Source organism: Arvicanthis niloticus, chromosome 8 (assembly GCF_011762505.2).
Source record: "Arvicanthis niloticus isolate mArvNil1 chromosome 8, mArvNil1.pat.X, whole genome shotgun sequence".
NCBI lineage: Eukaryota > Metazoa > Chordata > Mammalia > Rodentia > Muridae > Arvicanthis > Arvicanthis niloticus.
The window spans coordinates 16,432,971-16,505,059 of record NC_047665.1 but is presented as its reverse complement, the minus strand read 5'-3'; the positions used below and the strand labels follow the sequence as shown (position 1 = coordinate 16,505,059).

General features: G+C 44.6%; 1 protein-coding gene and 2 long non-coding RNA genes across 8 annotated transcripts in view; 2 read left to right on the top strand and 1 right to left on the bottom strand.

Annotated features, from left to right (window-relative positions):
• Positions 1-8,377, bottom strand: part of Kif13a (kinesin family member 13A) — a 181,131-nt gene extending 172,754 nt beyond the window's left edge. For 5 of the 6 annotated variants that reach the window (XM_034509711.2, XM_034509713.2, XM_076939090.1 and 2 more), the window contains exons 1-2: positions 8,187-8,376; positions 7,836-7,926 (exon numbers count right to left, since the gene is read on the bottom strand). In XM_034509711.2, the coding sequence (XP_034365602.1) occupies positions 7,836-7,926; positions 8,187-8,241 (146 nt within the window). In that variant the 5' untranslated portion in view covers positions 8,242-8,376. Of the gene's footprint in view, positions 1-7,835; positions 7,927-8,186 lie in introns of all 6 variants that reach the window. The other variant, XM_034509712.2, reaches the window with a different exon arrangement.
• Positions 8,378-46,182: 37,805 nt separating this feature from the next.
• LOC143443184 (uncharacterized) lies at positions 46,183-64,398 on the top strand. Its single transcript, XR_013111947.1, has 3 exons — positions 46,183-46,311; positions 63,722-63,855; positions 64,297-64,398. It is a non-coding gene; the product is annotated as an uncharacterized LOC143443184 (long non-coding RNA).
• LOC143443183 (uncharacterized) lies at positions 54,918-59,117 on the top strand. The gene is made up of 2 exons (XR_013111946.1): positions 54,918-55,260; positions 58,970-59,117. It is a non-coding gene; the product is annotated as an uncharacterized LOC143443183 (long non-coding RNA).
• Positions 64,399-72,089: the final 7,691 nt, after the last annotated feature.

Genomic DNA, 72,089 nt, shown 5'->3' with positions numbered 1-72,089 from the left:
TCTCAGGGTAACATGATAGCATTCCTGGTTTCAGTCAAACGAAGGGTCTGGGAACAGCAGTCTCAGATTCCTGAACCTTGATGTTACTGGAGCAAGTCGGCCACTAAAAGGCCAATACTTGAGAGAGGGAGGGGAGTTGGTAAGAAGGAGTCAGGTTTATTGAAGAGTTGGTGCTCTTGAGAAGAAGGGGGCTCCATCCATCTTTCAGGGACTGAAGGGACAGACAGGAAGGGCTTGTGTGGGGAGAGAAAGGAGAAGCAAGGCAGGAGAAGAAATATTGCACTTTACTTGTGGGGATTTAGGAAGCGGTACTTGACTACTGGAAGTAAGTGGCTAAGGGGTGGCCTTGGAAATCAGAGCCCAGCCCGTAGCGCCTGCAGCACTGGGCACACATTCCAGCCCTCGGGAACTCTGCCAAGCCTTCCTCACCACATGGACTGAGACCTTCCGAAACCATTACACAACATAAACATTTTCTGACTTAGGTTGTCCCTGCCAGGTATTCTGTTCATAGCAACTACACAGAAGTGGTTAATACAAGTGATTGGATCGGCGACCTCTTGGGTTCTTTGGCCGGCGTCAGCCTGGGCTGACCGTTACTCAAAGGCCAGTATTTGTGAGACTTACGTTTGCTAGAAGGAATTGGGTTTATTTCAGGCCTGGCAATCTTGCCGGGTTCTGTGAATCTGAAGAAAGAGTTAACTGTTAACATTATGACCGTTTAGGCGGGGCCTCTATTTGGAACTTAGAATTGAAGGTGTTGGGCCAAAGAGGACAGAAGGATTAGTGAGTTCGGACAACTTCCAAGAAGGGCAAAGAGAGTGAGTCTCTCAAGACTCGGGAGAAAGACCAGTCCCGAGTGTCTACACGGGCCTCCCCACTTCCCTGGGGATCTTAAATTGACAAATACTAAACCTGCAACATTTTCCAAATGAAATTTTAGGAAGGATAAGAAAACCTGACTCTGTGTACTGCTCTATCTTGTTGCTGGGTGGTGATGCCACTGATACCAATTCCAAAGAGGAATTTCTTTTTATGTATCTCAAGTGTAAATTTCCCAAAATGTTTTATATTGTGACCTTCTTTTAAAACCCTGTTGATGGATCTCATAGGTAAAACCCGCTTGTTTATTTATTAAACTTTTTTGAAAAAAAATTTTTTGGGGGGGAAGGATCTTGTGTAATTCCAGCTGTGTAGGAGAGGATGGTTTTAAAACTTCCTAATCCTTCTGCCTTTACCCCCAGAGCCCTGGGATTACAGGCAAGTACCACCACTCTTAGCTAAACCAACTCTTGGTTGTTGAAAACTGTTTGCATGCAAGGTTCAGCCCGGTTCCTTATTGGCTTCCCTGCTGTCGGTTCAGGTTAATTTCTCACACTGTTGAGGTTACAATGTGATCTGAGTGTTTCTGTGTGCCTGGCGATTTCTCAGCTATTCCATTTCCTTTGCAGAGAATGTTCTGGAAACAGCTTTAAGTTCTAAACACATAAACACCATCTCTGCTCTGGCTACCAGGAAGATTTGGGGAAAGGCAGCTCTGTATAAATTTGAGAAGCCTTGAAGTCTCTGGGATGCCTACTATTAGAATTAACTTATTTCTGTAAATGTTCCTTGAGACGTGAGTACACGGCATGTATAATCTTTCCTGCCAGTTGAAAACAATCCTCCAACTTTTCCATTTATCTCTCAGATCGCCAGAAGCTGCTAACTGGTGGAACAATACACTAGCCAGCCCAAGTGGTATCATTCTCATTATCTTAGGGATTTTTTAACAGCCCAGTGGGCATATGCCTCACAATTTCTTAATGAAATTTTTGCCACAGTAATAAAAAAAACACGATTAAAGGGGGGCTTCTTCCCTAATGTTGTGTTCTAAACACAACCAATGTGACCTCCATGGATGGAAGTGATTGACAGCCATCCATAGCCACGGCTATGTTCAGTTCCAGCTTTTACCTGTGTTTCTCTTATTTCCCTTTTTCTTGTTGTGATGTAAGTAGGAAGGGAGGGTAGCCAATGTTTTAATAATAGATAATCACACCAGCAGAGAGAATTTACAAATGCTTCCTGGGCTTGGGGGTGGGGGGCAGGAGAAGCTAAGGACTGAGAACAAAGGCAAAGCGCATCCTTGTTCCACAGACACCAGAGACCACATAGGTAAGGCTGTACATCGTAGCCATAAGGAACCAGAACAAGCACAAGGATGCACAGGAGAAGGGGTTGTGGGGGATGGAGACAGACGGAAGGAGACAGACAGACTAATTAGCATCCTCAGACAGAACTTCCACAACAAACAATCAGGTGCTATTTTTAAAAATAGTCCAAAAAAAGGTTCTCTTGGAAATTATATAATTACAAAAGAAAAAAAATGAGCCTAAGTTTTGGAAGATAAGTGGAAGAATCTCCCAGAAGGCAGTGGGGTACCCTCAGCACTCTGAAGGCAGAAGGGGCCTGAGTTCAAGGCCAACTGAGCTCCAGGGTGAGTTCTGAGCCAACCTGGGTAACACAGCAAAAGCATCTCAAAAATCAAAACTAAGCCAGTGCGGGAATGGTCCAGAGAAGCAGTGTTAGAATTAAAAAGTAAAAACCAGAGCCTACAATCTTAATAAGCCTGTGTTTTGTTTTGTTTCCAAATTAGATGTTTGTGACTCACTGGTGAGTTGTGAAAGTCCCAACCACCATTTTTAAATGAATTAGAAGAGAAATAAAATGGCCGTTGCACATTAAGGGTGTACTTATATGAGCCCTTAGAATACATGTATACACTCAGGTTCAGAACAGAAATTCCAGTCTGAAATATGGGCTTAACCACAATAAAACTGGGTGGGGAGCCAGTCTAGGGATCAAACCCAACTGTGGCTTGCATCACAAAAGCCAAGCAAGTGCCCTACTGCTGGGCCATATCCCTCACCACCTTTCAGGTTGGTTTTGAGGCAGAGTCTCAAGTTAGGCTAGGCTGGCAAGGGAAGTCACTCTGATCCACAACGGCCTCAAAGGCAAGGTGATCCTCTCTCTCCCTTGGCCTCCTAGGTGCTGGATCACAGTTATAAACCACCACACCCAGACCCCACCTCCCCAAATAATGTTTAAATCTCTTACACCAGAGAATTTCTTTTAGTCTTCTTTTTTAAAATGAGATTTCAATGAACCTTTATTTTAAAACAAATTAGAAATGTTGACAGCTAATGACATCCTTCTGTCATGCTCCTTCCAACTCCAGTATCATGCAAGAAGAATATGCCCTCCTCCTGCAAGCGAAACCTAAACCTTATCTTACGTTCATGTAACCGCCTTGGTAATAAAGCCAGAGAGGGAGGTAGTAGCTCAAAAGTGACCAGAACTCAGGTCCTCAAAATTGTAACATGGGAGGCCGCTGTCTCTTAGACGTCTTGCTAATTTTGTATGACTGTCGGTAATACTTAGAAACCTCTTGAGCAGAGAAACTATTCTGGAAATATCCTTCATATGATGTGTGAACTGGAAAACACACTGCAGTCGGCTAAGGAGTGTTCCCACCTGGTCCTCCTTCCTATGTCTCCTTCCTGTGTTTACCACGGTCCACTGTGTGTGCAGTATGACAAAAACAGGTAGAAAATGAACAATGAACAACTTCAATGATGTCTTATTAAGGCCCATAGTCCACCCAGTTTTCCTTTGTTGTTATTTCTCAAGACTGGGTTCCTCTGGGTAACAGCCCTGGCTGTCCTAGAGCTTGCTCTGTAGACTAAGCTGGCTTCGAACTGGAAGAGATTGTCCTGCCTTTGCCTCCAAGTGCTTGGACTAAAGGCCTGTGCTACCATATCAGCTTTTTTTTTTTTTTTTTTTTTTTTTTTTTTTTTTTGACAGACTCGCACTATAGTTCTCAAAAGTCTCCCACTTTCCAAGGTCTGGGATCATAGGGCCAGTTAATGTACCCCTGCTCCCTCTTGATGGGAATGGAAACGAGCTTCATTATGGTGCCTGATTTCCAATTTACTGACATAAAATTATATCTCATAAAATTAAATACAATATCTCCCAAGGAACGTACGTAAGAATCCGATCCATACCCCAAGGACATGTAACTTTAAAAAGAACTCTTATCATCCAGGGTAGATGTAAAACACAAATGTGTCTTCCTATATTGATATTAAAAGATATCAGAAGTCACTTAAATATGTATAAGCAAGATGCACGCTTCTGTGTGTGTGTACAGATACGTTCCTATACTTTCAGGAACGTGAGTCATAAACCAATGAGAACAGAGACAGGCATGATGGCACAGGCCTGTGATTCAGCCCTTGGAAGACAAAGGCAAGAGGGTTGAGGGTTCAAGGACAGCTGCTCCTTCTTAGCATGTTCAAGGCTGATGTGAGCTGCATGAGGCTTCGTCTCATAAAAAGCAAATGAGTAAAACAAAATAAGGAAGGAAAGAGAACAAGAAGGGGAGCCTGCTGCCAACAGGGGTGAGAAGACGAGTCTGCGTGGCAAACCGCATGACATACTCCACACACATGGCAAACGGGATTCTCAATCTGCACCCAAGGAAAACTGCTGTGTCAGCACGTCCCATTCCTCACCCCACATTCTGACACAGAGAACTGCCCGGAAGCAGTCTGTGGCAGGAATGTTTTCACTTCCCTTAATAAAGGACTTTGACCTCACCTTACAAAGTGAGCGACCCGATGCCAGCTGCCTCTGCAGACTGACTACCCTGGATGGTAGCTCTAGCTCCTGTCATATGACAGCTGTTATGCACCAGGTGCACTATGGGGCCTTGGGCACGAGGGGAATCAATACAAGATACCTGCCTTCAGGGAGTGCACATCCTCCAGCAAGACAGAAGTGGGAAATTTACAAATAATACAGTGTACGGAAAGGCAAAGCATACACTTCTGCAATTACCACAGTGCATTTAAAATATTTTTCCTCTTTCTTCTTCTCATGACTCTTCAAGGTGAGGGCCTCTGGCATAAGTGCGGACCTGCAGTTGTCTTGGGTTCCCCTGGGTCAAGTCTGGCCCCAGCAGGAATTTTATGTGTGCTACAGCATCACAAGACACAAATCATGTAGGCCTGTATCACTGTAGACTGACAAACAGTACATGGATCGGCTATTAACCTGGACCTATGCAGTGTTCTAGTGCTGGAATTTCAGCATCAAGACAAACATCCTTAGTCTGAGAAGTCCTCTGATCTTTCAGTCTTCACTAACGCAGTCCCATAAAAGAAGGTATGAAAGCAAAGCCTGTCTCTTTTCCTAGAAGCCGATGGATTTATTCTCCCTTGTTCTTATTGGTAACACTGAAGACTTTGACCCAGTAACTCTGAGCGTCTATGAATGCGTGGGTAATCTTTTGCAACCTCAGAAAAAAACACTACTTCTCAGTCTGACAAGTTGCCAGTATTTATTTAAGGACCTCTCACTTTTCAGACCTAAGAATTCCCAGGAGATTTCATTACAGTCTCGGTATTCTACCCACTCACCCTTGCCCTGCTCTGAGCTCTATCCAAAAAACACGGACAACACAAGTGAATTGCAAATATACCATAAAGCACAGTTGTGATTACCAAGCCACAGCCCAAGGGAGGAATTGTTTCTATTTTTAAACGTGCTGTTGCTTTAAGGGGGAAGTTCCTTCAAGAAATATGAAACCAAGCTGCAGAGTGGACATCAAAACATACTTGGTGTCTTCATTCTGGCAAAGATGGTCATCCTAACCTGAACGGAGCACCCTTGTGTTGACTCCTCTCAGGTCTGGAAACGGAACAGCCAGTGAGTCCACGGGCAGACCCAGAGAGAGCCCATCAACCACACAAAGAGTTGGATCTGTCAGTCCACAACATGAGAGCACCCCACAGTTCAAGTCGATTCTTCCAGCTCCAGACAGGGGTCTACCAGAGTCAGCATGCCAATGGATAAATGTCCAGGTCACTCTCCCCACAAATCCTCACTTGAAATGATCTAACACAGTGGCCCTAAGAACAACCAAGTGACAGTTTAGCATTTACCACCAACTATCCAGAGTTACTGATTCTCTTCAAACCCCACAAAGCTAAACCTTTTCCTATACACGAAAGTCAAGGCTTTACTTCATTGGACAGTAGGTATCAGTGGTGTTCCCTAGGTTTTAAGAATGGCAAAAAGAGAAGATGGCATTGGTTGGGAGCACATGCTCAACCTGCCTACTGATCTGGGCTCCACCCACCCAGGAGCTCAGAATGAATGAGTGAGTGGATGAATGAATGAGCATACTCACCTACTCACATACATATACACAAACAAACACATACACTGTTAAAAGTATTAAAAGAACAGGGGAGCGTCATAAGCAACACCAAACCAGGGAAACCGAAGCCTTGGCTTCCTAAGAAAAGCTAAGATAGTCTACCTGTTCTCCAGGATGCCTTGGAGAACCAGAGCCAAAGAGACAGTCTTCTGAAATAATATACTAAGATCCAGTTTTGAAAGAAAAATAAAATAGCGATATGACATAGGCATCTACTTAATCTTCAGTTTATTCAACAAATTTACTCATGCCCACCATAAAATATACCACCTACACCATATCCATATGCCGAAAAATACTGTAAGATATTTTAACGTGTCCAAAAATACTGTCCAAGGATACATCCGTTACTGTGTGTAAAGATACATATGTATCTATAAAATAACTTAGCCATTAAGTTACTATAAAAATCTGCTATAGTGACTATAAGCCACTACAAAAATCTGCTAGGAAATGCAGAATGTTTGCAAAGTCAGTGGAACATGCTGGGCTCAATACAAAATGGAAAGAATCCCCATTCTTATCCCTCGTATCAATCTTACCCCCAAATTTAGCAAGGCTGGGCTGCAATGGAGCTTGATTATAGAAGGAAGCAGCTGCCTCGGTTAGCAATAAAGTAACAAACCCTACTTCACAGTCAGTCTTCAGGGAAACTCTACAGAGCAAAACCACTCAGTACTAGCTCATCAATCAACAGGTGACTTCCAGACAAACTCATACTCACTTCCAAGCCGAATCAGAATCTCGGTTTTCTTTTTTTTCTTTTCTATTTTTATTAAGCTCCTACAATGCCATACTGAATGAATCCCAAACAATTTCTTCTCAGAGGCTTACCATAAAAATGCCAAATATTCACATTATTTTGGGGCATTTTCCCATACCATTGCATGGAACACAGTAGAATTAATAAGGATCCCACAGTTACGACTTTTCAAATGCAAATGCCTTGCCATCTAGAAAATGCAGCCCCTTTTAACATCCCCCATCCCAGTGTCTAAACAGCTCCGGATCAGGACTCTGTTTGTTTTCTTGAAAATCAAAATTCCCGCATTACTTTCAGACACCACCTCAACTCACCACCTTCAACACCCTAAAGATTTTAAATGACCCAGCCTTGTGCTAACGTGTTTGCTTTATAGGCTCCCAGCCCCCCATTTCATATACAACATCCCTAAGTAGTTCTGTTAAATGGGGCAAACAACCTAAGAATCGCGGGAGCTGGACTCCATCAATAGGGCCTTGGGTTGGTCATTTGCACGCTTCAGACATCGGTTTTCCTATGTGTAAGATGTGGCCTGGGCTACACATCTCCATCCGGTCCTTTCACGTTCTAGGAGCCTGGAAGCCTGGAGTGCTGACTCTGGCCAGGGTTCCCTGCCTGGGAGACATCGCTCTGGATGAGAGGGGACAAGAAGTGATGTGCACACAGAGAGGAGGGGACCCTGCACTTGCAACCGCTTCCCATATGAGCGTGGGACAAACTTGAAGCCACCCTTGCTAACAATGGGACAGCGCACTCGGGTTTTCCGGGCTCAAACTTGGCAGGAGCCGGCGGGGTGGGATTTACCTTTCTCCCTGCTTGGTGTTTGAAGGAGGAGGGTGCAGGACCGTCTGGTTCCCTTCCATCTCCACCACGCACTTAGTGTTCAGTTCCAGCTCTGAAAGCACAGGGGAAAGGCGATGTTGCAAAGTGGAGCATCCGCGGCCACAGCCGGCGCGCGTGGCTCGGTCCCGGCAGGCAGGGAGACGGCGCCCCGGGCACATAGTGGCCGCGGCCAGAGCCTGGGCGCCGCCTCCACCCGGGGCCACGCCGGGCCACCCCGGTGTCCCCGATCCCCGGCCGCCCTGCAGTTTGCAAAGTTGCCCCCCGCCCTCGGCCGGAGCAGAAATGCAAAAGGAGCTGAGAAAAGCGGCTCACCTCTTCGGTTCATGGGCCGGACCCGGACGGCAACTTTTACCTTCGTATCCGACATGTTGGCGGCGCGCAGCTCCGCCCGACGCGGCCCCTTCAAGCGCCGCGCCGCCGCCGCCGCCGCAGCAGCAGCCGCGCGCCCCCCGAGCGCGGCCGCCGCCGCTCCGCCGAGAGCTCCGAGACGCAGCGCCGAGGCGCGCGGGCCATCCCGGGGGAGCGCGACGCGGGGCACGGTCGGGCCCGGGGAGGGGCGGGCGCGGGGCGGGGCGCGGCGGCGGGAGGAGGCCGCGGGCCCAGGCGCCGCTCTAGCCGCTCGGGCCGGGCCGTGCGCGCAACACCGCGGCCCCTCGCGGCCGCCGGGGGCCGGGCAGCGTCGCCATCTTCCGCTCCGGGGGCCGCGCCCGGGCTGTAAGGCCGCTGCAGACCGGGAAGGGGCGCTTTACAAAAGGCGAGCGGCTCCGGCCTCTGGGCAGCCGGGACCCGGGAAGGGGCGCCCTGCAAAGGCGTTCGGGCTCCGGGCTGCTGGGCCTGGAGAAGGAGATTCTTGCTTTCCCTGCTCCAGAACCTGCGGGGACCTCACAGACACCTCCTGGAGCTCGAGTCACCTTCAGGGGCCGATGTCACCCACACAGCCGGGGCCCTGGGGCGGTCTGAGGGGCTTTGGAGAGGGTGCGGGGTGCGCAGGCCTAATGCACGCCATCCTTCCGCCTCCACCGAAATCCACAGCGCACCGCCCCTCGGCGCCCCGCACCGAGCTTTGCAGCGGTGTATTGAGCTCTTTGTAGGGAGCCGAGGCTAGACATGAATTTGAAATGGACCACCAAAACCGTGTGTTTGTAAATACGGCGCTCATTTTCTTTCCCTTGCGCCCTTGTAATGGGAGGGTCTAAAGGGCCGGGAGGGTTCATTAACTCTTACGTAAGAATGGAACAGCAGAGCTGAGCCGCGCTTCTGCCCAAGGCAGACCTCCCTGCCTGGGCGGAACTGAGGGAAGCAGATTTACTCTGTTTGGTTCAACAAGTGCTCGAGGGCGGCGCTTACTTTGTGCCAGGCGTTTGGAAACGTGCACAAGTCTAACAGTTTGGATCCGGGGAATCTCGCCATTGCGTGAAGTTCCAAACTCACTCATTCATGAACTGCTTTATGGGGAGTTTTATGGAGTGCTTACTGCGGGCGATGCTGTAGAGACCACACAAGCAGGAACAACTTCCTTGGCTCCGGTCTCCAGAGGCCACACTGAGGGCGGGGAGATACTTATTATGGTAAACCACGTGTAGCAGGTGGTCTAAATATGAGGGATTCAGTCTGTCACCAACTGGTGCCCTGTGATGCGACTGACTTGCACATGCGGTCTACCGCTGTACCACTGAGTAAGGAGTAACACCTCCAGCTCCCAGGAAGCCTGACTTCAAGCAGTGCTTCCGCTGTTGTTCCTCAGTGTCCCTCACCTTGATTCAGGTGACCAACGAACTCAGGTCACCTCGGAGGGTCATACAGCAGTCTACCTCCTGGGTTCCTGGTGCTACATGCCCACTCTGTCTCTCCACTCAGCTCTTCAAATCTCTCTCTCTCTCTCTCTCTCTCTCTCTCTCTCTCACACACACACACACACACACACACACACACACACACACACACACACACACGACAGACAGTTCTGTAGGCTTTTGGCTAGAGGCCCTGAGCTATTTCTTCAACAGGATTCACAAGCCCCTGAGGCTCGATTCTCACCTTTGGATTACTGAGACATCCTCTTCACCAAATTTCCTAGCTTTACTTCCTGTACTCTTTCCTGTATACAGCTGCCAGGAAAGTAAAATTCTATTCTTTGATTATGTATGTTCTTGAATTTTTTTTTTAAATCCCTCTGGCTGGCCCTATTGAATATTACCTCCTATTCTCAAAATTGTTCGCTTCTCCAGAGCTATTTAATAGGCAAGATGCCTTCCCTATGCTAAATTGTTGTTCTGGCACTTTCTAACTGTTACAATTTTAGAATGTTGAGTATTTTAAAAGATACATCCAGGGCTGGAAAGATGGCTCCGCGGCGGTCAAGAGCCATGGCTGTCGCTCTCCCAGAGGACCTAGGTTCAATTTCCAGCACCTACATGTCATGACATCTCTCTGAACCAGTTCATAATCATCTGTAACTCATGTTCCTGAAAATTCTATACCCTCTTCTGGCCTCGGAAGGCACACATGATGTTCACACATACATACAGGCGAAAATACCCTTACACATAAGGTAAAAATAAAATCATACATGCATACCTACATATGTATACATAGATGTATATATACATAGATATACATAGATGTATATATCCATTACATATACATATAAATATACATATGGGAGTTAAGGACACCTGCTGTTCTTTCAGGAAAACCAGCACCCAGCAACTCTCAACCATCTGTAGCTCCAGTTCTAGGGGATCCTATGCCCTCTTCTGGCCTTTTCAGGCTCACAGACATACATACATTCAAACCAACACCCATATTCATAAAATAAAAACAAATCCTTAAAATATACATTGAAGTCCTATCCCCCAGAGCCTGTGGATGTGACCTCATTTGAAATAATGTCTTTACAGAAATAAGATGCAGTCATACTGGGTTAGAATTCGTTCTAAATTCAATGACCAGTGCCATTGTGAAAGAGAGGAAAGGGGTGGGGAGAGGTCCAGACACACACATATGCAGGAAGGAAGCCAGGGAGGGAAGACAAGACTAGATAGATGCAGCCAGAAGCAGAGGACTACTAGGAGCTACCAGAAGCTAGGAAGAGGCAAGGAGGAATTCTTTCCTGGACTCTTCAGAAATGTGGTTTTTACTAGCCCCTTGAGTTTGGAAGTCTGGCCCCTAGGTCTGGGAAACAAGTATATTTCTGTTTGTTTTATACCACAGTGTTCATAGTATTATACTGTGGCAATCTTAAGAAACAAGGGTGAGAAGCCAGACATGATAGTACACACCTATAATTCCAGAACTCCAGACACTAAGGCAGGAGGATCACCAAGAGTTCTAAGCCAGCCTGCCTGAGCTGCAGAATGAAACCCCTCATCTCAGAGAAAGGAGAGAGAGAGAGAGAGAGAGAGAGAGAGAGAGAGAGAGAGAGAGAGAGACCTCCTTACCCAGTTCTATGTTCTTTCTCATTCTGTACTAGATCATGAAAGTCTTTAGCAATGCTGGGAATTGAACCCAGGACTTTAAGCCCATCGATGCCTCTAGTGCTTGAGAAATTGTTTCTGTTCTAAATGAGGTCAGTGACGATTTGGAGTTTGAAACCAGGCACTGACATGAGGGGGAGCATCTCTTTAGGGAATTCATCTGCAGTCTTCTCTCCATTGAGAGGACTGTTGTAGGCTTCCAGATGAGAGGCCACAATGGCCTGAAGAAAGTCAACGGTGTTGCAAATGGAGCAGAAGAATCGGAGGCAGGACGCTTACTGTGGAGATGAAAGTGGAGTGATTTACTAAGCCACAGGATGTGAGGCGTGAAGCAAGCAAAGGAATGCACAGTTAGGAAAGACCCTAAGTGGATAAGGAGAGGTCTTAAGGTGAGAGGGGTATGGTTTAAGTGTTGGTGGTTAAACAGTTCCACTGAAAATGGCCCTTCCTACTTCCCATCCTCCTTGGACCTGAAAAGCCATTACTCTTCTTAGAGTTTACTAAATACATGCTTTACAGAACCCATTTATCTTGACTTATTAAGAAGTATGTCTGGGGGCCTGAGAGGAGGCTCAGTGGTTAAGAGCACTTATTCTCTTACAGAGGACCTGGGTTTGATTTCTAACACTCACATGGTGATTCACAGACATCTCTAAGTCCAGTTCCAGGGGATGTGATATTCCCTTTTGAACTCTGCAGGAACTGGCGATGCTTGTGGTACACCTATATACATGCAGGCAAAATACTTATACACACAACATTTAAAATCTAGTATATATGTATATAGTATGTACTATATACATATATTGTATATTATTATACATATTGTATATATTATTTGTGTGCATGTGTGCATTCCACATCAGTGAAGAGGGTCGAGGAGGTCAGAAGAGCACATCAGATCCCCTGGAACTGGTGTTACTGGAACTTTGAGCTGTCATGATGCAGCTGGAAACCAAACCCAGGTGTGTGTGTGTGTGTGTGTGTGTGTGTGTGTAACATATTATATATAAAGTAAAGATGCCTACCGAAATACTGCCAAGCCTGAAACCTAGGTACAATCTCCAGGACCTACACGGTGGAATGAGAAAACTGGTTCCTCTATCATATGTGCGCATGTGTGCATGCTTGCAAGTGCATATACACACACAGAGAAATAACCATAATAAAAATAATTATGGCTTTTAAGAGTATCAGGGTATCTTTGAAAACCTTCCCACCTCTTCTTTTGTAACCCACCCTCAAAGTTGCCCTGCATCTTCCACTTGAATCTCCAGTTTCAAGCATACCGTCAGGTGACTCATTTGAAAGTTCCACCCTCAAGGCCTCTGTGAGGAACCCTATTTGTCCCTCTGGAAGTCCCAGCTGGTGCTCTCAGTGCCCTTTGCTTGTTAGTCACAGCTCTACCCTTCTAGTCTGCTTCCTCATACAACACATCCTTCAGGTATCTGCAGGTGGCATTCACAGCCCTCTGCAGACCTCTGGAAATCAGCACGTGAGTCGTGAGGAGGTCTGGCTTTAGTTTTATCATCAGTGTGTACAGCTGGAGCTGGACCAGCTGGGGGCGGAGTGATGGAGCTGGATAACTGCCCCTCACCTCGCTTTCCCTCTACAGGCTGTCTGCATCGGTAGGTACAGAGTTTAGATCTTGAATAGCATCCAAACCCCATGTGTTGAAGGCTTGGTCCCCTGCTGGTGCTGAGATTGGGATGTGATGGAAATTATAAGTATTAGAGACTAGTGGAAAGAAGCTAGGGCACCCTGGGTGTGACTACATTAGAATGCAGGCTCCATCTTCCTTCCATTTGGTTTTGTGGCCACCACCAGGTGAGCCACTTTGCTTTGCCACACAATCCCCATCACGGTGGTTGCCTTACCACAGACTCAGAACCAATGAAGCCAGCAAACCTCTCACATGGTAAGTCCTCATTATAGGTTGTTTATCTCAGATATTTTGTCCACGGTGAGCAAAGGCTAACCACACAGTAGGCTGTGTTCCAAGGGTAAGGCACCAGTGGAATCTCCCTCATCTTTTCTGACCCAACTGCAGAAAGCCTTGGGTGGTACATCTGCCGTCATCACAAGTCTACCAGGATTCAAGCAGAGGACCAAAGCTCCTGATCTCCATGTGGAAATGTGAAAAGTTAGACTTGAAGAGGAATACATTCTCATTACAGCCAGTTGGTTCTTGTTGTTTTGTTTTTGGAAAATGTCATGTCACATTCTCCCTGGACAACTCACTACCAGAAAGAAAGGCTTCAGAAGGAGTGTCTTACCTCGCTCACTAACACAGAGCCTGAAACAGCTTAATCTTTGATTAGCTCATGAGTCACAAGTGGGGAATCCGGACTCCCACCACACATGAAGTATAAGATTCCATTCTAAGAACTGCCGTTCCTCCCTCCCCCACATCCCACCCCTCAGCTCCTTGTACAGCTGTGCTTCTGCCTGTGTGACCCCTGACCCCTACCTGCTCAGTACAGTAATTCCTGCCTTATACCAAGTCTCTCAGACTCTGCCTTCTGGGGATCTGGTCTGAAATTCCAGGGGTGGTGAGGGAGGGTGGAGCTCTCGAAAGCAGAATGTCAGGTATGAACTCGGAAACCTCCCTTTCTGGGCCAGAATTTCTAGAGGAGCTCTTCTGAGCCCTGGCTCCCTCATTTGAAACAATAAGATAGAGAGATTGTGGTAGTGAAAGTATCTCCCCCATAGGACCGTAGGGGTAAGATCCTGTGAAGTTCTCACCACAGACTGAACAGCTGGTCCCTCCTGAAAGTCATCCTGAGGGCTGTGGAGTAGCTGGATTGTCATTCTCCCTGGCAGGCCGCAAAAACTGCCCTGAAAGAGGGCCGTGGAACAGTTGCCTGGGGATGTTTAGAGAAAAGAGGGCTCTCTGGACTTTTGCAAACCTTGCAACCTTCAGATCCAGATGTGATCATTCATTTTAATCGTCAGCGTGGTTGGATTAAGGCATACCTCGTGCATGAGGAGGTGCATTTTTGGGTGTGTCCGTGGGGGCATTTCCAAAGAGGATTAACTAATTGTGAGCAGCGCCATCCCAAGGTCCACAGGCCCAGAGCAGATACAATGGGGAACAGGAGAAGGCTGGATGGCACCAACACCCACCATTTTCTGCTTCCTGAGCATTGACATAAGTGACCCAACTTTCCAGCTACTGGGCCTCCCGTGCCACTTTGGACTGTATCTCCTCAAACCGTGAGCCAAAATAAACCTGCATGTTGAGAGCCGACTCCTAGCAGAAAGCAGCTATCAGCCTTGCAACCATCCCGAGCCATATACCACTGACAAGAGACTTGTTTTCAACAGTCTACAACAGCTGAGCACACTCTGATAAATATCTTGTTTATTCCACATATCTTGTTTTGCAGTTTAGTGCCCCCCAGCTTCAAGGTGCACATGGTATCCATGCCTGCAAGGCATATGGTGTATGTGCTATCCATGCCATACACGCCTGTAAGGCACACGTAATATCCACACCTACAAGGCACGTGGCAAAAGCCTATAAATACCCCGGTCTTCCCTTCAATGAGAGAGACAATAAAAGAGACTAGAGACTTGATCAGAATCTCTGTCATGTCTCCATTCTTCGCGTCTCTTCCCCTTCATCCCCACTCTCTTGCTTGCTAGACCTTGACCCGCACATCAAAGCAGCAGCTCAGGCTGGGATATTTTGGCCCCCAAGCATGGGGCAGAGCAGTCTGGGACACCTGGACGCCCGGCCACCAACCTGTATCTTTCAGGTATTTTATCCCGGCGATGAGAAAAGTAGCTCACAGAGGCCCCACCAAGGATGAGCTGTGTCCCTGCCTCTGAATTCATATGGTGAGGGTGGAGTTAACATGGGGGAGGTGGGTTGAGATAGAGGACACATGGGATGCTCAGGGGACAGCCAGCGTTGCGTGTAGAGTGTCAGTAAATCCCACAAACTAGTGCAGATCCTGCCCATCTACCTTTGGTTCAGCTCGCCTTCACTTAACCCCTTTCAGTGAGGGGATAAGCAGAGTTGGATACATACATGATAAACACGAAGGGGCGTGGAAGTTACCACCCCATACCTCCCTCTCATTTCTTGATCTCTAAAACGGTGTTGGTTATGGTGCTTATGTTACTGAACCACACTCACCTAGAGCGGTATCTGGTATGTGGAATTGTTGGAATCGCCACTGTATTTATCATCATTACCGTCACCGTCACCATCATCACTACCACCACCACCCTCATCAGCATCGCCGTCACTACTACTATCATCATGTTCACTATATTTGTTATATTTTTTTTTTTTATTCCATATGTGTTTTACCTGCATGGGTATAAGCAACTGCATGTGCACAGTGCTACAGAGGCCAGAAAAGTTACAAATGTAGGTGTTGGGAATAAAACCCCAGTCCTCTGCAAGAAGGATGTGTGTTCTTAACAGGTGAGGCATCGCTCCGGCCCCAACAGTAACCACTATTCATTGACTCAGGATTCCTTCCTTCAATAAGCCTGGCTTACTCACAGTAGCTGAGTCCCCTCATATCCTCCTCCTGTTCCCACGGAATACCACATTATGACCTCAAAACCAACCCTGAAAGGGTTATGTTTCCCTCCATACCCAGAGCCCCTCAGGACAGCAGAGTGTCCACTGGGGGCTGCAGACATACCTCTCGCCCAGCTACAATGGGCTCTTTAAGCTCCTTTGATTGTAAGGGCTAAGGAATGTATCTCCATCTCTCACCCCCCCCCCGAAAGTCCTCAAAGACAGCCGGAAGCATAGATTAAAGCCGTTATCTGCCCAAGGAGGCCACGGAGTCTGTCTGCGAGATCTCCAACAGAGAACCTGGAACTCTCTAATTTGGTTTGTTGTTTTTCTTTTCCTACCCCTGATTAATTAACTGAAACAATTACCACAAAAGCAAGGAAGGTTTCAGGGCAGTGGTTCTCACCCGTGGGTCTCAATCCTTTTGGGGGGTCCAATGACCCTTTCCCAGGGGTCACCTAAGACCATTAGAAAACACAGATAGTTACATTATGACTCCTAACGGTAACAAAGTTAGAGTTATGAAGTAGCAACAACAACAAAAAAAATCACTTTATGGTTGTGGGTCACCATGACATGAGGAACTGGATTGAAGGGTCTCAGCATTAGGAAGGCTGAGAACCACTGCTCTGAGGGTGGACAGATAGTATCCTGAAGTCAGTCTGAGGAAAAGAAGCCTGGAATAAAGAGGTAACTTGAGATCACAAGCCGCTGAGCAGGAGAGAGGTGGTCTTTCCCACAAGGAACCCCTACATTGGGAGTAGACTACGAGACAGATAGTGACTGCCCCCCACAACACACCTTGGCCCAGACATTCCTCAAAACTACTGCATATCCTAAAGCCCTCCATAACTAACTGTTGCTGTGTATGCCAGCTGGGCCAGCGGACAGCCTTTGCCTACAAGCTCTTGCATATCTACTTATTTGCTAGAAAGTTCTAGCTGGCACAGCTGTCCGTTAGAAACTAGAAAGCCATCGTTTCTGAAGACAGCTGACTGCTGGCATCCGGGAACTCTCCCATCACCTGATTTCTGTGAGATGGAGTTCAAAAGCCATTTCAGTCAGTAGTAGGCTGTCAGAATGACCTAAAAACTGCTAACAGCTTACATCATCAGAGAATCAAAAGGTGATTCCAGGGCAAGTGAATACTTCCTAAGAGGCTTTCTATAAATCTAGCTTAAGCAACTGTATCTGTCAGTCTGGGCTGAGTTCTCCATGGTGATCAGCAACTATGCAAGGCTCAGTACCTCCTCTCCATGAATATCCATCACTGCAGGGTCTGGCTCAGCTCTCATGTCTTGTGTTTTGAGTCCTAGGCTAACAAATCAGCCCTTAGCAGAGACAGAGCTGGCTCTGGCTCTGGGCAGAAGAAAAGAAACATGGTTTTCCGCACTGTACAGACAATGCACACCAAAGACATTAGCATTTTTTCCTCTTTACAATTGTCTGATATTAATCTTCCTCTGAACTTTATTCAACAAATGACACCATTGCCAATGATATAAATTTTATATGTCATGAAAATTATTGAACCTCAACTTCCTGATACCACTGTCCTCCCCACGAATGCTGATGGCCACATTAGGGCTACAGAGGTAAATTCGGTACTGCCCTGTCAGCTTCAAGTCTTCAGTGATCTCTTCGCCTATTCCTGAACATCAGAAACTTTACTCATTTGTTTCTTTAGCAAGATTTGAAAATTTCCTTACTAGGGATACCACATTTTTAATTGAAAATACACTTTTTTCATACACTATATTCTGATCATGGTCTCCTGTCCTTCATTTTCATCTCCTCCAAGTTCCTCCCCACCTATCCACCCATCCATACCTTGTTTCTCTCCCCCCCCCAAAAAAAAACAAATTAAAAAGAAAAGGCACGAGGAACATGCATACACATATAACCCATAAAAACTCAAAATCAGAAACCATATTATACAAGCATATTATACATATACAACCCATAGAATAAAAAGTGCCCAATCAAACCATTATGAAACCAAAAGGCTACATAAATAGCATGTGGTTCATTTTGTGTTGACCATCTACTGTTGGGCAAGGGGTCTGCCCTTAAGTGTGGCTTGTACGTACAGGGACAATCCAGTGGAAGAGACAGGAATTTTCTTTTGCCAGCAGCTGTCAATTGAAGATGGCTTCTTGGTTAGAGATGGGAGCTTGCCTGCGGCTTGTGTACCTGTGCAGACCCCTGCTCGCTGCCACAGTATCTGTGAGCTCTTTGTGTGTCTGTCCTGTTGTATCTGGAAGACATTGTTTTCTTGATGCCATCTATCCCCTCTGGCTCTGACAAACTCTCCACCTCCTCTTGGACATAGTTCCCTAAGCCCTAGGGGGAGGAGTTTGATGAAGACATTCCATTTAGAACTAAGTGTCCCAAAGTTTCTCACTCTCCGCACATTGTCCAGTTGTGGGTCTCTGTATTAATGCCCATCTCCTGCAGGAAGAAGTTTCTTTGACAATGGCTGAGTGAGGCACCCATTTATACATATCTCAGAATGTCATTAGAAGTCCCTTTATTGCTATCTTTCTTGATCAGGACAATAGTATTTGGTTTTCCCTTAAACCTATGGCTTATCTAGTTTCAAGTTCTTGGTAACCTGAACAGTGGTGGACATGGGTTTCAGCTTGTGGAGTGGGGCTGAGATCTACACAAATAGTGGTTGGTTACTGCCACTATGTTTATACCACTATTACACCAGCATTTCATGCAGGCAGGCCACCATTACAGATGGCAGGTTTTGTGGTTGGGTTTGGAGGTCACCTTTCTTTTCTGGTGCTGTGCACGGTACTTTCCAGTACTGTGAACACTGGTGAGTAGCAGCGAAGGTTCTAGTTAGGCACCAGTTCAACTTTCCCATGTCAGATGAGTTGTGTAGGTATTGTCTTCAGCAACAGAGCATTACCATAAGTCTGTAGAGACCAGCCAATAGCCTGGGAAATGGGTCCTGCGTGGGTGTTTTCCGTGAGGCCCCACCGGCCAACAATTCAACGAGATGTAGTCCATTCCTGGCCCTGGGAATTTATCTTTGTGGTAAAATATTTCTAGCTGGGACACTGTCTCTCCCATTATTTGATGACTCCATTTAGAGTTCTTTCAGACATGCATTTTAAGAAGCTTCTGCTGTAGTAGGTTTCCATACAATCCATCAAGTGGTCCTTAGTGTTAGTTGTCCCTCCCTGTATCCAACCCTTAGCCCTCCCTTCCTTCCCTATTTAATCCTCCCATTCCAGTCTCCTACTCTCTTTCCATGATTCTATGTTGTACTTCCCATATCTTCCTAGTTCTATCCCGCCCCCACTCTCTTACTCTACACCTAACCTCTGTGGTTATATGCTTATAGCATGTCTATCAATGGCTAAGAAGCTAGCGCTAATGTCCACATATAAGAGAATACATACAGTGTTTGTCTTTTTGGGTCTATGTTACCTCAGTCAGGATGATTTTTCCTAGCTGTGATGGTTTGAATATGCTTGGCCCAAGGAGTGGCATTATTAGGAAGGATGGCTTTGCTGGAGGAAGTGTGTCACTATGGGGAGGGCTTTGAGACCCTCCTCCTAGCTGCCTGGAAGCCAGTCTCTTCTTTGCCTTTGGAACAAGATGTAGAACTCTCAGCACCTCCAGCGCCACGCCTGCCTGGGCACTGCCATGCTTCCCACCCTGATGATGATGAACTGAACCTCTGAACCAGTAAGCCAGCCCCAAATATTGTCCTTTATAAGAGTTGCCTTGTTCAGAGTAATCAGCCCTTAATAATTCTGCATTACTAGGTCTGTCAGATGATCCTGGGCCAGAAGGCTGAAGATCGAATGCTCCAATGTTTGGTAGTATAGGGACTGTCCAGGTGCTCAGTGGTCTCTATAATTCGGCTAAGTTTTAGAAGCTATGCTTTGTGCTTCCCATAATATCAGTTAACTCAGTCATTCTGGATTTCTGACGGGTTGAAGACTTATAGTCTCATAGCCAATCCCAGCCATGTACTTTGAGAGAAAAGGTTTGAGAGGATGGTTTTCAGCTGACATTCATTCTTAAGCCAAGAAAAAAAAGCCAGGTTCAGAATTAAGTCTTTTAGTTAGGAGGGACGACAGAGGTTCTGTTTAGTCAACAAAATGATGGACTTGGTGTTAGGTCTATCTTGTATCTTACTGATGCAAATTGGTATAGTTATGCTCTAATTGTATTCTAAGAGAAAAGTTTTATTTTAACAAGAAGGGTGATATGTAGGAGGATCTAAGGTGGGAGGAGTAAGGAGAGAAGGAGAAGGAGAGAAGGAGCTAGTTGACAAGAGGTGGGGGGGACATGGAGGTAGATATTTTCGTGTCCCCGCCAGTCAAGATAGTTGATATATTTAGGTTGAGTATTGGGTTACATTTCTGATTGTTATTGAGCATTGCCAAACTTATAAAGCCTTTGATTAACATTAGAAAAATAGCATAAAAGCAAAAGTGGGGATGGGATAGGGGTTTTCTAGGGAGGGGAAATGGGGAAAGGGGATGGCATCTGAAATGTAAATAAAATATCCAATAAAGATTTTCACATTAAAAAAAAAAAGAGTTGCCTTGGTCATGGTGTCTCTTCACAGCAATGGAAACCCTAGGACACTACCTGTGAATTTCATGGTTTCACTTTTTAAAATAGCTGAATCCCATTGTCTTGATGTATGCGTTCTCACTGTACATTCATCTGTTGATAGACATCTAGTCTATTTTAAATTTCTGGCTATGAACATGGTTGAGAAAGTGTCTCTGTAGTAGAATGTGGAGTCTTTTGGGTCTATACTCCAGAGTAGTATAACTGGATCTTAAGGTAGATCTGTTCTGTGACTAAACTTTTCCTGGAAAGACAAAACACATTCATCTACTTACTCCAGTTAGCAAACCCACAACAGACTAAAGTATGGATACCCTGAAAGTTCAACTTGGTGAACCAACGGGTTTTATTGGGGTTATTTACAGAAGTATGGGTGAGGAGTTATTTATGAGGGCAAAAGAGACACAAAAACTGTTGCATCACCATCACAACATGGGTGACTGCTCATAAAAGATGGGAAACCTGGACTCTATACAACCTGCAAGCAGCTCCACAGTTTGGAGAGTGTTCTTCTCAGGGACCTCAGTTGGTTTAAATGTCTTCCAGGTGTCTTGGCTAGTTTCTGCTAGTGTCTGTTACCAGACAACTGATTTCGTCTCAGAGTATTCTTTGCAGTTCAGTATTCCCACCCCCAACCCCAACCCCTTTGAGAGGGACACTCAGCTTTTATCCTTTACTCTGGCAGGAAGGGGCCTAGTGAATATAGTCAGTTTCAGGGACTTCCTGAAACTATTGTAACTTGTTTACCTTCCTGCTTAAGGAGCTCCTCTGCAGAACAGGATGTTTTGATCTCAGAGGACACTGTTAGACAACAAGATCAATTCCCACCTTTCTGAAGAATTTAGACACTGATTCCCATAGTGGCTGTAGACTTTATAATTTTCAGTGGATAAGGTAAATCGCATAATCTATGTTGGAGATTGGTTCTAGTGCTTTAATCGGGAATCTGCATGTCCTGTCCAAACGCTAAATGTCCCTGTCCCCACCTGTGGTTTGTCTATGAAAGAGCTTCCAGGGAGGTTTAGTTGAGGAGAGAAGACCCATCCTGAATATGGAAGGGGTACCCTTCCCCCAGTGGCCTGTGGTGTTATGAAATGTAATTCAGCAAGGAGGTACCTCGTGGGCCCATGCCAAGATGTGCCCAAGTTAATTGTGCCACGCAACAGATCTGGTATAAACAGAGTTTATTGGGGGAGAGAGGAGTGTGGATCTAGGGAAGGAGTAAAGGCATCGAGTGAGCCAAGTAGATGGGCAGACATTTAGTTCTCTGCCAGTAAAGAATTAACAATGGAAAATACAGAGACACACCTTCACACGATGTGAAGAAAAGTTTACCTCAACAAAGAACCCGTAATGAGAAGGCTTAGGGGACCTCCCTGGCTGGAGGTCTCAGTCTATACCACAAGTTGTTCGCCCAGCCCACTTCTGAGTGGGACCAGCAGTTTATCAGCTCAGGGCTGTCCTTTCTCCCTGTGCAAAGGCTTTAGAAGTAAGGAAACAGAAATTCTGCCATCTTTCCTCAGACAGGTTTTCCAGGACTGGGATACCCTGATCATGAAGTAGCCCATTCCGGTAGAGTAGCGTTTAGGGATAACTTGGAAGAGACCCTGTCACATTGACAGGAGACCATGGTGCTAGGGAACAGGCTTAGTTCTTGAAAGCGGGCTCGGGGGAATGTTTTAGAACTCACCAAAAGAAAAAAGCCCAAACAAAACAGTCATTTCTGGCAGGATTTATTCTGACTTGAAGACTATAGTCACTAGCCAGGCATCGTGGTGGATGCCTCTAATTATACTGTGGAGGCAGAGGCAGGAGGATCAAGAGCCAGAGGTCAGCTTAGACTCTGTAGTGAGACTCTGAAGAGAGAGGTAGGCAGAGGGAAGAGGACCCAATCAAAGTGGTAGAGAAATTAAGAATGAAGGTAAAACACTGTGAGGCTCCCCTTAGTATTAAGAGCTTAGAGGTAGATGAGATACTGCAAACATCAAAAGGATTAAAATCTCTGACATAACCAAAACTGGCTAAGCCATGGATGTGTTACAATGAGCAGGTGGCCGAGTATCTATCCAGGTCTGTTGTAGCTACTGAGCTTGGCACGAACAAGTATGCCCTTAATGTGTACATCACGGAGAGGTTATGTCTTCTCATGTCCTGGTGATGTCTCCAATTCATCTGAAACCCCCAGAGTGACAATTTGACTATTACCTTGGCAAATATTGTGTATTTCATATCCAAATATAACTGCTTTCCATGGGATGAAGAACTGACACATTGGTATTAGAGCCATCATCAGCCGTAGATACACCTCCCACACAGTGTTTCAGGCACTATGTTTGCCTGCCCACCCCAGATGATGTCACTTCCTTGTCCAGTACCCGAGGGATCGCCTGTTTGAACCATGAAACCCTTGATACCTCTAGGAAATAGAAGACTATGGTCATAGTTACTAGCATAAAAACCTCAACAATTCTCACCCTTTCTGAGCACCCTCTAACAGACTTCCGTTTTGATATCTCTCACATTTGTATGCAACATCACACACGCTTTCCCTTCTTGATGGCTTCAGGAATTAATGAAAAGTTCCCAAAGCCCCACAGAGCAGAGGTTAAGAAATGAGTCTCTATTCATTTTTCATCCTGATGGTCTAGAAATACTCCCATCGGTCTGAAAGTTCACTGGCATCCCGTGAAATGAAAGGGCGCCCTCATAGAGCCCAGAAAGCATTCGAATAAATGAATGAAAGAATTAACTCATTGCTCCATTCTTACCCACTTCAGTTAGCACTGCTGCCTGGACTCACATTTGACAGCAAAGGAGCTCTACTAAGGGTCACCCTGGGAGCTCAAGAGCATCTGCAAAGCAAGGAAAGATGCAGCTCTGTCTTCCTCAGGAATTGCTGAATTACAAGCCGCAGAGGCCGACTCAAGCTGCCAGGTGCTAGGAGCATCTCTTTGACTCAAAGTGTATCTCTTTGACGGGAGACTACCGCCAGGAACTGGACAGCTGGAAATTTTAATTACTGCTCTCTATTCTTTGAGCCACGTGGGTTCTGATTCCACTCTTTGCTTGTTTAATTCCTTCTCTCTCTCGATGGGTTTGGCAGTATTAATGAATCCCAGATGCCTTGGGCTCTTTGGTTTTGAGCTTCTTGTTCTGCTTCCGGTACAGTCATGGAGGGGCTTTAACAGGCCACAGCATGGGACACATGGCACCATCAGTTTTTGCCTTACCCTTCTCCCCCATTCCCTCTGCCTTGCTAAACTGTTAGGTTACATTCCTATAGCGAGCCACCAAGGTCTATATTCCCTTATTTGGCCACTTCCTCCTCCTGAGGCTGACCTAGGAGGTCCAGCTCTCAATGTATTGAAATCCAACAATCAAAGCACTCTTTGGCTCGCTTAATTAACACACCCAATTAAAATTAAACACCTTATCCTAACATGGGGTTTCCCTCTGTACCTTTATAAACAGCTAATTTGCCTTTGGGCCACACCTGTCTCTGCTCTGTCCAGAGGCAGTCCTTTGTTACTCTGGGGGAAATACCCTCTCCCTCTCCTTTGTCCCTCTCCCTTCTCCTTAGTCTTCTGTCTCCTGTCTTTATCCCTCTTGGACAAATAAATCTTTGTACTGAGAACTTGGTCTTGGGGTATCTTGTGTAGAGGCTGGTCCTTTCAGATACCCTTAGTTTCCATGGAGAACAGCTTCCACAAACTCCTGAAGACACCAAAATCTCTAGGTGCTGACATCGTTCATCTGAAATAACAGTATTTGCATATAACCTTCGCATATCCACCCATACACTTTATTTTTAGTCTTTAGGTATAGGTGTGTAATATTCACATATGTGTGTGTGAATTTGCATGTGTGTAAGCACACGTGTATGGGGAGGTGTGTGTACGCACACATGTGAGTGTGGAAGCCCAGAGCTGACATTGGGTATCTTCCTCAATCACTTCTACTTTATATATTGAGGCAGATTTCTTACTGAACCCAGAGCTACCCAATCCCTGCTAGTGTAGCCAATCAGCTTCCCCCTCTCTCCACCTTCCCAGCTCTGCCCCACCCATTGTGTCCACTTCCCTCTGCTTCCCCAGTGCTGGGATCATAGTGACTGCCTTATCTGCCTGGCTTTTACATGGATTCTGGGGACCCAGACTCCAGTCCTGATGCTTGTGTGACAAGCACTTTAAGAACTAAACCCATCTCCCCATATCTCCCTATATTCTGTAAATTGTAGATTACTGATACTCAGTAAGTATAATTAGATACATTGTATCTCAGCCTTTACTATACTGTATTGTTTAGGTAATCATGAGAAGGAAACATCTGTGTGTGTTCGGTACAGATGCAGTCTTTAAAATATGTCAACACACTGTTGATTGAACACACAGATGGAGACCATATGAGGACCAAAGGCCAACTGTGGTATCTTGTCTACTAAATGAATTCGGGTTCGTTAAAGTCGGAATTGTACTGGTGAGGGTGTGGGGAAGGGGTTAGTGAGAAAGACAGTAGAAACAGAGGAACCCAAAGTGCTGTTAACACTGAATCTGTTGGGCATAAGAAATGGACATACCGCCAGGTGGTGCACACCTTTAGTTCCAGCACATGGGAATTAGAAGCAAGTAGATCTCTGAGTTCAAGGCCAGCCTGGTCAACAGAGTGAGTTTCAAGACAGACAGGACTATATAGAGAAACCCTGTCTCAGAAAAACTAACAAACAAAAAGAAAGAGGAGGAGGAGGAAGAAGATGAGGAAGAGGAGAAGGAGGAAAAGGAAGAAGAGGAAAAGGAGGAGAAAGAAGAAAAGAAGAAATGGAAAAATGAATGAATGAATGGGTAGGTTAGGTATGCAGCCAGAGGGCTAGAGTTTGGGGTGAACGTTCTGAGAAAGGACAGAATAAAAGCTGAGGATTTGAGTCCCTGTCTGTGGTAACAGTAGGGAGTTAATTTCTTTAGACTTGCTGTACTAGTCTAGGGCTGAATTCATTCAGAAAGGTTAATATATTCATCTGGTTGAAAAACAGATTCAACATCCTCTCACAATATTCAAGCAATAAGGTCATCCAGGGACTCCTTCTCCTGGGATCCTGCTTGTTATCCCCTTTCTAGACAGGAACCATGTCTAAGCAGCACAGGAAGTGGCTCTTGTAGAAAGAGGAGCCCCTGAAGCTAATGTGGGAAGGAACAGACTCTGCTGTTGTCTTATAACTTCTATGTATGGGACAAAGTACTGTCCAGGGAATTGGGTGAGAGAAGAGAAGCTGATAACAGAGAAATGGCCTAGACAGCACTGGGGAGGCTGAGGCAGGAGAATAAGGCCACAGCCAGACTGGGTCAGACCACCCCAGGCTACAGAGTAAGACTATATCTTAACACACCATCTAAGAAAGAAGGGAGGTGGGAGGAAGGGGGGACAAAGGGAGGGAGTCTAGAAAACCTGGGGATAAGGAATAGTTCTCTCACTGTCTTGTCTCTTACTAGTCATAAACAAAACGTTGTGACCTCAAACGTTCCAGCATCTTAACTCAATGATACGGAAGAAAGGACAAGTGGTCCTGGCTGAGGAGTCCTGTCTCTGAGGCTACCCTCATCTCCACATGCCCTGGGCCATTCTGGAAACCCAGCTGCCCTTGCTCCTTTCTTCAAGCACTGGCCAGAAGCATGTCCTATGACTCTCCAGCATGTTCCAAATCTCTGATGGTGTAAAGGGATCTAGCAAGCTTCATTGCTGTCATTGCTCAGAAATGACCACCATTTGCTTGTTGTATGTTTGTGGGAGGGTTTCATGTAGCCCCAGCTGCATAATCAAACTTGCTATGTAGTCAGGATGACTTTGAGCTTCCCGTGAGGTGTGTGAGGAGGGGTCGGGAGTGGGGGGTATGTGGTGTATCTGTGTGTGGGGTTATGTGTGTTGTGTGTGTGTGTTGTGTATGTGGTGGTGTGTGTGTTTCTTTGTTTTGAGACACGATTGCACGTTTGTCAGCTTGTTATGTATCCAAAGATGAATCTAAGGTTCTGATCCTTGCCCCCACCTCCCAGTGGCTGAAATTACATGCATGCACCACCATGCTTCAATTATGTGGTGCTGGGGATGGAATCTAGGGCCTTATGCTTGCTAATAAGCAAGCACTCTACCAACTGAGCTACAACCGAAGACCCAAGGAGCAACCAATTTTAGCATTCTGTGTGTACCCGATGTGTGACCTTGAATAAGTTGTGTAACCTTGCTGTCTCGATTCCTTATCTACAAAATGTCACTGATAATAAGACTACTTTGCAGACTTATTGGACAGATGAATTGAGATGAAGTTGGGGCTTTCCAGAGAATGAGACCAATGGAATTAAAGAAGTCTGTTTTAAGAAACTGGTTGCTATGGTTATGGTAATTAAGAGGTCCACGATGTGAACCATGGAAGCTGGAGACCCAGGAAAGCGTTGTCCAAGTGTGAAGATCTGAGAAAAGGGAGATGGCGAGAGAAGGCTAGGACCCACCACCCAGCAGAGAGAGCAAACTGGCCTTTTATTTTTTCTGGACTTGGATTGGATAGTGTCTATACCACATTACCTCATCCATCAGTTCAGACATAATCCTCTTTAGAAACACCTGCAGATACATCCAGAAATGTTCATTTAAATACGAAGGCTCTATGTGACCCAGTCAAGTTGACACATAGAAAATTAACCACCACACAATATAGTGTGCCTATATAGTGTACCAACTTACAGAGGGCATTTGGTAATTGTTAGCTGTCTTTACCAGAGTCCATTGTGATATGCTTAATTGTTTCTCAGCTTAGACTCTGATCTCTTTAAGGAATTAGAGTTTAATACAATAGTAGACCCTCTGCAAAACACAGGCACTTTGTTTCACTAGGAATATTTTAAAGTCCTGATAGTAAATGAGTTCAAAAGGTATGAAAATATTGACTTGAAGGACAAGTCTTAGCCAGAAGCAAGTTAGTAAGAATTGAAGCTGCAGAAAATTAAGACTGTACAGCTCCTCAAAAAAAAAAAAAAAAAAGAAAGAAAGAAAGAAAGAAAAAAAGAAAGAAAAAGAAGAGAAAAGAAATAAAAAGGAAAGGAAAGAAAGAAAGGAGTGGGTAAGGGATCTGAGGTCATACTTCCAAAGACCAAGGGCCAACGAATGCTTGGGAAGGTATTGGGCATTATCACTAAGCATCATATGAACATTAATCAAAACCACAATGAGACATCACACCACAGGTAGATCAGAGTTAGCAGGTGTTAGTGCAAAGGTGGAGGAAAGTCTGCATGTTGATGATAGGAAGGTGAGGTGATATCACCATGATAAGGAACAGGATGGAGTTCCCTCCAAAACCAGAACTGTCACCTATTCTATTCTCTATCCATACACACACACACACACACACACACACACACACACACACGCATGAACGCACATGCGCACACACAAAATATGTTATTCATATATACATATGTATATTTTATATTTATATATGCATATTTTGTATGTATATATGCATGTTTATATGCATATATTTATATGTGTATATATTTATATATGTATATGCTTATATGTGCATATATTTTTATATGTATATATTTAAATATTTATATAAATATATGTATATATAACACACACACACACACACACACACACATATAAATCAGTTGGAGGCCTGATCCTCAGGACATAATTATTCATGTCTGATACTGAAAGCCCCATCAAAAGCTCATGGCTTAGGAGGTCATAGGCCCTAGGGAAAACCTACATGTTAAACTGACTTCTGAATATTTATGTTATATCACTAGGTTAGTGCCACTCTCAGCCCTGGCCAGAGAAGCCTCCTCTGCTGTGGGTAACAGTGAATTCAGAGAATCATAACTGGTCAAAGTACTGAGAATATGTGCCTCTTGAGTGGTCAGCCCTAGATGGGACATGCAGAACAACCCACCAACACCGAGGCTCAGGGAACATCGTGGAACAGGAATGGGAAGAAGGTCAGAACCAAAGGACAGGAACTGCACCGTGAAGGTTGTCTGCTGGACACAGCCTGGCTCCTGCGCTCATGAATTCACAGCCAGCTGTGGTCACCTGCACAATATCCAGTCAGCAAGATCGGCCAACACTCAAAAAGGCAACCCAAAAGTCAGTTTCCATTAAGCCCAGTGGGATGTTCAACTCTCACAGTGATCTTCCAGTGAAATACTCATAAACATGTATCTTGTTTGAGTCCAAAGCAGCTGTAACTTTACTAGAATTTCACTTTTCTTGGAGGGGAGAAGACCCCTCTGCTTCCCTCTGACGTGTCTGCCCTTCTGAAGTAGAAACCCCGAGGCCCGGGGGCCTTGTTAAACACTCCTGCACATCCTTACCTTCACAGCTGTAGCTGCTGTCTAGTCTTTCACATGAAAGGAACTCAATAAACTGCAAACCTTTTCTCCAGGTTTCCTTCCCTGAGAAGGGGAGGTGTTCAGATTTCCACATCAGGCCCTTATGGTGGTTTTCTTTCCTGCTCCCCGGCTCTGCCTTCCAAGTAGTGCCACAGGTCTGACTTTGTAATTTTAGAACGTGTCGCCCACAGGGTCCTTGCCAAGACTCTGAGGTGCGTAAAAGGAATATAATTCTAAGATATGAAATTTCTCTTTAGAAGGCAGAAATACTGCACTGATGTGGAGAGAGACGTGTGTAGTGGCAGCCTGCACACGTGTTTCTAAAAATAGCTGGGAAGGAGGCATGTGTGAGGAGCCCAGAGACTCTCCTTGGTTATGCGAATGGCTTCTCACAGTGAGAAAAAATGAAGTACAAACATCTATTGATCTTCAAAAGGCCCTGGCTGCTTAGATTAATTGCTTCCACATTTTACAAGACTGTTACCGTAAGAGGTCCAAACGCTTTCATATTTTTGAATAAAAGAGAGATGAGAGACAGGTTTCCTGCAAGAACCGGTAGTACAAAGATCGGAGGAATGCATGGTGAGAAACTGAACCCCGGGCCAGACACACCCACTGAGGGGAGATATTTGGGGACCAATAAGAGAAGTTTTAAAACAGACTGAGTAGGTGATCGTGGCGGAGGAATTGCTGTTGATTTTGTGACATGTGAAAATGTATTTTGGTGTGTAACTAAACACCCCACTTTAGGAAGATGTCCACTCAAGCAATTAAAAGTAAGTACCATAAATAATACTTAACGTTTCTCTCCCTCTCCTTAGCAAATGGGCATAAAAAAGTACACAAAGTGTCAATTGTAAATGTAGCAAATTGTTCTCTTGGGGTTTTCCAGGAAGAGAAATTTGTAAATGTTTTGAAATATTGTAAAATCAAATGTTCTAAAGAGAAATGCTAATCTACATGTCAAAAGAGAAGCTCCCAAACCAGGAAGAACACAAGAAATAGACACCGTTTGTGAATTAAAAGTCCACGCGATGAGCCTGAAGTAGGTCAAGTGTAAGCCCAGTGCAGAGCAAATTAAGTTTTAAAGAGAATGTTGTCAATAATTCACCATCAGACACGAGTTGTTAGCTAACACATCACCATGACCATGGCAAAGAAATCGGATGGCTCAGTGACAAATTGTTTCACTTACGTGAATCCCCAAATATACTTTTGGATTGGAAGAAAGAAGGTCAGAATTGTGTCTTAGTATGTCTCTGGTGATTTGTAACAAAAATTGTTCTCCTGGATGTTTATAGACTCTAATACTTCTCTCCTGGATTTTTAGAAAGAGACCTGTTAAAGACACGGGGTCTTTACATTAGTAACAGAACAATCTTTACGTTAGTAACAAACTATAGCAATCTGGGAGTCCCTACAGCCAGGAGTGGGATTGTTTCTTCTGTGTCGGACACAGTGATGGAGGACACCCAGCAGATCTCTCTGTGTGACAAGGGCCACTTTGTCTCTCAGGATGCTGTTAATAGAAGAAGGCTTCCACTTAACAAGTTCAAATCCCCAGTGGACTCCCTGCATAGATGAAGCTGTTGTCCAGTTTCAGCTTGGCTACAGCCTGATTGGGGCTGCTCCAAGAATGGATACAGGTAGCACATTTGCTGCAAGATGGATTGGTGGGCAGGGCATGCACATGAAAACAAGCTGAATAGCTTCCTGGACCAGAGCCCTTTCTCTGTAAATCCAGGTGCTGGGACACACATCTCTAATCCCAGCACACAGGAGGCTGAATTCTTCTAGGATGATCATGCATTTGATGGCAGCTTGGAATACTGTACTAGCTACTTTGGGGATGGTTGATTCTGAGTCGCAGTTTGAGAGTATCGTCCATCATGGCGGGTAAGGCATGACGGTGTGAGTCGGGAGTAGCACTCCAAACTGCACTGTGTCTGAAGTCAGGAAACAGAGATGATAAAGGCCAGAGCTCAGCTTGCTAACTTCTTTTTAATCAGTTTGGGACCCCAGTCATGGGATGGTTCTGCCTACACAAGGTGAGTCTCTCCTCCTCAGTTAAACCTTTCAGGAAAATGCTCTTACAGATACCGCACAGGTGATCCCATTATGATTCTAGATCCAGTCAAGCTGACAGTGAAGATTAACTTCTGAGATGGATTTCCTAAGACTCTGACACATGCAGACACATACATGAAATTAGTTATGGAGTGGTGGTGATCATTCTAAATATAGTTCTAAATATAAAATATAATATAAATATTGGAGAAGCTCAGGGAAGATCAGAATCAGGGAGATCTTAGCACAACACACATTCTAGCACCCAGAAGGTGGACCTGAAATTCAAGGTAATCCTTGGCTACAGAGGAAGTTTAAGGCCAACGTGGACTACCTGAGCCCCTGTTTCAAAACAAACAAGAGCCAAGCCGGAGGGTTGGGTGATAGCTCAGTCAGTAGAGTGTGTACTGCCCCAAGCTTGAGGACCTACATTCAGATCCTTGGCTCCACAACACACACTATTAAGTTTACACACAAAGTTGGGAAATTTTTATCTATAAGAAGCTTTTGTATCTGTCTATCTCCTTTACCCTTTTCTCCAGTTTGATTAGTGGCCTTTCTTACTGATTTGTAGATTTCATTCTGTTTTAAGGAAATCAGGCTTCAGCAACAGGAATTGCAAACTTTCTTTCACAGACTTTTTTTTTTTTTTAAAAAAAAAAAATACTTTCGATTAAGGTATTTTCCCATGCAAAAGTGACCTTTTAAAATCAAAATAATTTTCCTGTCTTTCCCTAGCATCTAGAGTTTGCTTCTCATTTTAGAAGTCCTTTGCCTTGTGCTTAGATTTTTCTGTCAGTTCTTTTATTTATTTTCAAAGATGTGTTTATTTATTTTGTATATGTGAGTGTTTTGCCTGCTTGTGTGTGTACCACATGTGTGCTTCATACTCTCAGAGGGCAGAAGAGGGCCTTGGATCTCTTGAAACTAGAGTTACAGATGTAACTTGTGAGCCACCATGCAGGTGCTGGAAACCAATGTCAACTCCTCTTGCAAGAACAGCTATGTGCTTAACCACTGAGTCGTTTCTTCAGCCACCAACTTCTCTCTCCTTCCCGATTCTCTCTTTGAAATATTTTACAGTTTATTTATTTTATGTGTCTGAGTGCTTTCTTTCTTTCTTTCTTTCTTTCTTTCTTTCTTTTTGTTTTTTGTTTTTTGTTTTTCGAGACAGGGTTTCTCTGTGTAGCCCTGGCTGTCCTGGAACTCACTTTGTAGACCAGGCTGGCCTCGAACTCAGAAATCCGCCTGCCTCTGCCTCCCAAGTGCTGGGATTAAAGGTGTGTGCCACCACCGCCCGGCCTGAGTGCTTTCTTGGATTCTTGCATGTATGCATGTGTGCATGTATGTATGTATTCACACCATGTGCTTACACACATGGAAAGACAGGAAAATTATTTTGATTTTAAAAGGTCGCTTTTGCACTGGAAAATACCTTAATCGAAAGTATTAATGTATGTATGCACACCATGTGCTTGCCTGGTCCCTGCAAGGGTCAAAAAAGGTCATTAGATCTGGAGTTTCAGATGGTTGTGAACAACTATGTGGGTACTGGGAACTGAACCTCAGTCCTCTGCAAGAGTAACAAGTGGTTTTAAGCACTGAGCCATCTCCTAAACCCCAAGTTCCTTTATTTTTAACATTCAAATCTTTAATCTATCCTAAATAGATTCTAGTGCAACTTAGGTAAAAATATTTCCTCCCCAGATGGTTGGCTACCAGTTAACAACACAACTTAAGGAATGACCTTTTCCCTACTCATCGGAAAATGCCGCCTTTATCAGCCGCCTTTATCAAGTAGTGAATTTCCGTTGGTGTCTGATCTTTTACAGATCCGTCTCAGACAAAGCTTGGCTTGTGTTTCGTTAGTGGAGTATTATAAAAATTAATAGGCAGAAATCCAAGACTTTCACACGAATTTACCCACACTCCACCCTGAGAAACACAGTCAACAGATGAATTGTTCTTTGGGGAGAGATCTTCTAAAATCCCCCATCTGCTAAAATCTGATTCTCTTCGTATGTTGAGGCTGAGGTCCAAACCAAAACCATTACCAAGCCGTTGAATGGATCCTGACAACTGGGGGAAAATGGCCAACGAGTGGGCTCTGCTTTGCTTTGTGTGCTGAATTAGTGTAAGAGCAGGCAATGCTCAATGACATGATGGTTTTCAGCCTCTCTCTAGTTCCCCCTCCTTATCTCTCACATGTGAATTCCCCCTAATACAATCCATGCACAGTTAATCTCAATTTAACATCTGTTTCTTGGGTCTGAGTTAGCACAAGTTACCTGTCCAGATAGGCATGCAACGCATCCATTGATAATTTCCCTCACACAGCCATCTGTAACAGCATGGTATGTCAAGTTGTATCCTGGGCTGTCAGGATAATCTTGTGCACTGTGTAAAGTCTGTCTCTGTATTAGTCAAAGGTTGATTTCTGTACCAGCAGAGTGTGGAGTGCTGTCTGGACTTTGGTATTGCTGTTTTCATGAAGCATCTCGTGTATCATATTTTGTAAATATTCTTCTCCATCACCTTCTGATTGGTTTAATGAAGAGTTGATGGTAGGAGAAGAAAGGTGGGACATGCATGCAGAGATAGGAACTCTGGGAAAGAATCCAGTGAGGGGGACTCACTAACCAGACACGGAGGAAGGAACAGGTGCCAAGACTGAAGAAGAGATAACAGGTTACAGGGCAGAATGTAGATTAGAAAAAAAACAGGTTAATTAAGTTATACAAGCTAGCTGGTAAATAGCCTAAGCCATAAGACCTAAGTTTAAAAAATAAAAAAAAAAAAAAAAAGCTTTGGTGTCATTATTAGAAGCTGACAGACTGAAAGATCAGCAGTACTGGACTCTTCTCCTTAACGGAAAAGCCTTTTGGGGTTGAATAAGGGATTTTATCTCCTCATTGTTGAGATGCAATCAAGGATGATTAAGTGTGTATGCCAATAAGTTAGAACTTCTAGTCTTCAGCAGTCACGTGGCACAAATGAATGGGGTATTCATCTTAAGAACAATGCTGTCTGACTAACAACTCAAAGAGGTCATTTCAACCTGAGCATCATAGGGGGTGTAGCCAGACATCAGGGCTGGTCCCCTAGGCAGACAGTCTCCTTTAGCTTGTAGGTGAAGCAGGATTGTTGGATGACTGATGAGCAGACACACCCTTGGGTTAGGTACACATTCGGTCTCTGTCTTCACCCAAGAGCCTTGCTGTCTTCGAGGCTGGGATTCAACTGTCAGCATCTCTCTTCCCACCTCCAGGAATTCAGATATCCTGGAGAAATCAGGTGTTGTCTGAGAGTTGAAATTGGATTTTTGAATCCATTGTTGTCGTTCAGGGCCATGCCACTGATTCAAGCCTTCGATGCTTCGGAGAGCTGTTATATGTTTGGACCAATCTTTTCATGTTGTGGCGTGTAGGATGCACAACCCCCTTGGAATGTTCCTTGGATGACCAATGACTTGAGCTAGTGAGTCGTTCCCTTGAGTGTCTTCAGGCTAGATCTGTCATGTCCATTTCATTGCTTGATGGGCTGTTTGTATGCTGAGGAATTCTTGAACCATTTACTTAACAGCTCTGATTAATGCTGAGTGTTCTGGTCCTTATGTGTCAGTTACAGACGGTTAATCTCTGGTCATTGAAAGTGCTTGCTTCTTTCACTGAGAGATTTATGAGCCACATGAGTGGAGTTGATCCCACAAAGAATTTAGGGAGGGGAGAATTACATAATCAGTAATCATTTTTACATAATCAGTAATCGTTTTTAAGGAGAGCCAGAATCAAGCTCTGTGTCTCGCCTTGATCTGCTCAGTAGTCCGTGCCTGCTTGTTAAGTATTCCAGTGTTATATTGGAGCTCAAATCGTGTGCAGTGTGGTCCTATTTGCCCCTGGCCCCTCATCCTCCAGTGGCAATGAGATGGACCTATTTCAGACAAAATCCTATAACATGCCACTCTTTAGATGGGGTGTCTTGAGTAAGTGCTGTCCTTCTCTATGCTGGATCTGCACGTTGGAGTGGACCTTCAAGGACCATAGATAGTTACCATGTGCTCCTGCAGTGGACAGTGCTGCCAAGGTCCACAGCAATTGGGGTCAAACGCTGATGGACTGTAAGTCAAAGCAAGTCTTTCCTTCCCATGAGCCATTTATATCAGGTGGTTTGCTAGAGCAGCAGAGCTGATGAAACTCTGACCAGATTGAGGTAGAGTCCCCTCTCCTTTTAGGGACAGGGGTTAGGAAGTTCAAAAATTCTCGCTTCTTATTTCTCCTTAATGTGTATAAACATATAGTACATAATGAATTATGAACTTTCAGGATCTTTCTATGGTAAAGCACATAATAACAGATTCCTTTTATACAACTGTATTTTGGTCCCATCATCCAGTTAATCCTATTCCTTCTTCATCCTCTTCTGGGGATCTAGTGACCACCATTGCTTTCTCCCTCCCACTTGTAGTTCTGAGGATTAACCCCAGGGTCTTGTGCTTGCTAGGCAACCACTCTCTACCTACCTCCAAGTCACATCCCCAACCGCATCTTATTGTCATGTGCACAGATTATTAGAAATGTGTTTCACCATCAATGATTAGGGATAGTCTCAGAAGATGGAGATGTGTGTGCATGCATGTTCGTGTGCGTGTGTGTTTGAGGCAGAGTTTCTCTGTGTAGCCTTGGGTGTCCTGGAACTTACTCACTCTGTAGACCAGGCTGGCCTCAAACTCATAGATCTGCATGCCTCTGCCTCCCAACTGCTGAGATTAAAGGTGTGTGCAAGAGGAGGAATATTTTCAGAGGTGGTCAAGTAATCCTTAAAAAAATAACCAAAACCCACATACGTACAAGGCCACTAGAATAAGCATGTAAGAATATACATATATTTATATACATACACACATATGTATACACAATGAAAAAATTATATATCTCAATCATTGGGAGTCACTCTCAAATACAAAGAGAGACTAAAAAAAGGATGGATACCAAGGGTATAACAGAGCTCAAATTAGCAACATATGAAGAAGAAACAAGTTGAGTTTGGTGATGTAAGGCTAGCCTGAGCTACATGAAAAGAAGGATGGGGGAGGGAGGGAGAGAAGCAGGAGAAGGACCATGCGCAGAAGAACTAAGCAGCTGACTGGAGGAGCCATAACGGGATCATTTATTTTGGTTTTCTCTAGACAGGGTTGATTTGTATGGCCCTGGCTGTGCTGGAACTCACTCTGAAGGCCAGGTTGGCCTCAAAATCACAGGTATTTTCCTGCCTCCTCCTCCGAGTTCTGAGATTAAACGTGAGTGTCACCACCGCCCAGGAAGGGATTCCTTTCTTAAGGTCTTCTCTTTTTTGGGATTTAATTGTTATTTTATTTTCAAACTATGTGCATGGGGCATGTAGTATGCGCATATGAGTGCAGGTACCTCTGCAGGCTGGAAGAGGGTTGCCCTGGAGCTGGAGTCATAGAAGGCTGTGAACTGCCTCACATGGGTGCTGGGAACTGAACTTGGGTCCTCTGCAAGTGCTCTTAACCTCTCAGTCACCTCTCTAGCCCTCTCAGCAGGTTCTTTTTGAGGAAGACTGGAGTATATTTGAGATAAGGTCTTAATCTCTCTGACTTGGGTCTTTCACTGCAATGAATCACTTTGGTAAATTTTTTGTTACTTCAAATCTCTTGTTCTTTCTTAATCAACATTTGATACAATAGCATAGTAAATCTAGAACCCAGGACTTCTCACAGGCTAAGCGTGCCCTTTACCAGTGAGTTGTGAGCTACATCCCTGGCCTCTATACGCTGTTGCTTAAAGACTCTCCCTATGGATCCCATACTCTTTGGCATGAGAATCCAACAACCTGAAAGGTTAATGAGAGGAAGAACCTACCCGCCACAGCTGCCCAGCATCCAGAGCCTCAGTGCTTGGTGACTGGAGCTCAGTAAACAGTTGTTGAAGATTGGGTACTGAAAGGTGTGTGCAGCAAGCACTTAGCAAGCAGTCCTTGTTGAGCAGAGTTTATATGAATAAGTAGGTAGATGTGTGTGTGTGGGGGGCGGGGGGAGTCCTGTCTACAGATGTTTGAGGCCAGGCACACACAGGTGGGCTTGGTTTTGAACCTGTCCTCAATACCTACGGAGAGTCTTCAGTCTTACTGGAACACAGCGAGCTGTTTACTGTGGCTTACTAGTTGGATTTGACAGTTCTTTCTGCAAGAGCATCACAGAGGGAGCTAGGATGCAAATGCATCCCAGACTGAGTTCTCAGCACTGAACTCATCCACACAGCAAAGACTACCTGGCATTCCTTCAGAGAAAGAATTTCTCCATCAGTGATGGCTACCACTCTTTCTGCTGATGCTGGGGAAAGTGGGATCTGAACGAGGAATGAGTGTGTGTGTGTGTGTGTGTGTGTGTGTGTGTACTCTTTATAATAGTTGTTTTAGCACAGGGAACATCAACCTGATCCTGAGGGAATCCTGATGAACAGCCACCATTGTTGTTGAGCTGTTAATGCAGAAGACACCAGGAAGGAGGGGCTGTATTCTTCTTTCTCTCACTTTCTCCAGAATCCTTCCTCAGTGGCAATTGCCTAGCTCCTCATTGTTACAAAGAAACACTGGAGGGCCTGACGGCTGCAAGTAACCCATGCCAGTTGATCACCAAGGTCTTAAACACTGCTCCAGTCAAGTCCGAGGTGGGAGGGCAGCACAGCTGATGAACACTGGGCCCCGAGTGTCAGTGTCATCCCTGGTTCCTTGGAACACTAGGCTGTTTATCATGGGAGCCCCATCTGTTCAGGTCAGGGGAATGCGATTTGTCTGAAGAGGAAAGAAAGACTGGATAGCAACATCCCGTAGTGTTTTCACTGGAGTATGAAGAATAATAGCCTTTCAAATGAGAGACACCTTTATATTCCAATTGAGTTATGAACCTCGGAGTGTGACGAGGCTATGATTTATTCTCTGCATTACTCAAGCCTCCAGACCCATCCTTTGAGGATTCTGTGCTCTTAATGAATTTCCTGAATCTGGTAATTTTTTAATGCCAAACATGGAGGAAGGGAGGGGGAGGGGAAAGGTTTGATTATTTTATGGGGAGTAGAATTTAAAGGGGAAAGGGCAGTAGAAAAATATCGCGGCTTTAGTTGAAAGGTAACATTTGCAGAGCATTTGTCTATGCTCATCTCAGCCCATGGAAAGGAATGTCTTTGAGGACTGCTTTCCAAAATTAACCCTTCCTCTTCAGTTTTATGAAAACCCAGGATGATGTTCTTCGGTGTTGCCGTGTTATTACCATCATTACCATCTTCTTTGTTACATATTGAGGAGTGTGTGTGTGTGTGTGTGTGTGTGTGTGTGTGTGTGTGTTTATGCACGTGATGCTAAGAAGCCTAAATTCACCCTGCAGCGTCTCTCTTTCTCCAGTTGTCTCTCTTAACCCAGAACACTGGCAGTCACCAATTAGTTTCGGCCAGATGGCCAGTGCTGGGATCTACCTGTCCTCTCCTTCCAAGCACTAGGGTGATAATATGCACCCACACTAAACATTTCATGCAGGGGCTGAGGCTGGGGCCTCATTCTTGTGCAGCAAGCACTTTACTGGCCAAGCCAGCTCCCCAGCCACCTAATTAGCACAGTAGGTTCTGTGCTCCCTGTAGGAAGCGCATGTGCTGTAGTCCCGGGAAACACTGTTCATTATTTCACAGATACTTCCTCCTTCCATTCTGCCCCCATTACGTGCTATCTGTTGGCTGGATTTTGAGCGTCCCAGAATGATTCCCCGTTCTTTTTTCTACCACTGTTCTCCATCCTGGGAGGTTTCAACCAACATCAGTATTTGATATTTCTATTGAGTAACTAAGTGCTGTTAGTGCTTTATTTCTGTATTTACGTGTATGTGTGTGTGTGTGTGTATGTATGAGAGAGAGAGAGAGGAGAGAGAGAGAGAGAGAGAGAGAGAGAGAGAGAGAGAGAGAGAGATCTGCAGATAACTTGCAGGAACCAGGTCTTCCTTTCCACCAAGTGAGTCTGGAGGGTTGAACACAGTAGCCAGGCTTGGCAGCAAGAATCTTTACCTGCTGAGACAAATCACTAACCTCTTATTGTTATAGTTTTTTTTTTTAATTTCCAAGACTGCTTTTCTAAATTTTATTCTCCTTTTTGCGTATCTGGAGTCATTGGCTATAGTTCCATTTTGGTTTTTTTTTTTTTTTTTCACAATGTCCCTTCTGATCTTTCCATTGTTTTAGTCTATTTTAGGTCACTCTGGTTTTTCATACTCTTTTGTGGCCAAATCACCAGCCACCACCTATTCTAAAGATAGATTCTTTAAGTCTCTGGAAACCTTTGAGACCAAAATGAGCAACTGGATACCTTGTTTGAGGTCCTGTGAGACCACAGTCATTTCCCTCATTCCCCTATGTCTCTTCCCCTTGGGAAGTGCAGCACTGAAGTCATTGGAGCTGACATATTGTATCCAAACCACCAAAGAAGCATCCCTGTCTTCTCCTCCTCCTCCCTTGTATTTCCTCCTCCTCTTCCTCTTCCTTCTCCCTTTCTTAATCCTTTTATTTCCTCTCCTTCAGTCTTCCACTTATTAAGAATGGCCTTATAAGTAAGGCCTTAGGGAGAGGTCAACAAAAAGGGGTGATGCAGTAGAATTAGGGGATTAAAAAGACACACAAACTAAAGCACCTTAATAATGTGCTCAAGGTCAGTCTTACCTAAACTAGGTCCATCTGATGATGGTAGTGTTATGTGACAACACTTTTCCTGGGGAGATGCAACACACACACACACACACACACACATCTAATCACCCCTGATAGGGAACATATGACAAATTAAAGCATAAATACCACCAAAGTCCGGCTTTGTGAACCAGTGGGTTTTGTTGAGGTTACAGGAATATGGGTGAAAGATTAAATGAGCACAAATGACTCAAAGTCAGCTGCATTGCCAAGGCCCACTCATCCCAGCATGGATGAAGATAAGTTATTCTTCTCTGGTGAAATGAGCCAATTCAAACCAAATCAAAGTACAGAAAGGCAGGTTTATTGGGAAGCTGCTCTCAGGTGGGTTCACTGTTCCCAAGAAACAAGGCCAGGGAAGTCACCATGGGGAGGGTTGAGAGGGGGAAGAGAAAGAGTGAAGAGTGTGCATATGCAGGGAGAGAGAAAATGTAGACAGATTGGAGAGAGAGAGAGAGAGAGAGAGAGAGAGAGAGAGAGAGAGAGAGAGATGCAGAGATGCAGTATACAGGGAAGTGCTTCTGGGGGAGGTGTAGGCATATTTTTGTGCACTGTGTAAAGGTTATCCTTGTGTTATTCAAATGCTGATCTCTCTGCCCTCAGATCTTGTTATAATCTGGACACAGCATTGTGGTGCTTATGTCAAGAATCTCCTGTCTCAAGTCTGTGTAAACAATTCTTAACATTTATTGTCTGTCTCATCAATAAATGTTAATTACCCAGTGGCTGGGCAGAAGAGAGAATAGGGCAGGACTTCCACCAGCCAAGTGAAGGAGGGGAGAAAAAAGAAGTAGTTCAGTCACAAGAGTAAGAAGGAAAGAATTCTTGAGAGTTCAGCAGAAATATGGAAAGCCCAAATTGAAAGTATTATTGGGATTTTGTCTGACAGGTAGCCAGATTAAATTAGGGGTTAAGATAGATCATTTGACTGCACTGATATAAAGCTTAGAAATAAATCTTGGTCACTCTGTATCATTTGGGGGGGGGGACAAGTTAGGATAAAGAATACAACTGTTGTATAATTTTACTACCTATATTTATATTTAAAATAATTCATTTTACAAGGAGAGGAAGCCTATCCCCGGGCTGGATAATTCAGCATTGAGGGTAGGGTATGCTGGCCAAGCCCTGTAACAGGTAGGGACTGAGAGAGAACCTGGAGGCCAGGTCCACTTTGGTATGTTAAATATGCACTCAGACCTCAGCCACTTGTCCTGGGTCCGAAACCCAACAAGTGACAACTCACAAACCTGGAAACCTGGAGCACAATGCATAGCCTGCAGGGAAGTCAACAGGTTGGAGGGTGTCCCTTCCAAGTAACTTAGTTGTTTTAAACCAGCTTGGCTGGTTTTTGCTTCTTCCAGGTAGCTGGTTTGGCCTCAGAGTCTTCTTTGCAGCTTGGCTCTGGTCTTCTGAGAGCTTTTACTGCTTACTCTGGTGGATGGGGTCTAGTGAATCTGGTCAGCTTCAGGGACTTCCTGAAGTTCTTTTGTGTTGTCTGCCTTCCTGCTTAAGGAGCTTCACTACAGGATGGAATATTTCAATCTCCTAGGAACAGGTAGAAATGCCATGTTGTGTAACCAACCCCCATATTGACCCATTTTCTATAGAGTCATTCAGTTATCTTCTGAATGAAATTTATTTATTCAGGAATGGTAACACATATCTGAAATGACCTGAAATCCCAGCTCATAGGAGAAAGTTGCAGGAGCTTCAGGAGTTCAAGGTCATCCTCAGTGAATATGTGACCATCCTAGGCTACATGTGACTCTACCCAAAAAAGAAAAAAGAAAAAGAAAAAAGAAAAAGAAAAAAGGAAGGTGAAAAGAATCAATGAATGAATGAATTTCTTCCTGGGATGAAATCATTTATTCACTGTTGCATTTCTGGCATGACTAAAACATAATCTAAATACATGTTATTACCCCAGAAACAACAATAAGATCTAATGAAGATTTTGATCAAGATCTCATATGAAGATATGAATTGTAATATATAATATAGTTTGTTATAATTAACTCCTGGCTTATAACTCTTTCCTCAAGGCGAGTTGTAGAGACTCTAAATTTTCCCTGCCTATAGGTGGTGACTTGGTTGCTTATCTCATTTCTGTGACAAAATGCCTGACAAAGGAAATTTCAGGAGGAGGAGGGTTCATCTGGGCTCAAAGATTGGAGTTACAGTTTATCAGCATGGAGTGAGCTTGGTGACTCTAGCGGTCAAAGCCGGAGTGTGAAGAAGCTGTTCATGTTATACTAGAAATTCAGAAGCTCAGAGAGATGGGGGCTGAGTTTGCTTTCTTTCCCTTTTCCTTATAATTCAGTCTGGATTCTACCCCACGGGTAAGTTTTCCTTCCTCAGTTCAGCTGCTCAGGAAGCATCCTCATGAACCCGTCTAAACATGTGTTTCTTAAGTGTTTCTAAATCTAGTCACGTTGACAATGAAGATTAATCACCACAAATCTCCCCACTGCCAATTGACACGCCCGAACATCACTTTTAAATCATAATGTTCCACCCCTGGTTGTCAAAGGCTCATAGATATGTTATAACACAAGATGCATTTAGTTCATCTTTACGGGACTGTCAAATCTTAACTGCTCTAACATTGCTCAGAAGCCCCAAAGTCTGGAGTCTCTTCTGAGATTCAGGATACTCTCTTAACTATGAGTCCCAGGAAGAGGAAATATTCATTTTTGAACGTTTGGTATATGAGTGAGGATACCAAAGAAAAACTGTATGGGAACAAGACCAAATCCTAGGATGGCAGATAGCAAACCATGTAGCTTCATGTCTGGCATCTGGAGCTGGTGATAGCCTCATGTGTGAGCCAGCCTTCCAGCTCTGCTGCCTGTAACACACATGGCTTCTCTCTCAGACCACCTTTAGTCTGTACCTACAGTTTTTGTCAATAGATGTCCCTAGGGGCTGCCATATCCAATATATTCATTTTCCATTTCAACTCACACTTGAGTCTCACGGTTCTATGCCGTGGCCGCTTAGGCAACGTGAGCCTACCATGTATCCCCTGGCCTCATGGAGTTTCTAGAATCTTGGTGCAAGCTCTATGACCCTACAACAGTTGCATTTTGCACAGCTGCAAAGCCAGCACCACCTGAATGCCATTACTAGGTTCTCCGGCCAGCCCAATATGTAATATCGTGCCCTTCTGCCAAATCTGTAGGGGCCCCTGTGCTCCTTGCTGGCTGAACCTGGACAAACACTTGTGTGGGTGGCAGGTTTGGATCAGGCAGCGTTCCCGAGACAGGCTGTCTCCTTTCACATGAAAATCCCATTTTCACAAGTTGGAGTCCTCAGTGGGTGTGGTCTCGCGCTCTGAGCACCGTCCCTAATTTTCTTTACAATTATAGCTCCGTTCTCTACACCCACCTTGTCTTTAAACCCCACTAATTCTCTTCTCCTCGCCAAACTCTACGTCTTTCATATCTTTCTGCTCTCGCTGGACATGAGGGACCTGCACAGGTTTGGCTCTCTGACCCTTCTCCTGGGTTTCTATAGTAACTTACTTTATAGCATAGATATGCGTGCTGATAGGGAGATGGCAAGGCCTACCTGTCCCAACTCTTTCTGGCCTCTCCGTGTAGGTGCAAAGTTGATTGCTTACTTGCTATCAGGGGGAGACCTTCCTCCTCTTGGACAACCTACCTAATACTGTGTTTCTCTTCATTAAAAAAAAGTCTCAGGATTTTTTTCTATCTAGAGTGCCCTTGGGATAGTTAAGGATACGCAGTTTAGATCAGCTTTGCTCAAGTCCGTGGATAAAATAGATCTTTTTATTTTCTTTGTGTGCTTGTCTTTGGGCATGTCTCTCCTTGTCTGTTCCTGCAACCTAAACTCTGAGATTTAATGAGCTGATACAAAAATAACAGCTCAGAACAGGGTGACAAATGAATTTTAACCTCTCTCTCTCTCTCTCTCTCTCTCTCTCTCTCTCTCTCTCTCTCGTTACTTTAAGAGCTGGGTTCCCAGCCCCCATAACATTATTTAGGTGTGTCTGTGTACATACCATAGCTTGTGTGCTTTCAGAGGACAACTTGTGGAATTAGATTCTCTCCTTCTACCATGTGGAGCCCTGGGGAACTGAACTCAGGTTGTTAGGTGGGGCAGCAGACACATCATCCTCCGTACCATCTCCCTAGTCTTCAAGAGCTGTTTTGGGAAAGACTCTTAAGATTTATCTAGGCTCAGACTCCAGAAGTAGGTAATCCGTCCAGTCCATAATACATTCAGCGATGGTCACTATTCAGGGATTAAGATTCAGAACTCTTTGCAGATAGTTTCTTTATTAGGTGTTAATTTGAGGGGGAAACATCATGTAAGGAAACAAAGAAAGAAGGCTACAGTGATTGTGAGACACCGTGTGGGTGTTGGGAATTGAACCCTGCTACTTTTCAAGGGCAGCAAGTGCTTGTTCCTGCTGAGCCGTCTCTCCAGCCCCAAGTTACATGTTTCATACACTGGCCTTAGTGTTACCTCACCTCCTGATCATACAAACAGGCTGTCAAGTGGTAGTCCTGTACTGTCTACTGTGAGCCAAAAATTAACCTTTCCTCCTTATAAAATATATACGTATATAGCCAATGTTTCATTGGGTGTACAATCCTCTCTCTGCCAGTGACAACTGATGTAGCATTTGTAAACTCCGGGGGCTTTCATTTCTAACGTGTTAAGCAAGGTTGGGCTAAATGGGGTCCATGTGGAAGACAGATGGTGCTGACCTATGAAATCTCTTCCCTGCTGAGCCAGGACAAGGCTCCAGGCAGCACTACCAAGGACAGACTTGGCCAGGCCTCGGTATTTCCTAATCTCCCAGGTTGTTCCCAGGGTTCCAGGCACAATTACAAGTTACATCATCACATTCCTCACATGGGAAGTGGACCAGGACCTGTGTGATTAAAGAAGGATCCGTGTGTGGTACGATACCCAGAATGATGTGAGCTAACTCCCCCACCCCCGTTTGATTACATAACAAGAGATTCCACAGAATCAGAGTATAAACAGCAATCAGCACTAAGCAAGGAAGATGAGGGTGATTCCTGTAACTAAGACAGTTCTGCTGTGTTTGGTGGTTCACACCTGAAATCGCTGCGCGTGGCAGGAGATGTGGGAGGATCGTGAGTTTGAGACCAGGCTAACACATGGTGAGCTGAGGGCCAGCCTGAGGTATATGTTGTAACAGTTTTAAAACCCACTCTCCAAATGTTTAGCAAGAAGCAGCTTTAAGGGGAAAGGTTCTGTTTTGCCTTAGAGTTTCATAAGGGATACAGTGTCTGGGAGGTGGTAGCATACACGCCTTTGATACCATCACTCAGGAGGCAGAGACAAGTGGATCTCTGTGAGTTCAAGGACCCCTGGTGTGCATAGTGAGTTCAAGGACAGCCAGAGCTACAAGTTTTGAGACCCTGTCTCAAAAAAACCAAGAGGAAGGAGGAGGAGGAAGAAGAAGAGGAGGAGGGAAAAAGAATGGTTGAGAAAGAATGATGGCTGGAATATGAGGTAGCTGGTCATGTGCCCTTCTCCACTTTTATTCACTCTCTTCAGCAAGGCCCCACCTCCTAAAGCTTCCATAACTTTCCAAAACACTGCTACCAGCTGTGGACCAGTTGTTCAAGTAGGTGACCAATGGGAGACATTTCACGTTCAAATTATAACAAAATGGAACCAGGTAGAGGGGGAAGCAAAGGAGGGGTGAAGAGAGTAAAATAATATACACATATGAAGTTGTCATACGAAAGCCCATTATTGTATGTACTGATTAGGTCTAGGCATGGTAATGCATGCAAGTAATTCCATTACTCAGAGTAGGGACACAGAGGCAGGAGGAGTGTTACATGTTCGAGGCCAGCCTAATCTATATAATGAGTTTCAGGCCACCTAGGCCTATATCATGAAACTCTGTCTCAATAATAGTAACAATAATGATAATGATAATGATAATGATAATAATAATAATAATAATAATAATAATAATAATAATAAGTTTGTGTTATTACATTTGATATGTTTTTAAATGATTTCTTTCTCTCTTCTCTCTTTTCTCAAGACAGGGTTTCTCTGTGAGTACCCTTGACTGTCCCGGAACTCACTCTGTAGACCAGGCTGGCCTCAAACTCACAGAGATGTGTCTGCTTCTGCCTCCCAAGTGCTAGGATCAAAGGTGTGTGCCATCAATGCCTGGCAATTTCTCTCTCCTTTAAAAAAAAAAATTGAATTTATTTACTTGTGTAAGTGTGCTTGTGGAGTCTGCTGTCCGTTTTCATCATGTGGCTCCTGATGACTGATCTCAGGTCATCAGGCTCGGCAAGGCTTGGCAGTGCCACTCACTGAGCCATCTCGATGGCCAGTCTCTGTAGCCAGATAACAAAGAGCATGCGCCTTCTTTTCCTCTTTCTTCCTGCCACTCCCGTTCGCAAACGGGTGCTAAGGAAATCAGTATAAACACAGTGTTGGTAAGAGCATTCAATTCTATCGGTAACTTGTGCGTTCACTGGGAAGTGATGCTGTCACTGAAACATAGTGAACACAGAGACAACACAGGAGCCCGAGGTTCTGATTTGAAACAAGAGAAAACATGACAAAGAGAAACATCAGGACATAGTGCTGGAGGTAGGCGAGATATTATTCCTTCTTCATGCCCGTACCACATCTTTGCCTGGCCAGCCTTACATGGCCACTCCAGACTTCCAGGGCTAGGTTTCCAGCATAGGTGTCCTGCCAGCAGGAGAAGCACAGTAGTTTTCCGGAAGGGTGGGAATTCAAGACACTTCCTGTTCTGGTTATAATTTAATATCTCAAGTGTTTTCTGGCTGAGATGCAGACTGAACAAAGAAATCATAATTCAACATGTCGTGAAGTGGAGGAAGGATTATTGGATACTTTGGATGCTGAAAGACCCAGTAAAGTTGTCTTGAGAAAGGTTGTCTTGGTTTCAGCCAAGATGGGTGCTGTGTGCCTGTAATCTCAGCATTTGGGAGGAGGAAGCAGACAGAAAAAGAGTTCAATACCAGCCACAGCTATATAGTGAGTTCAAGGATGTCCTGGGCTGCTGTGTGAGACTCTGTCTCAGCAAAACAACAACAACAACAACAACAACAACACACATACACACACATACACAATGTTAAGAGTTGTTATAATGTTAGGTGCTAGCCTAGAATTGGCTCCAGGGGCCTGATTGCCCTTTGGATCTCTATGACACTTGGGGTCTTTCTCTCCTTGTAGCTCTTCTCTATTCTGTGTGTTGTCTTCTCATTCATGGCTTCCCATCCTCTTTATCTGTAGTTTTAATACGTGGGCACAATCCCACCTTGGCATCATCTCCACTATGGCTTTCCCGCCTCCTCCTCCCCCTTCCCTTTCTTCTCCTCTTTTTCCTTCTCCTCCTCCTCTTCCTCCTCTTCTTATTCCTCCTCTTCTTCCTCTTCTTCTTCCTCTTCCTCCTCTTTTTCTCCCTCCTCCTCCCTTCTCTCCTGTTCCCTTTTCTGCCAGCTTACTACTAAATAACTTCTTCTGACTTTGTAGCTTGAGTTACTGAGAGAGGAAATGTCCAGCCATGTTCAGGTTCTGTGAGTAAGTCATGTCCAACCCACGTGGAGTCCACATCTGCTTGGGTGCCTTGTTTCTGTCCTGTTCTGTCCTGTTCTGTCCTGTCCTGTATTATTTACTTTTCTCCTTGTTATGACCAAATACAGTTTAAGATAGGAAGGAGGGTTTGTTTCGGCCCACAGTTTGAGAGGGTTCTTGGCTGTAGTAGTAAAAAAGTTAATATAGAACTTGGGACCAGAGGCAAGGTTGTTGCTGGGGAAAAATTCACCATATTGTGTTTTCAAGGAACGTGGGTGATTTTGAAACGTTGGAGTAGAAAAGGCATGACATGCTGTCAGCAGAGTGATTTTAGGGGATCCTGGAAGGTAAGCGCTAAGAGTAATGTGTGCAGGAGGTCCAGCCCACGAGAATTCAAAGGGGAAACAGACTCCTTAGCCACTGGGCTAGAAGCCATCCATGTGATATTTTGGTAAAAACTTTAGCTGCCTTCTTCCTGTGCTCTAAGAACTTACCTGAATCAGAATCTAAAAGGAACGAATCCATTTCTTTGGTGGGAGGAATTTCAAGACAGCACAATGCTGAACCTCTGGCGTGTATACTGCTGATCGCTTGTATTTGGGATTGCAATGAAAAAGAGCAACAAATAAGGCAGAAAGAAACGAAAGCATGTGCAGTTGGAGAGGAAAGTTTCTTGGGCTGCGTTTGAGGCTGTAGTTAAGATTAGCGCAGGTGGGAGCCGTTGGATAAAGCCTTCCTGCTCTTCACAGGGAAGGATAGAAAAGGTGCCCTCAGGCAAGGCCCCACCCAGCTAAGCCTCCAGTTTGTACTAGAAAGCCGAAGACGACATTGCTTGTCTAGAAAGCAATTACGTCAGCCCACAAGAGCTGCTGTTACCATCGCAAGCTCGCAGCTAAACTTGGTAGTACCATCCAAATGATACTGATTTTGGAAAAAAGATGCAAGATAGAGGGGTATTGGGATAATCTCTTGTGTTCTGTGTGGAAGCATCACCTATCAACAAAAATCTGATGGACAATAAGCTGAAACAGGATTAGGAGGTGAGATATCCTCTGTGTGTGTGTGTGTGTGTGTGTGTGTGAGAGAGAGAGAGAGAGAGAGAGAGAGAGAGAGAGAGAGAGAGAGAGAGAAACTCTGGGAAATAGCGAGGTGCCTGTCTGGACACATTTGAAACTTTAGTCACAAAACTATTATGAAAAATTATTATATAAATGATATCAGCATTTGGGAAGTGGAGGCAGCAGGAAAAGGAGTTGAAGACCAGCTATAGCTATATAGTGTGTTCAAGGACATCCTGTGCTTCGTAAGACTCTGTCAAACAACGTGGGCTTGTGCTCGCACCAGCACACACACACACACACACACACACTCAAAGGTAGAAACTGTTATTGTAATTAATTAACTAGAATTACTTTTTGCCATAAAATGCTTTTTAATGTTTTTGTTTGCACCTGTCTCTGAACTCAGTCCTCTTTGAACTGCCCTGTCTTGTCTTTCTAGAAAAAGATCTGTGTTATAGCAAATTTATAACTATTGGGGTTTTTGTTTGTTTGTTTGTTTGTTTATTTATCCCAGCTAGCTCCCAAATAAATGAGGCAGAGACAATTAGATTTATTTGATAAGCTTACAGCACAATAACTGGGCAATTGATAATTTATTCTAATAATTCTATAAGAATCTGGCTACCTCCCAGCCAAAATCCTCAATATATTTGCATTTTAGTGTTGATTTGGCTCTCTTAGCTCCAGCTGTTTTCTCATGGTGTCTGCCCAACCCTCAACCCATGGCTAATCTTCTCTTCCTCTTTCCTCTACCCTTCCCCTCACTGTAATTGGAAGTCCAGCCCTGCTCTCTCTTCTGCCCAGTCATTGGCTGATCAGCTTTTATGGACCGATCAGAGAGCCATGTTTACACAACATTGAAACAGGAGATTCTTAGAATAAGCATTCCAAAGCCATGTCCACTTGCAACCAGACGGGGGAGGGAGGGAGAGGGGGGCAGAGAAATCAGCATTTGAATAATATAAGGATAATTCTTACATGATGCACAGAAACATTACATCTATAGATCTGCATGGCTTTAAACTTGGTCCCCGTCCCATGGGCCCCTGGGCTATGTGGACAGCTTAGTGCCTCAGTTCTCGGCTCTCCTCAGTAGTGAACAGTCCCTGGAATTCTTTCTTCAGTTAAGAAGAAAGAAGTCTTTGTCCTTTCAGCACTAGCTATTGTCTAGGACTGACATTCAGAAGTCCCACTTGAAAGGCATTTCAGAGATGTCTGGCGCTAAGGCCATCTAAGAGAAAAATAAACTAGGTTTACATTTTCCCCCTGTAAATCTAGAAGGTTTTAGTTTTGAAAATAAAATAGTTTTGAGGCTTCCCTTGTTAAAATACTTCTTGAAAGACAGAGAGGGGGAAGGGGAGGGGAAGGGGAGGGAGAGGGGAGGGAGAGGGGCAAGGGAGAAGAATACGGAGACAGACAGACAGACAGACAGACAGACATGAAAATAGGACTGGCTGTAAAGAAGGGACAATCAGCAGTGGTTCCAGAAGCTTGGAAGAGGGTCGTGAGTAGCGAATGCTATCAAAATGCATCATTTGGAAGTGTGAAAATGTCTCTAGCCCATTGTTATGCATAATTAATATCTGCTAATGACTCAGCCGAAAACCCACAGTTTGACAAGTTGGCTTTTGTGTGATTCTCTCGGATTTTTTTTTATTTGATAATTTCTCCCTCTCTTTAAGAGTGAACTTTTGTGTTCTGAATAATTGCCTTTGACAGCTCTTTAGATGAACTCTGGTACCCACAGACCATGTCCCAGAATCTGTGGTTACGCAGGTTATGTCTGTCTGTTTGTTGCTTTGATAAATGCTGGAGAGGAAAAGGTGGAGAAAAGAAATGTTTGTCTTGAGTCATAGTTTCAGTTTAAAACCCATTGCCACTTGACTGCATGTTTCTGACCTACATTGAGGAGAAAAAACATGGAAGGGGCAGGTGTCTACAGGGGGCTGTTTACCTCATGGTAGTCAGGAGAGAGAGAGAGAGAGAGAGAGAGAGAGAGAGAGAGAGAGAGAGAGAGAGAGAGAGAATGAATCTATTTCAGCCCCAACCCCAGCTGCCTGTGTCCAGGGTGGATCCACAGGTCCTTCTTTTACTAATCTTCCCTAGAAACATCCACCTCATACATACCCCCCACATGCATGTCACACACTCACTCATCTTCACACACAGAGAAGTGTGCTTTACTAATCTTTGAGGCACCTCTCAATACAGTCAAGTCGGCAACCGTAGTTATCTATCAGAGGTGCACCCTTTTAAACGTTACTCGCATTTCTGAAGTGCTTTTCTCAGAGATTCATGTTGATCATTTCCCTGGCTCCCCAATAGAAGGTGTTAAGGAAAACCATCCTTAGAAGAAAGGGAGAAAAGCAATACCACCATGCCTCGGATGAGCGATGAAGGACAAGGAACAGAACCAATACCTGGAAAATACACCGATACTCTGACTTGGGGTAGGGTTCTCTCCTGATAAAGCCATCACAAATTGAAAACATGGTACATCTAAATATATGTGACACATTTAACACAGAAAATACCATAGTCTCTAAGATGGGAATGGTAGGACAAGCCTTCAACTCAGGAGGCAGAAGTAGGTGGATCTCTATGAGTTCAAGGCCAGCTTGGTCTACATAGTGAGTTCAGGACAGTCAAAGCTACTAGACATTATCTCAAAAAATCAAATACATGTATATGTATGTATATGTGTGTGTGTGTGTGTATGTGTGTGCCTGTGTGTCTGTGTGTATAAATACATACATGTATTTATACATATATATTTGTATGAGTTATATATATTTAATATGTATATATATATATATATATATATATATATATATATATATATATATATATAGTCTGCCTTATCATACATTGCTCCTACAATGCTGAAAGCAAAAGGTAGAACCGTTTTATGGATATGAGCACTAGAGTCTCTCCTGTCTGAACCAGTGCAATAATGTTAAGTGTGGTATAGGGTAGCCAACCGCCCACCTTCTGATTGACACTGATGCCCACTCTGCAGGAAGGCATTCACATCTGAAGCTGTAAACCAGGTAGAGCCTGTGGCTGGGGACCTTACAGGCCTTAGTGCAGAAGCAACTGCTGTTGTTTTGCTAAATGAACATGACGTACCCATAAAATGGCCTTCTAAATAACTATGTTTATGCCCGTAGCTCAGAGCTACTGTCAGCTTTTACCAGAGAAACGTCTTTTTTGCAATGGCCACTGCAAAGACTCATAACTGGTCAAAGTACTGAAAAATAAATAAATGCTCAGCCAAAAGTGGGACAGATATATCATCCCCTCTAAGGCCCAGGAAACATCCCAGAAGAAGGATGGTTAACAAAACATGAGTAGGAGAAGCTGGGGAGGGCCTATGGAATGCTGACTTGCAGGTATGGTGTGGGTGCTACACTCTTAAACTCACAGTAGCTGTGGTTACCTGGCCAAGATCTATACAAGACTGAGCCCATCAATACCAGGTCACAGAAGAGAGAGGGACCGTGGGACCCAGCTCTCCCTAAGGAATTATACAAAGTTAAGAAATAATGGAGCGATGGTTTCTTACTGGTGTAGCCTCTTACTAATGGCAAAGTGCCCATGGTCCTTCAAACAACCTCAATGAAACTAGTTGGGACGGACACACACACACACTCACACACACAGAGAGAGACACACACACACTTACATGCTTACTCACACACTCACACATACTGAACTAATGTAAAATAAATAATTTAAAGAGTGATGCCAGGTTAACGCCATCCAAAAATAAGCTACTGTGGTTACATTTATTTCAGACAAAGTAGACTCGAGAACCAGGAGAATTATTATGCAGAAAAATATTATGTAGCTAGACAAAGGTCATTTAGGGGCTGGAGAGATGGCTCAGTGGTTAAGAGAGCTTACTGCCAAAGGAAAAGGATTAAGATTCCAGCACCCACATCATGCAGCTCACGGAGGCTCCAAGAGATCCAACTCCCCCTTTTGGTCACTATGATCACCTGCTCACATGTGTGTGCATACACACACTCAAACATATACACATAAGTTACATATTTTTAAAGGTCACTTGAAGTGGAAATTTGATTGTGTCATGTAATACAGACTCACATGGTGTTTGTCTGAGGTGAGACCCCTGAGAGGACACGTGGTGTATGGAGAGCGTAAGTAGGATTCAACAGTCAGTGTTGGGGCTCTTGCGTAGCTAGCTGTGCAAAGCTTTGTTGGTCTCCCTTCATTGAGAGAGGCACAGCAGAGAACTTCTCCTGGCATCCTAGCTGATTCTGGTCACTCTCCCTGAGGAGGCCTGGCTGTTTCTTCTGGATCATCCCACCACCGCTGCTGATTCATGTTTGGTATCCTGACAAACGGAGTTTGGAATCACCCCCAAAGAACTACTTCTAAACAGGTCCACATCCCCTTGTCCTACTTACTGTCTTTTCTCCCATACCTTTGGACAGTGGGCTAGAAGGGGACGGGGCCACACATTTGAAAATCCTTATTAAAATAGGCCTTGAAAACTCTAAGTCTATGGTCACTTATTTAAGACATAACATTAGTTTGCTGTGCATGTGTCTCGCCCCAGAGCATAGTCAAGTGTGAAGCCAAAAACTCACAGAACTTCGTGGAGAATCATGAAGTCCATTCAGCACCCCTCAACAGTAATTAACACACAGACCCCAGAGAAATCAAATAAAGGCCACGGAGCAGAACGCTACCGTCGATCTACCAGACCACATTGGCACTCACAAAACGCTGTCTGCCTGACTTTGGACAGAATTGGAAGTGTGAAAATGCACACTCCGGATGCCAGCTACTGGGTGGGATTGATTTCTCTTTGTACAGAAGTGCTGTCTGAAATACTGAATCATATCTATTCCTTATTTTGTGTGAGATTCTCTGCAGATATCCTTTGAACATTTAAATTGTGAGTCCATTGAGAGTTTTATAGTTTTTCTTACCAAAGACTGAGCTAGGACATGGATCGTCATAACTCCCCCTACATACATGGGCAATACAAATGCCATCTTGCTAACAAAAGCCACCCTTGGTGAGATCAGCAAATGTTCCCCTACAAGCTTCTCCTCGGCGCCTCTGTCTTGCTGTTTGTACTCCCCTCTAGTCTGAAGGTTAGGTCACTGAGGGCTGCTCTTCCAAACCTGAAGTCTGACTTTCAGCTAGCCGGGGAAGGGAAAGTCCAGCTCGGCTCCTTCTCCTCCATAACTTCCTGCTCAGCCAGGAGGCCCTTGTGTGTCCATTTGGTTATAAAACTGAAGGACATTTCCAGAGTCTCTGGGGTGAACCAGTGAGCCCATAGAGCACCTTGAGATTCTCACATCAACTGATGAAGGTGATTAATATCAACAAATACATCAAAATACAGATGAGTGATGGTAATCTCCAAGCTGAGGCTGCTTGGACAATGTTGGCTCTGTTACTAAACACGTGATTCTGAGACAGAAACCCAGGAAGGGGCTGCAAACCCAGACTTTCTCTGCATACACATATGTGTCTCCCCCCACTTAATTTGTGGGATTTTAAATAAAATAACCAATTAAAAAATTTTTTTAATTGTGGATTTTTTTGTGGTTTTTTTTTTTTTTTTTTTTTTTTTTTTGACACAGGTTCTTATTTTGTAGCCTAGGCTAGCTTTGAACTTGTGATTTTCCTCCTTCAGCCTCCAGAATGCTGGGATTAGAGGCCTGAGCTCTGCTCCTTACAGGAGCCAATCTTTTATCACCCCCATCATCTGTCCCTGTAGACCAGTGGTTCTCAGCCTTCCTAATGCTGTGACCCTTTAATACAGTTCCTCATGCTGTGCTGACCCCCGACCACAAAAATCACATTTTCTTTGCTACTTCCTAACTGTAAATTTGCTACTATCATGACTCATGATGTAAATATCTGTGTTTTCTGATGGTCTCAGGTGACCCCTGTGAAAGGTCATTTGACCTCCAAAGTGGTCATGACCCCCCAGGTTGGGAACCATTGCTGTAGGGACTCCAGTTAAACATCTGAGATCTCATTCTTAGAAGAACTTATCTAGAATTCTAGGTAACTCCATCCAATTATTCATTCATTTCTCCTTCAACTCTTCCTGGAGATTACTGTCAAAGACTAGATAAATGAATTTCAGCAATGTATCATATTCTTTCCCCACAGTGTCTGTAAGATTATTTCCTGAGCCTTGGATGTCACAAGTTTAGTGACTTTCATTTGATTGCTTGTATTTTCTTCTACATTTTTCAAATCTGTTGCAAGCATTATACACAGGAATAATCTACTAACCTTCTTTTCCATGTGTTTTTATAATTCCACAATCATCAATGCAAAACAGGATCCTCCTTGGTACAGACGAAGAATCAAAAGGTCTAGGCTTGAGTCCTGTCTGTTCCTGTGTGGCAAAGGGCCAGCCATTTGATCTCTCTAAAGATCAACTCCTCTGTAAAACTGGACTAACTTCTGCTTTATTGATCACAGTGTTTGTATGTATGTGGGCCCCGTGAACAGTTATGTGTGCAAACATCTTCTACACTCTAAAGTGAAATGCAGATGGAAGTTGTTATTAAAAGGTTATGATGAACTCAACTGTTTGCTTGTGTGTGTAATCCAAATGCCATAGAAATAGTAACCAGGGGCCCCGGGGCTCTTAACTACAGCAAGTTAAAAAAGGAAAAACAAAAAAATCAAAGGCCTCTTATTCAACACAGAAAACTTTCAAAGAAGAATCAGTGCTTGCCAAGGGCATGCTTGGTGAAGGGAAAGTCTGTAAGGCAAGTTCAGAGGGCAAAGGAGCTTCACCAAACAGGAACAGGACGGGCTGTAATGTATCAACTTCCTCCTCCTCCCTGAACCGCCTGGCTTGGAATTCCTTATCTTATCAACTGGAAACTTGGATCTTAACGGCCAAACTATAAAAATGGGGTGCCTGGTAAGTATGAATCCTTACAGATGCCAAAATCAATATTCCGGCCAAGCCAGCTGTCACTCCTGTGAGGACCTGGATGCCACTTTCGCTTTCAATGGGACAAGGGAAAAGGCCTTCTTCTGAGGTCTTGTCTTATGGTTACAGCTGGTCACAGAGATTAGCAAAGACACCAAATTCATGTTCAACCTCCCTGACACAAATGGGAAGGGAGTTGGGGTAGGAGTGGGCCGGGGAGGGGTGCTTAGCAGGTGAAGAAGGTGTTACAGCCAAGCCTGAGTGAGGACCCATGTTGATCACCCAGAACTACATGGTAAAAGAAGAAAACCAACTGCCTCGCGTTGCACATACACGCACACACTCAACCAAATGAGTAAGTCAATAAAAAATGTAAAATAATTGTTTAAAAGGAGTGCATTAGGGAAGGAAGGGTTTTAGTCATTCCTTGCTTTTACCAGCTTGGGCTCCCACGTGTCCTGGCTTGTTCTAGAAAGGCTGTGTTGGAGAATTCAGTGGAAGTGGGCTGGGCAAGCCGACTGACTTGGCTGGAGGGAGAAACAGTGAAGGGAATTGGCAGTGACTAACTGCTTAACTCAAAAACAACAAAGATTGAGGTCTGTCTTGATAGGATTTCTCCAGCAGCCACACGTTGTTAGAAACGCCTCATACAGTGGTTTGTGGTTTTGCTTGCTCATGGGACTGTTTTTGGGCCTGTTGGAAACCATGCGACAGTTAACTATGAAAGACTCACTGCTTTTTCTACTCCTCCTCTTCTTCCTTCTCCTCCTTCTCCTCTTCCTCCTCTTCCTTCCCCCACCCCCGCCCCACCCCTGCCTCTTTCTCTTCCTTCTTCTGACACTGGCACATCCTACACACAGATCCACAGCGTTTCTGAGTGAAAAGGGATGGGTATGATTTGAACTCATGTGGGGCATCGGCATGTGAGAGGCAGAGCGATCCTAAGATGGTTCTGAAAGTAAATTGTTGAAGAAATTGGCGCCAAAGATCTCTGTGCTGTTAGCACAGCTGGGTTAAGCATCATGGGTTCTTTGAGAAAAGGTTACTTTGAGAAAGCCTGACCTTCAGTGACCTTGATGGGCAGGGCAGGCATCTCATGTGAATTCCCTTCCACAACCGTTTACTGACTCGAAAACAAATGAGAAACACGACAAAGAGCTTCTCACCTTAACATTGCTACTATGAAACCGAGACAAACCCCTCCCTCCCCAGAATACCAAGTCCCGGGAGGAGGCAGAGAAACTGAAACACTGTGCACTGTTGACAGACATGAGAGATGGTACAGCCACTATGGAAACAACACTCTGTCTCAAATACTGAATTCTAGAAAGCTAAAAATGTACCTATCAATTGATCTAGAAAGTCCATTTCTGAGTACATAGATTCTCCTCTTCTTATGATAAGGTAAAATTCTAACTGCTGTTGCGTTTGTTTGTTCTGAGATAGGATCTCCTATAGCCCAGGCTGGCCTCCAATTCACTGAGTAGCAGAGGATAACCTTGAACCCCAGATCTTCCTGCCTCTACCTCCCAAGTGCTGGGATTGCAAGCACTCACCATCATGCCCAGCTAAACCCACGGCTAAATAAAAAATACATTCAATTTAATGCACTTAACCTACCCAGGATCCAGGCTTAGTTACACAGTACACACTAGAGTATTGGTTGTCCCTCTTGATCACAGGGCTCTCCGAGAGTTGCTAATTCCTGTTGCTGCTCAGTGTTGCAAAACAGTGTTGTATTATATACATCAAGAGCTTGGTAAAAGGGCAAAATTCAAAGTACACTTTCTACTGAATGTATTCCATTCACACCACTGCCAAGTCTAGAAGCCGTAAGTCAAGCCATCACAGGCTGAAGGACTTCATGTTGATAAAAGCATGGGGGCTGAGTGTGCCTTAGGAACAGGGTGCAAAAGCATGTGTAAGTCCTTGGGTTAATCTCGGGGATCCAGAACCAACTAGACAGACAAAAGAGGAGAAGCACACAAGCAGGGTAACAAGGAAAGAGAAAGAAAAGAAAGAAAGAAAGAAAAAGAGAGAGAGAGAGAGAGACAGAGAGAGAGAGAGATTGAGGGAGGGAGGAAAGAAGGAAGGAAAGAGAAAAGGAAGAAGGAAAGAAAGAAGGGAGGCATGGAAGCAGGGAGGGAGGGAGAGAGGGGATAAGCATTACAGGGAATAAGTCAGGCTCTCGGAGATATTTGAATATTCAAGCTTCTTATTACAACATTATAGCAGCTCAGGTGTCTATGAACAGATGAATAAGCAAAGGGCAGAGCCAATTACCATATCAATCAGCATTAACGGGGAAACCCCTGTCATGGGCTATACAGATACAGAGAAGGCTAAATTCTGAGCTCAAAGAGCCTGAGGGCTTCCATGCTTCCTGTATGATTCAAACGCCCTAGAAGAGCATTGTGCTGCTTCCTGGGGGAACACAGACACAGCAACTCAGACTCCCCTCTGCCACCCATCCCCAGCTCTGGGTTGATTCTGCCTCTTACAGTGGGCTTATCTTAGGTGCCTTCTCACACAAGGATCTCTGAGTAAAGGCTCCTTTTGTCACATCCCAATGTCCCAGGAAACCTTGCCCAGCCACCTCAGAGGTGGTGCCCCTCCCAGTGCTGGGTTGCAGGTTAAAAATTCATCACGCTTGTCCCTGTGTTCTAAGTGTTTGTGGACACATGGTCTCACAGGAGGTTGCTCCCTCACGTACAGGAGTGGGTGGCCCCGCTGACATCTTAAGGACATCAACAGTCAGTAAGTTCCACACGAGGCACAGGGTTGAGGATCTGGCAGCACTTCCATGATGAAACAAGGTTTATAGGACTCCCCACTTTCATTCTCATCTCCATCCCAACAGCCCTCAAGTCTCACTCCTTTGCCCAGAATGCCTCTCTCTTGGACTCCTAGTCACCTTCCCCACTTACCTTCTCCAGACCTTGTTAAAAACATGTCCTCATTCTAGTTAGAATTTCAGGCCAGTTCCATCCACTCCTTTTCCCCTTCTTCTCCCCTCTCTCTCTTTCTTCTTTATCCTTTTCCTCCTCTTTTCCTTTTCTCCTCCTCTTCTTCCCCCTCGTCCTCTTCCTCCTCCTGTTCCTCCCCATTTCCCTCCTGTTTCCCCTCCTCCTGTTCTTCCTCTTTTTTCTACTTCATCGACATGACTATGCCAAGATTTGAAACCATGGCCTTGCACACGATAGGCAAACACTCTACTGTTGAGCTGTACCCCTGGTCCTAGTTTATTTATTTAACATCATCTTAGCCAGCGTTCCACGGCTGTGAACAGACACCATGACCATGGCGACTCACATAACAGTAAGCTTACGGTTTCAGAGGTTTGCCGCATTCCGGCAGCAGTCAGCAGATGTGGTGCTGGAGCAGTAGCTAAGAATTCTACATCCGGGTCCGTGGGCAACAGGAAGAGAGAGACACTGAGACTGGCTTGGGATTTTGAAATCCTAAAGCCAACCCTAGTGACATACTTCCTCCAACAAGGCCATACCTCCTAATTACTGTCAAGTAGCGCTGTATACTTTGATGACCAAACATGAAAATATATGAGCCTATGGGGGACATTCTTATTCAAACCGCCACAAACATTATATGTGTATGGGATGTGTACATGTGTGGGGGAGGAGCTGCAGAAGATGGCAACAGCTGGCTTCCTCAATCCCCTTCTACCTTATTTTTTAAGACAGGGTCCATCACTGAACCTGGAGCTCACCAAGTCACCAAGGCATCAAGTCACCAAGGCATCAAGTCACCAAGTCAAACACACTTTATGTGTTAACACTTTGAATAAGTAGTTGCTCAATTAATTAAATAAATGAAGGATCGCTGAACTCTCTTGCAGATAAATGAGCAGTTGCCAATCGTTGGTAACCCAAGTATTATTTCTGTGAATCATATTTTTGTCTTGGAGAAACAAAAACCTTTGTCATGCAAAGGGACACGTCCATCTTAAATCTTCACTCCACAGAATTAACCAGTCGGTATTTTTCTGTTGGCATGCTCTGGATTTGTTTCCTCCAACAAACTAAAGCAAAGGTTGCATGAGACAAGCACCCCACTGGGTCGCTAATGAGGATGCTGTGTAGACAGATGTACCTGTACTGGTCTGTGCTTGCCCGCAGCTCCCATAAGGCCCTGTGGCTTGCTGCAGTTCCTGCTGTCCACCAGTGTCCCATCTCACCTCCAGATACCCTACCAAATTAGTACCACAAAAAAGCACAGTATGTGAGCAAAAGGAATCCCCGGATGTCTGTTCTCTAGATGCCCCTGCAGGAATCCAAGGCACTTGGCTCAACCCTCAGTCGTCTACCCACAAGGATGGAATACATCTTGTAAACATTCCTTTAGCTATTTTTAGTTAAGTCTTTTTCTTCCTCAAATTGTGATTCTGTATGTGTGAGGACAATGACCAAAAAGAAATGCTTACCACATAAAAATAAAATCAAATCTGGTGTGTGTGTGTGTGTGTGTGTGTGTGTGTGTGTGTGTGTGAGAGAGAGAGAGAGAGAGAGAGAGAGAGAGAGAGAGAGAGAGAGAGAGAGTCAGTCTACTCTTTTATCCTGTGGGCTCCAAGGACTGAACCCTGGTCATTAGGCTTGTGGGCAAGCTCCTTTCACTGCTGGGCCATGTCCTTGGCCTCTCATTCTCTCTCTGTCTCTCTCTGTCCCTCCTCTCTCTCTCTCTCTCTCTCTCTCTCTCTCTCTCTCTCTCTCTCTCTCCCTTTCTTCTTTCCCACCCTTTGCCTCCTCTCCTTCTCCTTGCTTCCAGTTCTCTTCCCATAGAATGCAATGCAAGTAATGTTCAACAACCGTGGGACCCACATAACCCTCAACTTCCTGGCCGCCATGACCATGAGGAAGAAATCCCTGTCCTTTATTAATTGTTCAGCCTGGGCTATTTTGTTACAGTAGTGCAAAGTACAGATGTAAATGCTAATCTCAGCTTCTGATGTTACTAAAACGGGTCATGGCAAGAAACTCTGGGTGATGACACACAGCCTGGCTGCGCACTTACATGTACCATTTTCTCAGCTCTACCTCCTAATTGGTTGTGTTGTGGTCTATCTATTTATGAATAACAAACTACATTTTAAAAGACATATAACCTCTCCTAGGAAATAACTCAACATACGTTTCTCTGAGATGTATGCACAGGCTAACAGAAACCCACAGCACATGTAACTATTTTATTAATTAATTAATTAATTAATTTAAGATACAAGTGTTCTGAGTGCATGTATACCTGCATGCCAGGAGAGGGCATTAGATTCCTTTATAGATGGTTGTGAGCCACCATGTGGTTGCTGGGAATTGAACTCAGGACCTTTGGAAGAACAGCCAGTGCCTTTAACCATTGAGCCATCTCACCAGCCCCCATTGTAACTCTTTAGTACATTCTTAACTGCACATTGAAAAAGTTTAGGGGTCTTTTACACACAGAGTTCATGAAGCACTCACATTCATCCACTAGACTCAGCTGAATGCACAGTGAGCGCTGAGACCCAGTTCCTGTGATAGTTACTAGGGTGACAATCATAAGCAAAACAAAAATCCCTGCCTCGGGGTAGGAATATAGCTATACAAATAGAAAAATACAGCCGTGGAAGATGGCTCTGAAGGCAGCTACCCCAGGGAGATGAGACCACAGGAGCTGGCAAGACTTTCAACCAGAACCCAGCCTCCATCCCTCCATGGAAGCTGAGCTAGGTCACCACTGACCTGGCATGAATAGGAGCCAGTCAGCAAGATGGCGACCTGGAAGACATCGTAGAAGGGAATGATTATGTATAAAGACAAGAGAGATCATGACATGGAAGAAGAGGCAGGCAGGAGCAGAAGGGTGAGATGGAGCCAAGGATGGTGCTAGAACCCGGATGCTGGACTAGGTTTTCCAGCCTTTCTCCAAGAGGCTGGTGTTCCTCAAAGTGGAGTAGAGGTTAGAAATTTGTATTTATTTAATGTTGTTGTTTGGGGGACTTCTAACTTCATGCCTGTTTGTTTGTTTTTTTTTAACTTTATGCTGCTTGTAGTTTGTTGGGGTTTGGGGGTTTGGGTTTTGGTTTTGGTTTTGACAAGGTCTCATTACATAATCATAGCTGGCCTGGAACTTGCTATGTAGACCAGGTTGGCTTCAAACTCAGAGAGTTCCACCTGCCACTCCCTTTTGAGTGCTAAGATTAAAGGTGCACATCACCCTGCCTCGTTTTGTTGTTATGTTTGAGATGCCCACTCGGAATATAGCTCAGGCTGGACGCAAACCTTACAATTCTCCAGCCTCAGCTTCCTGAGTGTCGGAATTGCAGGTGTGTACCACCACACCTGAGTCAAATATACATATGCAATATTTGTGCAATGACTCTGTGTGTGTGTGCGCATGTGTGTGTGTATGTATGTATGATGTAACATGTTTATACGATTCTCTAGAAGAAATCCGCAGCAGTGGGCACCAAGAATCAAGACAAGGATGCAAAACGAAAGGTTGATACTCTCACAAAGCTGGTTTTCAAGTCTTTCTTGGTATGGGGCTATTTGGGGCTCTATTCTATTTATTGCTTTGCATTGTTGGCATTTGAGACAGGGTTTGCTGTATCCCAGACTGACCGTTAGCTACCCATCCCATGTCAGTCTTCTGCCCTGGCTCCTCAAATGCTAGATTACAGGCACATTTCATCAAGCCCAACCAGGTCAGGTTTCCCAGCCTCATTTTCTAATGGCCTATGACCCTCTGGCCCATGTTAGGTTCCTGGGGATTCCCAATAAGCAGAAGTTCTGTGGAAGTCAGGGAAGAGAAAGGGCCCTGAGGAGAGAAAAGCCTGAGGTGGGTTTTCTGACTCTCACCCTGCACAACCACAGAGATGAGCTGCCTAGGTCCTTGTCAGCAGAACCTGCTTCGTGAGAGTGAGTGGCTGTCTTCCCCGCCTGTAAGCAGGTCTGTTGCTGTGTCCGTGCTCAGCCATACGACCTGGATCCTTTTCTGAGTGTGACAGGATGTTGGAGCTAGGAGGAGGGGTCTTCTCTAACAAGCACCGTTCTTCTCAGGGGCTGCCAGACACGTGCCTGAAGTTGCCCTACCCTATCCTCTGTGTCTCTCGCTCCACACAAGTCCTGCCTGCACTGTGGCTTGATTACCCTCCTACTGCTGCTTCCTCTATCCCAATAGGTCTCTGCTCAGTGCATTTGACCATTGTCCTGCCAAGTCCAAGTGCCACAAGCTTCATAGCTTCAGCAGAGACCCACTGTCTCGTGGTTCTGGAAGCTGGAAATTTCAGGTCAAGGTTTCCAAAGTGTCGATTTCTTGTGAAGCCTCTTTCCTGGACTGCAAATGACTGACCTCTCTCTGTGCAGTCTTTTGGTCTCTTCTCTGTGTGTATTTTGCACTCTGTGTAAGGACTTCATCTTATTGAATGAGGGCCCGCCCTAATGACCTCATTTTAAGTCAATTTCAACATCAAAAACTATTTCCAAAGAGAACAGGTTTCTGAGGTGTTAGGAATTAGGACTCCGACATATTAACTTAGGACACACACAACTCAGTACCAAACACTCAGCTAGTTCCAGGGTGACTTTACACTTCAGAGGGTCACTGGAACACAATAGGCACAATCAATTAATAAGGAGCTCAATGGGACCGCTAACTTATTTGTCCCAATTCCAACTCAATAACCCCTATTACAAAGCAACAATAAATATACATAAACATAAGCTCTGTGGTATTGGAAATTGAACCCAGTGCTTGGCATATATGCTAGGGTAATGCCCAACCACTAAGCTATATATCTGGTGTGAAGAATATGTTTTAAGTATGAAATAAATCTCTAGTTTCTTGGGCAAACACTAATTCCCCTGAAATCTACTCAAAGGATACTGAAGCATAGACATCATAAGCAAAGCTGGACGTAGTGGTATACACTTATCAGTCTAGTACTCGGGAGGTGGAGGTGGGAGGAGAGGGAGTTCAAAGCCAGCCTCAGCTATAGAGTGAGCATGAAGCCAGCCTGGGCTACCTGAGGCCTACCGGTCTTAGGATTGTAACAGTGAAAATCGGTGTGTGTCAAGAAAAAATAAGAGTGTCACAGTGACCCCTTCATGTGGAGCAGATGACCCTGCTCCACGTGGAGCAGACATAAGGAAGACATATGCCACGTGACTGGCATAAGGAAGTCTCAGAAGGTTGTGAGACAAACACTGGATCTACAGCCAATATGAGAACTGCCTTCTGTAGACAAGATGGCAGAGACACCCAGAGGGCATGTTGGCAAGAGCAGCCATGAGAAACAGACATTAGTGGCTTTGCTGGTTTGGTTATTTGTTGGCTGGCGTCTGAGTAACATCAGCCGTGTCTTGGGCAGAGTTTGTTGAATGACTAAGGACAATGCTTCAACTTGTGTCTTTTCTTTTTAATTTTCATCATTCATGTCCATGGAAAATTCGAACAGCTTCCATCCTCATAGTTTCTCGGGGCGTTGGCAGTACACCAGGCGAGTTGCTGTTTCCATGGAGAAAAAATATCTTCTCTCCCTCAGCAGACACATTTTACAATTTGGAAGAATGAATCCAGGAGCGCTCTGTGGTGAGTATGAAAAGGATGCTTACAGCTGAAGGTCAACTGCCTTTGTGAGTGTTTTTACCAGGATAGCCAGTGTCTAGTAAAGACACTTGTGCTGTACCAATGATGACCTGAGTTCTCCAGAACCCACAGGAAAAGGGAGAACTGACTACCAGAAGTCATCCACATTGGTGCCCTGGAGAAACTTTGGTGGCATCTGTGCTGTCTAGTCTATGTCAACCTGACACACAAACTAGAGTTTCCTGAAAGGAGAGACCTTCAATTGATCCATAAGATCCAGCTTTAAGGCATTTCCTCTTAACCAATGATTGATGGAGGATGGCCCAGCCCATTGTGGGTGGGGCCATCCCTGAGATAATGGTCCTGAGTTCTATAAGGAAGCAGGCTGAGCAAGCCATGGAGAGCAAGCTAGTAAGCAGCACCCCTCCATGGTTTCTTCTTCAGCTCCTGCCTCCAGGTTCCTGCCCTGCTTGAGTTCCTGTCCTGACTTCCTTCAATAATGAACAGCACTATGGAAATGTAAGCAAAATAAACCCTTTTCTCCCCAACTTGCTTTTGGGTCATGGTGTTTTATCACAACAATAATAACCCTAACTAAGACAGCATTGTCCCTTCATTTGTCATTGGGAGCTTAGAGAGCAGGGAAGGGATTTGAGCAATAAGGTGGAACCCAAGGACTCCTGCATTCTGGGTAGAACAATTCCACAGGCTACACTCCCCACTGGTTTCCTTTCTTTTCATGGCTGAATAATATTTCTTTGCATGCATATACCACATTTTATGCATTCAGTCATCTACAGATTGATGTCTGTATATTTTACAGTATTGGGGCTGGTGGGAACAGGAATCTATCAGAGACCCTGATTTCATTTCTGAGCATGTGCCTGGAAGGGTAATTGTTAATCCTTACAGAAACTCTGAATTTAGTTTTTTGAGGACTCACCAACTGTTTTCTACCATGGCAATAGCATTTTAAATTCCTGTAAGTGATATTTAAGGGTCTTCATTCTGAATTCTGCCATCACCTTTCTGTTTTCTTTAATTACTATTACTATGAGTGTGAAGTGGTATCTTATCATTTTGATTTGGAGTTTGTTTTCTAAAAATATCATTCATTCATTCATTCATTTTGAGACAAAATCTGGTATATCCCAAGCTGGCTTCAAACTCTCACTGTAAGTGATTTTTTGTTTCTTGCTCCTCCTGCCTCGTATTTAGGGTGCCAGATTAGAAGTATATACCACCACATCCTGTTCTACCCAGTGCAGGGAGCAGCACAGGCAAGCACTCTACCAACTCAGCACATCCAGTACCTTGATTTACATTTTCCTAATGGCAGTGTAATCGGGCTTTTTTTTTTTTAGCATATGCATGTGTGCATGTTTGTGTGTGTGCACGTTTGGAGATGGTTACATACATAGATGTGTATGCATATGTGTGTACATATGTATGTGTATGCATGTGTGGATATGGGTGCATATATATGTTGTGGGAGATATTTAAAACTGCGGCACCCGGTCTCACTTGTTTATGGAGCCACCACATTCCCGACTAGCCTAGACCTGAGGCCATGAGCTGCTTCAGTGTGTTTTTGGTCCTGGCACACACGAGACACTAGTGTGGGAGATGGCTCTGCCAATCTTCCACACTGTCTCCACATGGCTGGGATGAGCCCAGACCATCTCGCTATCCACACGGGCCCGGTAGAAATGAGATTCTAATGCTTAAAGATTAATCAAGAGCGTCATATGTTTGATAATTAACAAGATGCCCACACAATTAGAGGTGTTTCCCAATTAACTAACCTAGATATAAGTTGTTACTCAGGACTGCTCTCAATCCAAGTGTGGTTCTCCATCCTCCTACATCTCTGCTCTCTACATCTCCTCTTCCTTCTCCTCTTCGTCTCCTTACTCCTCCCACATTAGCTCCTTCCAACTTGTAGGAAAAATATCCTACTACATATATGTGTGTGCATACATGTGTACATGTTTGTGTGCATGTGTGGGTGTGGGTGCATATATAGATGTGTGTGTATGCATATGTGTATATGGATGCATATATAGATGTGTATGTACATGTTTGTGTGTACATGTTTGTGTGTGCATGTGTGGGTGTGGGTACATATATAAATGTGTATGCATGCATATGTACATGTTGGTATGTTTGTGTGTGTGTGCATGTGTGGATATGGGTGCATATATAGATGTGTACACACGCATGTGGAGGCCAGAGTTTGACATGGGCTCTCTTCCTCTATAACTTTACACTTTATTTTGAATCAGGTTCTCTCACTGGTCTGACAAGGCTACCTGGCCACCAAGCTCCAGTAATCCTCCCATCTCTGTATCCCTTCATCTGGAATTACAGGTCCACACTACTGTACCTCACTTTTTTATGTGGGTGTTGAAGATTTAAGTCCTCATGTTTGCCCAGCAAGCATGTTATCCATTGAGTAATCTCCCTAGCCCCTTAGTCTTCTTGATAGTTAATGATAAACCTCCAGGAAAAACAACCACTCAAGATCTTTGTGTATTTTGATTTTTTTTACATTTTTTGATGTGTGTGTGTGTGTGCGCGCGCGCGCGCACATGCATCTATAACACAGCACATGTGTAGAGATCAAAGGACAACTTGCAGGAGTCAGCTTTCTCCTGCCACAATGCAAGATCCAGGAATAGAATTCAGGGCTCAGCAACAGGCACCTTTACAAGATGATCCATCTCAGTAGCCCCGGTCTTAGAGTTACTCTTCTGTTTCTCTGATGAGACACCATGACCAAGGCAACTTATAGAAGAAAGAATTTACTAAGGGCTTATCATTTCAGAGGGTTAATATGTGACCACCATAGTAGGTAGGGAACATGACAGCAGACAATCAGCTTGGCACTGGAGCAATGGCTGATAACTTTAATCTGACTCACAAGCACAAGTGAGTGAGAGAGAGAGAGAGAGAGAGAGAGAGAGAGAGAGAGAGAGAGAGAGAGAGACTGGGAGACTGGGAGATTGGGAGACTAGGAGACTGGGAGACTGGGAGACTGGGAGACTGGGAGACTGGGAGACTGGGAGACTGGGAGACTGGGATACAGGGAATGGTATGTGCTTTCAAATCCTTAAGTGACACACCTCTTCCAACAAGGCCACACCTCCTAATCCTTCACAACCAGTTCTACCAACTGGAGACCAAGTATTCAAATGTAAGAGACCATGACGACCACTGCTATTCAATCCACCCTATCCCCTTTGTGTATTTTTTTAATTAAGTATTTTTGTTGTTGAATTGTGAGACTCGCTGTGGTTCAGCAGGTCAAATACTCATATTACGACAAGAAAGAAAATAAGTCATAAAGAAGTATTTGCAAATTCTGGATACTGGACCTTTATCAGATGGATTTCTGGACTGTGTGTTGTCTTTCCTTCTTATCAACAATGTTCATCAGTACACAAAACTTCGTTTTTCGTGTGCTGTCTAAGCATCCTATTCCCAGCTCCCATTCTACCCTGCAAATGTCCTATCTGTACTTCTTACACTTGGCTCGTTCTTCCTCAGGAGGGTCTAACGCTGGCCTGTGCATGGGGGTGCAGTTGTCTCAGGACTGTTTGTGGAGTGGCCTTCTCACTGTGCCATCTTGACATCCTTGCTGCAAACTGATAGGCCACAGATGTGTGCATTGGTTTCTCATTTTACCTACTGTCTATAGGGGTCTCCTGCCCCCAGCACCGGGGTGCTGTGAGTGCCACACTTTAGAGTGTGTTTGACACCAGAGACTGCATCATCCAATTCTACACTTTAGGGTGCGTTTGACACCAGAGACTGCATCATCTAATTCTACACTTTAGGGTGCGTTTGACACCAGATGATGCATAATCCAATTTTTTTTTCTGAATATCATCATGTCACTTTGAAGCCTCTGTGCTTCCATGGGATTTGAGGATCAGACTTTCGATTTCTGGAAACTGAAAGGGCTATTGGTATTTTGGCAGAGATAATAGAGGCTCTGTAGATTTGGGTAGGCCTGACCGTCTTTTTGTTCTTGTCATGGATATTAGGGATATATATGTATATGTCTATCATGTGTGTGTGGATGAGGACCAAATTGGGTATCAACTCCTCCGGCTGGGTGGAGGTAACTGGCTGTGAGCTGACTGATGTGCATGCTGGGAATCAAACTTGGGTCCTCTGCAAGAGCAACAAGAGCTCATAACCACTGTCTGTCTGTCTGTCTGTCTGTCTGTCTGTCTGTCACACACACACAGAGAGAGAGACAGAGAGAGAGAGAGAGAGAGAGAGAGAGAGAGAGAGAGAGAGAAAGAGAAAGAGAGAGAGAGCGCTACTTATTCTCCTGCCCAGGGATCTGCCACCTCCATGTTCCCACACTCTGAGCACTTGAACCTTTGGAGGATACAATGAAACCATATTTGAACCACAGTCCAAGGTAAATGGCTGAGAATGGGGCTGGGCAAGGGGTGGGAGCTGAGTGGCTCTGGTTGCCATGTGTGGTTCGCTCATTAGGATGTGAGGGTGTATGATGGCAAGGTTTGCTTTCCGTTGCTATCTTGAAATAACTGAGGCCAGATGCCTGATAAGGAACAGATGTTTGTTCAGCATACAGCCTTGGAGGCTGCAAGCTCAGCCTGAACCATCCATCTGAGGGAGTCTGGTGCTCTCCTCCGGCCTCTGTGGACAGCATGCATGAGATTACAGATACGTGCACTACTGTGCCAGGCTTTCTCATACGTTCTGGGCTTTATGGGTTTGGGGATCTGAACTAAAGTCCTCATGCTTGTGTGGCAAGCACTTACCCACTGAGCCATCTAACTTCACACTTACTATATATTTGTTATCTGGTTTATCATGTGGCCAGCACTAGTTTAAATACTGGGGACACAGGATGAATGAATAATCCAGAAAGGGCCCATGCCTCAAAGAGGCTTCCTTTGAATTGTGGGATGGTAGACAGTGAGAAAAAACCCACATTTATATAATATATCATATATACGCACATATATAATATAGTCATTGGAAATCCAAAGTGGTGTGATCCATCAAACTCTTTAAGTATCAACACGGCGCCATAATGATGATTCCACACCATGAAACTTTATTTCATGCCCCAAATTATTTTAAATCTTACACACAGTTCTGTATGTAAAATATATGTGATATGTACATTCCACACTTAGCCTTGGGTCATAGGCAAGATACCCAGTTCTACACATACAAATAAGACTGGCTTGAACCTGTGGCACTTCTGATTCCATGCATCTGGGGAAGAGACAATCCACATATGTAACACGTCAGCTTGTGATAAGTGCTGAGAATGAAGAAAATGAGGAGACATGGAGTGATAGCAGCAAGGGACTCGTTGAAATAGAATGGCAGAGATGTGTTCTCTAGATCAACCATCTTGGTTGAGCTGTATCAATGGCCAAGGCAGCGTGCTAGGTTCTAGAACCTTCTCTATCCACTTCCAGCCCTCGAAGGATTTGGAATCCGTGGTAGGCAGATTTTAGCATGCTACCTGAGATTCCTGGTACTTGGCACATACACACAGCATACACTACTGCTTTGAATTTGGTGTTCTGTGCACTTCAGTGAGCAGGTGACGTATGTGCCTTTAAGAAAGGATGTTATCTGAGTGAGCATGAATGTGATCACATGGGCCATATCAAAGCTCCAGGCTTATTTTTTTTTAAGGGGGAGAGAGAGAGAGAGAGAGAGAGAGAGAGAGAGAGAGAGAGAGATTAGAAACACAAGAACAATTTAACAACAGGAAGTTTCTCCACTTCTCCACTGCTGGCTTAGCAGTCAGAAGTGGCCACAAGCCAAGGACCTGTAAGTAGTCCTCAGCCAGCAGCCATGAAGGACACAGACACCTTAGTCTTACAGCAACAAGAAATCCAACTCCTTTATCTTCTCAGACAACAACTTAAAACTTGTTGGTTGGAAGTGAATCCTTTCATAGTTAAGCTCAGACTTGAGTCAAGAATTCAACCCAGCCACCTCTTGGTTTCAAACTCATGAGGAACCGAGGAGATAGTGCGGGTGTGGACTATCCTGGACTTTGGGCTGAGAGACAATAAACATGTTATTTTAAGCCAATAAATTTAAGGTAATCTATGATGGGGCAAGAGAAAACAAATAGTGATTCTAGATACTTGGGAGATAGCCAGTAAAATGCGGTGCCATGCAAGCATGAAGACCTGACTATGATGCCAAAAACCCTTTTAGAAAAGCCAGGAATGGCGCTCTATGATTATAACCCAGTATAATATACAGAGGCAGGGATGGGCAGATCCCTGCAGTTCACTAGCCAACCAGCTTAGCCAAGTCCAGGTAAAAGTGAGAGACCCTGTCTCAAAAAAAGCAAGGACACCAGAGATTGACCTCTGACCCCCACATGCACATACATGCATGTGCACAAGCACCTCCATGTAGAAAGATGAGCATATGAACACATGCATATCTACACATACACACACTCCAGATTCTAATGATGGAAATGAAAAAATGTATCACATCTAGACCACAAAGAGCAGCCGCAAGGCATCAGGACAAGCATTACCTTTAGATGGATCCACTCATAGCTTTGTCCTCTGGTCATTGCCTCACTGGAAGCTCTTCATTGGTTACACATGCCTCAGGAGGGAGCATTTACAGCCTTGAACCTGACATCCATTCTCCACTCTCATCAGCACCACCCACCATGGCGAGAGACTCCACTCCAGACTGCAACTGAGTGAGAACTGAGGAAAGCCCCAGGCTTTGGATGGCCTTCTGACCCATCACTTCTCACTGGCTTTGAGCCAACAGCAGAATCATCTCACAACTGAGATGAACTACAGGTCTTTTCAGCTCTGGTGTTGACCCGCTGACGTCAAGATGCTGAAATGGAGAGGCATTTCAGATGGCTGATCACAGTAGGTGGCTTCTTTGCTAAAATAGTCAATGGATTCCTGTTTGCTGCTTTGAGTCAGATCCTGAGACTGGTCTGATGTGGAGGGAGAAGGCATGGCGGCAGGAGTGGGTCTTGGCTGTGGCAGCAGGTGTATGAGGCTGCTTGCTCACATCTGGGTAGATCAGGAAGCAGAGAAAAGGAGGGTCTGGTAATAAAAACCTTCCAGAGTACCATCTCAATACCTTTCTAAAATGACAGCCCGTGACATTTCTTGCCTTATGTTGCTTCTTTTCAGATGTTTGGTGACAGAAACTACAGGCCTATTTCATTTTAACTGAGTGTGTGTGTGTGTGTGTGTGTGTGTGTGTGTGTGCATGCGCGCGTGCATGTGTGTGCATTTGTATGTGTGTTGGGGTGGCATATGCATACAAGTGCAGGTCTGGAGCTGGAGTTATAGGTGGTTTTAAGATGCTCTATGGTGGTGTTGTAAATTACCAGGTCCTCCACAAGAGCAGTAGGCACACTATCTTTTGTGCCCAAGGTTGTAGCATCTAGATAAGTAACTAACTTGTCTAGAGGGGTTACGAGGCATAGGTGATAACACTGTTGACTACTGACTGGATGTACTTTGGAATGACGGTGCCTCTGAAGCAATGGTGTAAGAGAGAAGTAGCCTTATTTAAGTTAGTTTGGGTTGGGTATACTCGCAAGGAGTGGGAATCTCAGACTGTCCTGGTGTTTGCTGTTTCAACAGAAGAAAAGAACCAAGACATTGCCTTGTCTAGATTGAATCCCTAGGGACTCATTTGAAAATGTGGTGCCCCTCCACTGCAAGGCTTTAAGGCTGTGTTCAGAATCCACGTAATCCAGGAGGACAGTTGGACAGGCTGGGTGCCACCGCAGTGGCACAAAGCAGGAGGCATTCGGAACCAACATGCAGTCTCTGCTTCAGCGGACCTGTCAGTTCAAGCTAAGTCCTGAAATCTGGGTCAGTCATAGGCTCTGGATGCAACGGGACAAGAGGAAGAAGTCTCCTTTAAGAGAATATTCTAAGTCTAAACCTTGGAACTCTTTAGCTATTGCATTTCACACTATGTCAGGATAGCTAAAGCTGAACAAGTTAACTGTTTTGATCCAATGGGCACCCAAGCCTTGGTGCTCCGTGCTCCGTGCTCCGTGCTCCGTGCTCCGTGCTCCGTGCTCTGTGCTCCCGTTCACAGAGCTGAATTGCATTAGCCTCGTCCTTCCTGGAAGCGATCTGGGTGTTATCAGAGCAACCTTCATCTCTACTCTACCTTCCTTCAGTTACACCTGAGAGGGCATTCTGGGTAGGTAATGG